Genomic DNA, 72089 nt, shown 5'->3' on the forward strand with positions numbered 1-72089 from the left:
AAGAAATTTATTCGTCCTAGTGTCTCACCGTGGGGTGCACCGGTGTTACTAGTGAAGAAGAAAGAAGGTTCAATGAGGTTGTGTGTGGATTACAGACAACTCAACAAGGTTACTATCAAGAATCGGTATCCCTTGCCGAGGATTGATGACTTGATGGATCAACTAGTTGGAGCATGTGTGTTCAGCAAAATTGACTTAAGGTCGGGATATCATCAGATTCGGGTGAAGACGGACGATATTCAGAAAACAGCATTTAGAACGAGGTATGGTCATTACGAATATACAGTGATGCCATTTGGAGTAACCAATGCGCCGGGGGTTTTCATGGAGTATATGAATAGGATCTTCCATCCTTTTCTGGATCAGTTCGTAGTAGTATTTATTGATGATATTTTAATATATTCTAAGAATGAAAAAGAGCATGCGGATCATCTTAGAGTGGTATTGGAACTATTGAAGGAAAAGAAACTTTATGCAAAACTGTCAAAGTGTGAGTTCTGGTTAAACGAAGTGAGCTTTCTTGGGCATGTAATTTCTAAGGATGGTATTGCCGTTGACCCAACGAAAGTAGAAGCAGTGTCTCAGTGGGAAGCTCCGAGGTCAGTTTCCGAAATCCGTAGTTTCCTTGGTCTGGCGGGTTACTATAGAAAGTTCATTGAAGTTTTTTCAAAGTTAGCATTACCGTTAACTAAGTTGACTAGGAAGGGTCAAGCGTTTGTTTGGGATTCGAAATGTGAAGAAGGATTTCAAGAGTTGAAGAAGAGGTTGACTAGTGCGCCGATCTTGATTTTGCCGAATCCGGCGGAATCTTTTGTTGTGTATTGTGATGCTTCGTTGTCAGGATTAGGAGGTGTACTGATGCAGAATCAACAGGTAGTCGCTTATGCGTCGAGACAACTCAAGGTGCATGAGAGAAACTATCCGACTCATGACTTAGAGTTGGCAGCAGTGGTATTTGTGTTGAAGTTGTGGAGGCATTACCTATATGGTTCAAGGTTTGAAGTATTTAGTGATCACAAGAGTTTGAAGTACCTCTTTGACCAAAAAGAGTTGAATATGAGACAAAGAAGATGGTTAGAATTTCTCAAGGATTATGATTTTGAACTGAATTATCATCCGGGTAAAGCAAATGTTGTTGCCGATGCATTGAGTAGGAAGTCCTTGCATATGTCTATGCTTATGGTGAGAGAATTGGATTTAATTGAGCAATTCCGAGATTTGAGTTTAGTATGTGAAGACACTCCTACCAGTGTTAAATTGGGTATGCTGAAGCTGACTAGTAGTATTCTTGAGGAAATCCGAGAAGGTCAGAAGACTGATGTAGAGTTGGTTGATAAGTTGGCTCTGATTAATCAAGATAAAGGAGGTGAATTCAGAATCGACGAGAATGGTATAATGAGGTTTGGTAATCGTGTTTGTGTTCCTGATGTTGCCGAGTTGAGGAAGAGTATTCTTGAAGAAGGACATCGTAGCGGATTGAGTATTCATCCTGGTGCTACCAAGATGTATCATGACTTAAAGAAGCTGTTTTGGTGGCCTGGAATGAAAAAGGAAATAGCTGAATTTGTCTATGCTTGTCTGACTTGCCAGAAGTCGAAGATTGAGCATCAGAAACCGTATGGAGCTATGCAACCGTTATTTATTCCAGAATGGAAGTGGGATAGTATATCTATGGATTTTGTTTCAGGTTTGCCGAGGACGGTGAAGAATTGTGAAGCTATTTGGGTTATTGTAGACAGGTTGACAAAGTCTGCTCACTTTATACCAATGAGAATGGATTACCCAATGGAGAAGCTGGCTCAATTGTATATTGACAAGATAGTGAGTTTACATGGTATTCCTTCGAGTATCGTGTCGGATAGAGATCCAAGGTTTACATCCAGATTCTGGGAAGGTTTGCAGAGGGCTTTGGGTACTAAGCTGAGATTGAGTTCTGCTTATCATCCGCAGACGGATGGACAGACGGAAAGAACTATTCAATCACTAGAAGATTTGTTGCGTGCTTGTGTGTTGGAAAGAGGCGGTGCTTGGGATAGTTATCTACCCTTGATCGAATTTACTTACAATAATAGTTTTCACTCGAGTATTGGTATGGCTCCGTTTGAAGCTTTGTATGGTCGGAGGTGTAGAACGCCTTTATGTTGGTATGAATCTGGCGAAAGTGCCGTGATTGGACCGGAAATTGTTCAGGAGACAACAGAAAGGATCAAGATGATTCAGGAGAAGATGAAGACTTCTCAGAGTCGTCAGAAGAGTTATCATGATTAGAGAAGGAGAACACTTGAATTTCAAGCAGGAGATCATGTGTTCTTGAGGGTGACCCCCACAACTGGTGTTGGTAGAGCACTGAAATCAAGGAAGTTGACTCCGCGATTTATTGGTCCGTTCCAGATTACGGAGAGGGTGGGAGAAGTGGCGTATCGTATTGCGTTGCCACCGACGCTTGCGAATCTGCATGATGTATTCCACGTATCACAATTGAGGAAATACATTGCTGATCCATCTCATGTGATCCAAGTCGATGATGTACAGGTAAAGGACAATCTGACGGTTGAAACTTTGCCTATGAGGATTGAAGACCGAAGGCTGAAACAATTGCGTGGCAAGGAGATAGCACTGGTCAAAGTAGCTTGGGGAGGACCAGCAGGTGGGAATGTGACTTGGGAATTGGAGAGTCAGATGAAGGATTCCTATCCAGAGTTATTTGCCTAAGGTATGTTTTCGAGGACGAAAACTATTTAGTGGGGGAGAGTTGTAACACTCCATTTATTTTCATAATTTAATTTAATTAATTTAATTGAATTATGGGGAATTATTTGGAATTATGGAAGATTATGAGGAATTAAACAATTGGGCTTGAGTTGTGGTTAGTAAGGAAGGGGGTGCATTGGTAGGCCCTATTACTAATTAAAACAATTTTATTTCAATTTTAATAAAATAGGAGGAGTTGTGGAATAGAGAGGGTTACAGCATTTTGGGAAAAGAAGTCTGAACGTGAAAAGAGAAGAGGAGCGGAGAAGTGCGACTGAGGAAGAGCGAAGAATCAACCTTCAGGTAAGGGGGGACTCTTCCGTTTATCTTCTATTATGGGATTATAGGTAGTATGATAGAATTTGATCGTGTTATTCGGATCAATTGGGTTATGCTTAGGTTGTAGAAATGTTAGGTTTTGGGAGAATTGAGTTATAATAATTGTATTGATCATGTATGGTGATAATTGGATGGTTGAATGTATTATAAATGTGTTATAATATGTGTTATTTCACTGTATGCGAAATCTGGTTGGAGTGAGATTGGTTTGGTAGTGATTCGGTGAAAGAGGGACGAAATCGCAGGCTGTTTTCTGCTATTCGGAGCGCTGGAAATCGCCAGTTCGCGCCGCGTCCAGGAGTTGGCGCCGCGAACTGCGTGGCAGAAGGCCAGGAAGTTTTGTTGTGCTCAGTACGCGCCGCGAGGGTATGGCCGCGCCGCGAAGGCGTAGTTTCTTCTCGTTCCGCGCCGCGAAACCTTGTTTGCGCCGCGAAGGCGTTGTTCCGATTCGTTCCGCGCCGCGAATGTGTGTGGCGCCGCGTGCTGTTAGTTGATGCGACAGGCCGTTTTGAAAAGTTTAAAAATGTGTAACTTTTAAACCGTAAGCCGGATTTTGGTGCCGTTTCGAGTACAGTGAAGCTAATCAAATAATTTATACAATCAAATGGTGTTTTGAGTTGTGGCTTGAATTATTTTTAAAACACTCGATCTTATTTGTTGTGGTGGGATATGCTTATAGGTACACTAACGAATGTCTTACCTGTATGATGATGTGGTTATAACTGGTGTTTTATTATACATGTATTGTTGGTATGAAATATGTGTTTTATTGATGATTATGACATTGATCGATGTATGTGGGTGATGAGCATGTTATGGTTGATGCATGCATTCATAATCATTTTGTGGCTGGTCCTTGACGATGGTGGATCAGTGGTAGCTAATTCCCATTGTGTGGAATTAGTGAGTGGGTGTTACCGTATCCTTGATGATGGTGGATCGGTGAGTTGGGTTATCCCAGATTTTGGTACCACATGCATGTAGTTGCATTGCATTAGGCTGTTTTGCTATTATAACATGAATGGAAGATTGTCCAATGTTATAATATGTGTTAATTTGGTTGTTTGCTTGCTGATTGTATGGTTTGAATCTGATCATAATTGTAATTGGGTGAATGGCATGTGAAATGATATTTTATTATCTATATCTTATAACATTAGTTAAATGTGAATGAGACTCACCCTTACTGTTGTTATTTTTCAGATTGAGGAGTAGCTCTCGTACTTGGTGAGGATTAGCTCGTCAAGTAGTTCGTTAGAGTCAGTTGGGTCCGTGTCATGCTCTGGTCGTGTAACACTGGGGGCGTCGTTTAGAGTTACTTGTTAAACTTTTTATTTTGGATGGATTTTTATGTTAACGCCTTAAGTCTGTGACTTGGCTGTTTGTTATTCAGACGTTAAAGATGATTCCGCTGTGTTAAACATGATGATCTGAATAAATTTGGTTGACGTTCTCTTTTATGGCATGACATGAGTATTATTGTTTAATTATTTGGAAGTTGTAATGCCCTTTTTTCATGTTTACTCTGATTATTATTTATTATTTATGCGGGGTATTAGGAGGGTGTTACATCTGATAGTAGTCATGATTTTGGAATGGAAAACTCTAAAGATGTAGAGTCTGGAGGAAAAGCTTCTGGAGATGATCATGAAGGTGGTGACTCTGGAGGTGGTGACTCTGGAGTAGGTGACTCTAAAGTGAAGGATAGAAAAACACTTAGAAAGGGGGGGGGGGGGTTTGAATAAGTGTAGTCTAAAAACTTGAACGATAAAAACAATATGCACAGGTATTTTTATCCTGGTTCGTTGTTAACTAAACTACTCCAGTCCACCCCCACGGAGTGATTTACCTCACCTGAGGATTTAATCCACTAATCGCAACAAATTACAATGGTTTTCCACTTAGTCCGCGACTAAGTCTTCTAGAGTATCCTGATCACAACCTGATCACTCCAGGAACAAATGCTTAGACACAACCTAAGACTTTCTTAGAGTATCCTGACCACCACGTGATCACTCTAATTACAACTGCTTAGACACAAGCTAAGACTTCCTAGAGTATCCTGATCAACACTTGATCACTCTAGTTACTTACAAATTAATGTAATCAATTCTAAGAGTATTACAAATGCTTCTGAAAAGCTATAATCACAACAGTGATATTTCTCTTAACGCTTAAGCTTAATCTCACTAATATATTACAACAGCAATGTAGTGAGCTTTGATGAAGATGAAGTTTCTGAGCTTTGAATTGAACAGTGTTTCAGCAAGTTAATATTCACAGAATTTAGTTCAGAGGTGTTAACCTTGCTTCTCATCAGAACTTCATATATATAGGCGTTTGAGAAGATGACCGTTGGGCGCATTTAATGCTTTGCGTATTCCGTACAGCATTGCATTTAATGTTTCACGCTTTTGTCAACTACCTCGAGCCTTGTTCACGCTGTGTCTACTAACGTTGCCTTTAATAGCTTCCAACGTTCCTTTTGTCAGTCAGCGTAGCCTGCCACCTGTACTTTCTTCTGATCTGATGTTTGTGAATATAATATTTGAATATCATCAGAGTCAAACAGCTTGGTGCATAGCATCTTCTTGTCTTCTGACCTTGAAGTGCTTCTGAGCGTGATACCATGAGAACTTCAGTGCTTCTGCTTCTGATCTCAAGTTCTTCTGATGCTTTCATAGACCCATGTTCTGATTCTGCCTTGACCATCTTCTGATGTCTTGCCAGACCATGTTCTGATGTTGCATGCTGAACCTTCTGAGACAAAGCTTCTGAGCGCTGATTTGTGCATACTCTTTATATATTTCCTGAAATGGAAATTGCAATGTATTACAGTACCACATTATCTCACACAAAATTCATATCCTTGTTATCATCAAAACTAAGAATATTGATCAGAACAAATCTTGTTCTAACAATCTCCCCCTTTTTGATGATGACAAAAACATATATAAATGATATGAATTTGCGATCAGAAAGAGCAGACGGCTAAAGACAAATTACACAGCTATAGCATAAGCATGTGAATATGTCTCCCCCTGAGATTAACAATCTCCCCCTGAGATGAATAATCTCCCCCTGAAATAAATACTCGAAGAACTTTAATAATAAAAGACTTCCCTGATTATTTCGGTAGAGACGATCACATAAGCTTCTGTCTTCTGATAATTCATAGCTTCTGATTTCTGCTTCCCTTGGACAGCTTCAGAACTTGAATTTCTTTAGATCCCTAGAACACTCACAGCTTCTGACTCCTGCTTCCATTTAGGACAGCTTCAGAACTTGAATTTCTTTGATCTTCAGAACATTCACAGCTTCTAATTCCTGCTTCCATTTAGGACAGCTTCAGAACTTGAATTTCTTTGATCTTCAGAACATTCACAGCTTCTAATTCATGCTTCCATTTTAGGAGAGCTTCAGAACTTGAGTTTTTTGGATCTTTAGAACATTCACAGCTTCTGATTTCTGCTTCCCTCGGATAGCTTCAGAGCTTTGAATTTCTTCTTACATCACTTCATGCTAGATTGTATCAGAACATTGTTGAATGTACCAGAGCATCATCAGAGCAAAACTAAACGACAAAAGTCAGCATGAATGAGTTAGAACATAAAATGTGTATCAGAACACAAAATATGTATCAGAGCCATATAAGCCATATAGAATATATCAGATCCAATAGACAATGTATCAGAGCAAATAGACAATGATTTGGATCATATTCTATTATCAGAATTTTTGATCATTCTTCCTTCTTGCTTCTGATTCTGAAGCTTCCTAGCACTCAGCTTGCTTCAAGAATCCAAGAGCTTGATTCATTTTGTTGCTTCTTATGTTGATCTTGAATCTTTGATTCCTGCAACAACACAACTTAAAAACATAGAACTTTGCAGGTTCTGTTAGTAAATGTGGAGCCTTTTTACTCGGTAACTGATAATATTAATCAGATCATTTATCATATATTTCTCCCCCTTTTTGTCATAACATCAAAAAGCATAAAAAGATTCAGATGGAAAGCAAGAGACAAAGGAAAGAAAAACAAATAATCATTGATAAAAAGCAGAAGTACAAGAGTTATGCAGAATAAGCTTTTCATTGATTAACCAAGTAGGATTACAAAAGATGTACGCTGATACACAAGTGCAACAAGCAAAGAAAACTACAAGGACGCAAAGACTACAACCCTAGCCTAGTCCTAATCTAAGCTAGCATATCATGAATCCCAGCGATGTTCTTGCTCTTGCTTGGTCATCAAATCTTGAAACTCTGCATGCTTGAGCAGCTCCCAGAGAAAGAAGTAAATGAATACAAAAGAGGAACTGAGAACAGTTCATCAGGAGAGAGCGTATTCTCAGATGGGCTTTCCCTTAACATAGAAGTTAAGTCCTTATTGGAACCTAACTTCATCCAATATCTCAAGAAAGTCTTCTTCCTTTGGATAAATGTGGATAACAACATCAAAGAAGAGACCTGTCTTGAGAAAAACTTGGAATGCCATCCCGAGAGATGTTTCTCATCCTGTAACCGATTAACCCTTCCATCCGTTCTATTCAAATAGATCATCCACTTTTGAGACTTAGTTTCTTCAACAGGTTTAAAGTTTTGATGAAGAGAACTAGGCGAAGGATTCATGATGAATGCTAGATTGATGAAGAATGAACTAGGGTTATCACAAAAGGTATTCATAGAAAAGTGAGAGAAAGAAAGCGAGAGCACAAAGATTGATTGAAGAATGCAAAGAAATGGAGAAATAAATAGAGGGAATGTGGGGAAAGAAAACGTTCTAGGGAAGGGAAACGTTTGACGGATATAAAAACATAAAGGACAATAAAAGAAATAATGAATGGCATTTAATGTTATTTGACGTGAGAGATAATAATGACAAAAGACGAGATTTGCACAGTTACCTAAGTAGACGTCCCCTCAACTGCACGCACGCTTGTCCAGAAATAGTGAACACGTGTTTACCATCTGGATAGCCAGTTACAGCTGTTTTGCTTTTAAAGAGATTCTGAATCAACTTAGACAATGAAACGTTAGTAAAAACTGAATCACAATTTCTAATTGATTTCAATCAAAACTTCTTAAAAAAATCAAATTTCATTTCAGAAGATACTCATACATAAGATCTTCTCATCTTCTCATTCTGGGCATAAATCCATACTGATATTCTTCAGAATGAACTTAAACCTATCTTCAGCAAGGGGTTTTGTAAAGATATTAGCCCATTGATGGTCTGTATCCACAAAGTTTAAAGATATAATACCCTTCTGAACATAGTCCCTTATGAAATGATGTTTAATCTCAATATGTTTAGCTTTTGAATGTAAAATAGGATTCTTAGATAAACATATAGCAGAAGTATTATCACAGAAAATAGGAATGTTACTCTCATATATCTGATAATCTTCCAGCTGACTTCTCATCCAGAGCATTTGTGTGCTACAACCAGCAGCAGCAACATATTCTGCTTCTGTTGTTGAGAGGGCAATAGTAGCTTGCTTCTTGCTGTACCATGAGATCAGATGACTTCCAAGAAATTGACAACTTCCAGAAGTGCTCTTTCTTTCTATTCTATCTCCAGCATAGTCAGCATCACAGAATCCTACTAAGTTGTAATCTTTAGATCTTCTGTAAACTAAACCAACATTAGTAGTACCTTTCAGATACCTTAGAATTCTCTTAACCGCAGTTAAATGAGATTCTCTTGGATCTGATTGGAATCGAGCACGCAAACAAACACTAAAGAGAATGTCAGGTCTAGAAGCAGTTAGATATAGAAGAGATCCAATCATACCTCTGTACAACTTCTGATCTACCTTCTTACTTACCTCATCCTTACCCAGTACACATGTTGGATGCATAGGAGTTTTGGCTTCTTTGCTTTCAGAAAGATTAAACTTCTTCAGAAGTTCTTTCACATACTTCGTTTGATGAACATAGGTTCCATCGGAAGTTTGGTTGATTTGAATCCCAAGGAAATACTTGAGTTCTCCCATCATGCTCATTTCAAATTCAGCCTACATAGACTCAGCAAACTCCTTTCCAAGTGTAGCATTAGATGTTCCAAAGATAATATCATCAACATATATTTGACAAATTAAAATATCCTTTTTAAATGTTTTACAAAAGAGAGTAGTGTCCACTTTTCCTCTAGTGAAATCATTTTCCAGAAGGAAAGAACTCAAACGTTCATACCAAGCTCTGGGAGCTTGTTTCAATCCATATAATGATTTCTTTAATTTGAAAACATGATTTGGAGACATGAAGTCTTCAAAACCAGGAGGTTGGTGAACATAAACTTCTTCATCTATATAACCATTTAAGAAGGCACTCTTGACATCCATCTGATAAAGAGTGATGTTGAGTTGAGTGGCAAAAGAAATTAATAGACGAATAGATTCTAACCTGGCCACTGGTGCAAAGGTTTCTGTATAATCAATCCCTTCTTGCTGACTATAACCCTGAGCAACCAGTATGGCTTTGTTTCTTACCACTTCACCTTTCTCACTTAGCTTGTTTCTGAAAACCCACTTAGTATCGATGATGTTAAATCCTTTTGGTCTAGGAACCAAGTCCCATACATCATTCCTTGTAAACTGATTTAGTTCTTCTTGCATGGCAATTATCCAGTCTGGATCTTCTAGAGCTTGATCAACAGAAGTTGGCTCGATCAAAGAAACAAGACCTAATTGACATTCTGCATTGTTCTTAAGGAATGCCCTTGTTCTGATGGGATCATCTTTCTTTCCAAGGATCACATCTTCTGAATGAGCTGAAGCAAGTCTAGGTGATCTTCTGACTGTAGGTTCTTCAGAAATTCTCAGATTCTCTAAAGATGCAGCAACTTGATCTTCTGATCCATTGCTTCTGAGACTGCCAGCTTCTGCAGCCTTGCTTCTTGGTTCTACTGCTTCTGATATATCAATATCAAAATCTGCAAAATTCTCAAACTGCTTTGGTTTTTCAAGACCAAGCTTATCATCAAACCTGATATTGATTGATTCTTCTACAATCAGTGTTTCAGTATTGTATACTCTGTAGCCTTTAGAGCGTTCAGAATATCCAAGAAGAAAACACTTTTGTGCTTTAGAATCAAACTTACCAAGATGATCTTTAGTATTCAGAATAAAACATACACATCCAAAAGGATGGAAATATGAAATGTTGGGCTTTCTGTTCTTCCACAATTCATAAGGAGTCTTATTTAGAATAGGTCTGATAGAGATTCTATTCTGAATATAGCATGCAGTGTTTATTGCTTCTGCCCAGAAATGCTTAGCCATATTGGTTTCATTGATCATGATTCTGGCCATTTCTTGTAGAGTCCTATTCTTTCGCTCTACAACTCCATTTTGCTGTGGAGTTCTAGGACAAGAGAAATCATGGGCAATACCATTTTCTTTGAAGAACTCCTCAAAGAATCTGTTCTCAAATTCGCCACCATGATCACTTCTGACCTTTATGATTTTACACACTTTCTCAGATTGAATCTGAGTGCAGAATTCAAAGAACACTGAATGAGACTCATCCTTTTGTTTCAAGAACTTTACCCAAGTCCAGCGGCTATAATCATCAACGATGACTAATCCATATTTCTTCCCTCTGACAGATGCTGTTTTGACTGGGCCAAACAGATCAATGTGCAAGAGTTCTAACGGCCTTGAGGTAGAAACAACATTCTTAGACTTGAATGCAGGTCTGGAGAACTTGCCCTTCTGACATGCTTCACAAAGAGCATCTGATTTGTATTTCAGATTTGGGAGTCCTCTGACCAGATTTAGTTTGTTAATCTGAGAAATCTTTCTCAAACTAGCATGTCCTAATCTTCTGTGCCAGACCCATTGCTCTTCAGAAACAGACATAAGACAAGTCACCTTCTGCTTCTCAAGATCAGCAAGATCAATCTTATAAATGTTGTTCTTCCTCTTGCCTGTAAATAGGATTGAGCCATCCTTCTGACTTACAGCCTTGCAAGACTTTTGATTGAAGATTATATCATAACCATTGTCACTTAATTGACTTATGGACAATAAGTTATGCGTTAATCCTTCTACAAGAAGTACATTAGTTATGGAAGGAGAGTTACCAAGACTTATGGTTCCAGAGCCAATGATTTTGCCCTTCTGATCTCCTCCAAACTTGACTTCTCCACCTGGTTTAAGCACCAGGTCTTGGAATGTAGACCTTCTTCCCGTCATGTGTCGCGAGCACCCAGAGTCCAGGTACCATGACATTTTGCTTTTTGTCCTCTTTGCCGCCAAGGATATCTGCAACAGAAATTATCTTCTCCTTAGGTACCCACAATTTCTTGGGTCCTTTCTTGTTAGTTCTCCTCAAGTTCTGATTGAACTTGGGTTTAGCAAAATATTTAGCAGGAGGAACAACATGATATTTCTTATTCTGAGTTCCATGATATTTCTTAGGTTGTGTCACATGCTTCTTGGTGTGTGTTATGTGAAAACTTTGTGCATGTGATGTGTGCTTAATATCATGGGAGTGGCCAAATTTAAATTGGTTATACAGAGGCTTGTATGATATTTTCATATCATCCACAGATTCAAGCTTGTATGGGATTTCACCCTCATAACCAATGCCAACTCTCTTGTTCCCAGACACAGCATATATCATAGAAGCTAGCTGACTTCTGCCAATACTTCTAGATAAGAACTTCCTGAAACTTAAATCATATTCTTTCAGAATATGATTCAGACTGGGAGTGGATTTTTCTGAATCAGAAGGAGATCCAACATTATTGGATAATTTTAAAACTTTTTCTTTTAATTCAGAATTTTCCAACTCAAGCTTCTTAGTTTCAAATTCAAATTGCTTTTTCAGCTTTTTGTATTTGATACTAAGATGAGCTTTTAATTCAAGAAGCTCTATTAGACTGGAAACTAACTCTTCTCTAGATAGTTCAGAAAATACCTCTTTAGAATCTGATTCTGATGTAGATTCTGATCCATCATCTTCTGTCGCCATCAGCGCAAAGTTTGCCTGCTCTCCTTCAGAGTCTGATCCTGATTCTGATTCAGAATCATCCCATGTTGCCATAAGACCTTTCTTCTTATGAAACTTCTTCTTGGGATTCTCCTTCTGAAGTTTTGGACACTCATTCTTGTAATGTCCAGGCTCATTGCACTCATAGCAGACAGCCTTCTTCTTGTCAGATCTTCTGTCACCAGAAGATTCTCCTCGTTCAAATTTCTTTGAACTTCTGAAGCCTCTGAACTTCCTTTGCTTGCTCTTCCAGAGTTGGTTCACCCTTCTGGAGATCATGGACAGTTCATCTTCTTCTTCAGATTCTGATTCTTCAGGATCTTCTTCTCTAGCCTAAAAAGCGTTAGTGCATTTTTTAACATTAGATTTTAATGCAATAGACTTACCTTTCTTCTGAGGCTCATTTGCGTCCAGCTCTATTTCATGGCTTCTCAAGGCACTGATAAGCTCTTCCAAAGAAACTTCATTCAGATTCTTGGCAATCTTGAATGCTGTTACCATTGGACCCCATCTTCTGGGTAAGCTTCTGATAATCTTCTTTACATGATCAGCCTTGGTGTAGCCTTTATCGAGAACTCTCAATCCAGCAGTCAGAGTTTGAAATCTTGAAAACATCTTCTCAATGTCTTCATCATCCTCCATCTTGAAGGCTTCATATTTCTGAATTAGAGCAAGAGCTTTGGTCTCCTTGACTTGAGCATTTCCTTCATGAGTCATCTTCAAATTCTCATATATGTCATGGGCCGTTTCCCTGTTAGATATCTTCTCATACTCAGCATGAGAGATAGAATTCAGCAAAACAGTCCTGCATTTGTGATGATTCTTGAAATCTTTCTTTTGATCATCATTCATTTCGCTTCTCGTGAGCCTTACACCAGTAGCTTTAACAGGATGTTTGTAACCATCCAGCAGAAGATCCCATAGATCAGCATCTAGACCAAGAAAGTAACTTTCCAGTTTATCTTTCCAGTATTCAAAGTTTTCACCATCAAATACTGGTGGTCTAGTATAACCATTGTTACCATTGTATTGCTCAGCAGAGCCAGATGTAGATGCAGCTGGATTTGTTGGAATTTCACTAGCCATCTTTTACTGAAGCGTTTTTCTCTTCCTGAATCTTTTCTAAACACGGTTAAGTGCTTGCACCTTAGAACCGGCGCTCTGATGCCAATTGAAGGATAGAAAAACACTTAGAAAGGGGGGTTTGAATAAGTGTAGTCTAAAAACTTGAACGATAAAAACGAATATGCACAGGTATTTTTATCCTGGTTCATTGTTAACTAAACTACTCCAGTCCACCCCCACAGAGTGATTTACCTCACCTGAGGATTTAATCCACTAATCGCAACAGATTACAATGGTTTTCCACTTAGTCCGCGACTAAGTCTTCTAGAGTATCCTGATCACAACCTGATCACTCCAGGAACAAATGCTTAGACACAACCTAAGACTTTCTTAGAGTATCCTGACCACCACGTGATCACTCTAATTACAACTGCTTAGACACAAGCTAAGACTTCCTAGAGTATCCTGATCAACACTTGATCACTCTAGTTACTTACAAATTAATGTAATCAATTCTAAGAGTATTACAAATGCTTCTGAAAAGCTATAATCACAACAGTGATATTTCTCTTAACGTTTAAGCTTAATCTCACTAATATATTACAACAGCAATGTAGTGAGCTTTGATGAAGATGAAGTTTCTGAGCTTTGAATTGAACAGCGTTTCAGCAGGTTAATATTCACAGAATTTGGTTCAGAGTTGTTAACCTTGCTTCTCATCAGAACTTCATATATATAGGCGTTTGAGAAGATGACCGTTGGGCGCATTTAATGCTTTGCGTATTCCGTATAGCATTGCATTTTATGTTTCACGCTTTTGTCAACTACCTCGAGCCTTGTTCACGCTGTGTCTACTGACGTTGCCTTTAATAGCTTCCAACGTTCCTTTTGTCAGTCAGCGTAGCCTGCCACCTGTACTTTCTTCTGATCTGATGTTTGTGAATATAATATTTGAACATCATCAGAGTCAAACAGTTTGGTGCATAGCATCTTCCTGTCTTCTGACCTTGAAGTGCTTCTGAGCGTGATACCATGAGAACTTCAGTGCTTCTGCTTCTGATCTCAAGTTCTTCTGATGCTTTCATAGACCCATGTTCTGATTCTGCCTTGACCATCTTCTGATGTCTTGCCAGACCATGTTCTGATGTTGCATGCTGAACCTTCTGAGACAAAGCTTCTGAGCGCTGATTTGTGCATACTCTTTATATATTTCCTGAAATGGAAATTGCAATGTATTAGAGTACCACATTATCTCACACAAAATTCATATCCTTGTTATCATCAAAACTAAGAATATTGATCAGAACAAATCTTGTTCTAATATAAAGTAGCTCAAAGGCCACAAAGAGTCAGAACTATACCTAGAAGGTTTGCAGATTTTGACATGCTGCAAGACATGGAAGTTGACTTAGAGGGAGATGTCATTCAGTGTGCCATGTTAGTAGATTCTGAACCAGTGGGTATTAAAGAAGCGCTCAAGAAGAAAGTCTGGCTGAATGCCATGAAAGAAGAACTTGAGGCTATAGAAAGAAACAAGACTTGGAAGCTGACAGAACTTCCAAAGAAGAAGAAAGCCATCAGCGTCAGATGGGTTTTCAAGGTAAAGCTGAAGCCAGATGGATCAGTTGGTAAGCACAAAGCGAGGCTAGTGGCAAGAGGTTTTCTTCATAAACCTGGGCTAGATTACTTTGAGGTGTTTGCTCCTGTAGCTAGACATGAAACAATCAGACTGGTGATTGCGTTAGCAGCAAACAGAGGTTGGTCCTTGATGCATCTGGATGTAAAGTCTGCATTTCTGAACGGTCCATTACAAGAGGAGGTATACGTGTCACAACCCCCTGTCTTTGTGAAAAAGAATCAGGAAGGGATGGTGTACAAATTACACAAAGCTCTGTATGGATTAAAGCAAGCACCCAGAGCTTGGAATTTGAAAATTGATTCATTTTTCAAGAAGCAAGGGTTTCAGAAGTGTGAGATGGAATATGGAGTTTATGTGCAACATTCTGGAAGCAATATGATTCTGTTGTGCCTTTATGTTGATGACATATTGCTTACAGGGAGTTGTACAGAAGATCTGATGAAGTTCAAGAAGGTGCTGATGAATGAGTTTGAGATTACAGACCTTGGAAAAATGTCATATTTTCTAGGGATGGAGATTCTGTACTCAGGAGATGGGATCATTCTGCATCAGCTGAAGTATGAGTTAGAACTTCTGAAGAAGTTCAAGCTGGAGAATTGCAAAGCTGCTGTTACACCGTCAGAAACGAATCAGAAATTGGACTCTGACTCTGAAGGTGAAGATGTTGATGCTACGATCTTCAAACAGCTGGTGGATTCTCTGAGGTATTTGTGTAATACCAGGCCTGATATATGCTATGCAGTTGGATTGGTTAGTAGGTTCATGAGTAAACCTAAGTGGTCCCATTATCAAGCTGCTGTCAGAATCTTGAGATATATCAAGGGAACTCTGAAGTTTGGCATATTGTTTCCTTCTGGGAGAAAGGAAGAATCAGAGTTATTGAGTTACTCTGACTCTGATTGGTGTGGAGACAGAGTTGATAGAAGGAGTACCTCTGGATATTTGTTTATGTTTCTGGGAGGTCCTATTTCTTGGAGTTCCAAGAAGCAAGCTGTTGTTGCTCTATCAACCTGTGAAACTGAGTACATTGCAGGTGCTGTAGCTGCATGTCAAGCTGTGTGGCTTCTGAATTTATTAGAAGATCTGAAGATTAGAGTGAAGAAGCCTCTAAAGTTGATGATTGATAACAAGTCTGCAATCAATCTTGCCAAGAATCCGATGTTACACGGAAGAAGCAAGCATATTGAGACTAAGTATCATTTCTTGAGAAGCCAAGTCCAGAATGGAACATTAGAGGTTGTGCATTGTAGCACCCAGAAGCAGATGATAGATGTTCTGACGAAGGCAATCAAGACGGATCAATTTCCGCTCTTAAGGAATGGAATTGGCGTTGTCAACTTTGATTGAAGAATATGAATTAAGGGATGGTATTGAAGAGTAATTCATATTTAGAAGATGAGCATCAGAAGTTCTGATGTGGGCTGATCTTCTGATGGTTACTCAGAAGATAGAGTTGACCAGAAATTCTACCTTCTGGGTCCTATTAGCTTAGCTATTTAGTTAGTAAGGGTACTTTAGCATTTCTTAGTATTGTACTGTTTGTACCTTAAACTTGTTCACTAAGTTTAGTCTATTAGGGCTTATGTGGCAATTTTTCTTTTGTATAAATAGTCTTGTAGTAGTTATCATTTATTAACACAAGTAATAGAGAACACAACAATTATTCTCTCATTTTTTTTGCGCTGTTATTCTTTTGTTCATTCTCTTTGTTATTATCTTTAATTCTTGTGCACCAACATAAATAATTATTAAATTATGTGTAATCCAATTTTTAAGCATTGAAGCACCCACTAAAGGAGGAACTCTCACCACTATCATCATCTCAAACACCTATTGCTCTAAACTTAGAATATATCTTCTTAATATTTGTCATCCAAGAGGTTCAATGCACCACTTATAATAATAGAACATTTTTTTATATATAATTATTTGAAGCATTTGTTAGTATATGCTTATTTAAATATTTTTTGTCTTTAATTTCTACAACAAAAAGTTGAGACCAAAATGGGATTAACTGTTTTTCCAATATGTCTAGTGCAGCTTATGTCAGTCTATGAAGTTTGGCAGTTTTCATGTTTTAAAATATAATTAATGGAAGATTTTGAAAGACAATTCTAATGTTGTGATTTAATATTATATTAAAATAATAATGGTGTAAAAAGAAAAGAAAAAATATATATTAAATTTAGTGGTAGGAAATGGAGGTAGAGTGAATAGTTTAATTTCCACCTTCATCGGTTAACATCTCTTCTTTTGCCACAAAATAACCACAAACAAAGATGGACACGTACTTATATCCATTCCTAAAATATTTTATTATTACAATGATCACTCTGTCATATTTATTTATAAAAAAATTTTTTTGAAATGAATTATATTTTAAACTTTTAGGATATCTGTCACCCACCCTATTATAAAGATGAATTATTTTTAAATTTTAGTAAATAATCAGAATGTTTAAAGTATTGTATAAATTAGATAAATTGATTATATAATAGATTTAAAAGTTAATTTATTTTATAATATGAATCGGAAAGAATATTAATTAAAAAAATTACTTGTATTATTTAATCAATATTATTTAGAATATTCCATTTATATTTATGGTAGTAATGAATACATTAATATTCATATAAGATAAATTTGTAAAAAATATCATTCTTTCTAGAGAAATGATATATTTAAACATCTAAAATTGAAGGATTTATATAAATTTTCATAATACTTCAAAACTTTTCTATATAGTATGAGTTCTTAAATTTTAGAAAAAAATTGTATTATGATGAAGAAAAAAACTCATATTCAAATTGATGACTAATCATTTCTTGACTTTCTCTTTTCTCATTCCTTTTATCCAAAGCCGTCTCCTCCACTCAAGCTCCTAAAGCAAATGTTGTAGGCCTCCCAAACATAAATACTTTTATATATTATAAGGTATAAAAAAAACATTAAAATATTATTTTTCTTAACATATGAACTAGAGGTTTAACTTTGCCAATAAAGTAGATGTTTGACTTTGCCAAAAGAGTCTGCTATCTTTGGATAAGCTTCTAGCCCAGCAAATATGAGTTTACAACACATTTCGACGCATTTGCACCATAAAAATGAGAAGCTACTATTAAATATGATTGGATTCCAACCCTAAAAGCTAGTTCATGAGGTGAAGTTGTCCTCACATATTTATACACTCAATAGTTCGGAAATTTAAGTAATGTGAAACTTCAAACAAACACAAATGCCAACTTCAACACCCACCCTCACGCCCAGCGTGTAGGCCTGGGTCAATGTGGAGTCTTTAACCTGGCTCTGATACCATGTTAAATATGCTTGGATCTCAACCCCAAAAGCTAGCTTAAGAGGTTAGGTTGCACTCACATATTTATACACCGAACAGTCCGGAAACCTAAACAATGTGGGACTTCAAACAAACACAAATATCAACTTCAACAGCTACAAACCGAAGCCTCTAGCCAAACGCGCGTCTGACACTTTTTCACCGTGTTTTCAAATATGTTAAAAATATTTTGTTGAGCTGATAAAGTTACTAGTTAAATTTTGGTATCAAAGAAATCTTGAACATGATGCTATTACTAACAATAATACCTAACAAAATAAATTTAGAAACTTACTGCAAATACTTACAAACCTTTTATGACACAAACATTATTGTTGTTTGAGGTTGAGGCGTTTGAAAGAAAGATCCTGTTATTTGGTTTGATAGCAACATGCCTTCTCCTTGGGATGATTGCACACAATAACAAAATATAAGAACTTCCATTGGTGCATTTTCCTATTGAATCATATAAGTGGTGGTTCTAGAAAAACTAGAAGCCTAAAACATTTTCACCAATGGTAATTTTCTTTGAGGTACCAATGGTTCTTCTTAAACGCTTGTTTTTTGAGAAAAGTATTATTTATGCCCCCATTACTTTGTCCCCTAACAATAGTCAAAGGGTCATTGGAATTTGAAACCAAAAGTTAGGTACATACACAATAAAAAGAAAGTAAAAAAATAGTTACAATAATGCTACCAAGACATTCACTAATGCATATTTTTAAACTTCTTCTCTCATCCACATGAACTTGCATCGTTATTAATGATATATTTATTACATTACTTAAATTTTAACGAGACCGTCTAACCATCATAGGTAAGAAAGATTTCTGATATAAGAAATTGATCCCTCACTCAAACCATCGACTCGATAGGTCAAAAAAATAAACATTTACATTATGTCAAGAGAAACCATAGAAAGTGAGAGAGAAATCAAATACTCATCCAAAATCTTAAGATATTTTGTATATGAGTCAACTTGCTTATAAAATATCCTACCTCTATTTTTTTTTAAATAATATAAAACTAAATAATTTGAAACTTCCAACTCACACTTATATCTCAACAGAAACAACATAAATTTTAATTAAATAATGTGTTACTAGAACTCATTAAATATTTTTGTTGTTTCCTTTTTGTTGTTTCCTTACAAACGTGAGATGAATTAGCCAAAAGAAGGGTAATCAGAAGTGTGCATGACTTAGCGTACCCTCTTTGTTTTGGGACTATCGAGTCTCACTCTCATTTGTTTCTATTTTGTCAATTGACAATGTGTGTCTGGTCAATCATTTGCAATTGGATTGATGTTGGCTCTCCTGTCAATCCGCCATCAGTGGTGGCTCTCTTGCTAAATTGTGATCTGTATTTCGCTGGTAGAATTTCTAAGAAGTGAAAGCTTTTGGTCTATTTTGCTGTCTTGTGGTCCATTTGGTTAATTCGAAATGAAACACTATTTAAATGGACTGCTAAAGGGACGGGGGACATCGCTGTCTTAGCTAAGCGTCTTTCTTAAGAATGGTTTTAAGCTTTTACAGGAGTTTCGATGACATGTGAATTCGCAGATTGGCTTGCAAATCCGTTTTTGAGTATGGTGTAGTTTCAAATTTTAGTGGAGTTGCTTTGAGTAATTGGTTTTTGTGAAATTTATCTTTGTATTATTGTATTAGAGCCGACTACGTCTTATACTCACTTGCTTATAAAACAAATAGTTTTGATGGATTTGGTTGGAGAACAAAAATTATTTTTGAATTAATAAATTTTTTACATAAGTGAAGTGAAATGATTATATTTAAATGTATAGATGTAAAAGTGAGTTCAACAATAAATTAAAATTAAAACTCAACACTTAAATAAAAAAAATTCTAAATTATAATTTCATATTATGAACTTATTAATCTTACAATCAAATAAGTATAAATTAATACTATAGTTTTAAAATTAATTTTAACTCATTCAAAGTAAATTCAAACATAAATCCACTAATTCAAAAAGAATAACTATTGTTGAGGAACGAAGGTTCGAAGAATATCGAATTTTATTTCTGATGAAAAGAATATTTGACCAATGTTATGATCTCTTGACATGAATTCGGAAAATCAGAGTCCGAAAGAAAAAAAAGTAAAGAAAAGATTTTAAACTCTAAAAATCAAAAGGAATTAAGAAAAAGTTGTTAGGAATGGGTCATTTTCACCTAGTGGTATGTTTTAGTTAACCTTTCCATTTAGAAAATGAATTAGTGGTGTTAGGAGCAGTTAGTATTGTTTCCACGTTTGCAATTAGAAAAGGAAATGCTTCTAATCTTATAAGTTATAGCTTGGTACTTAAGTAGTTCAGTTCATGCCTTTTCTCTTTCTTTTTCTTTTTTTAACAAACTTCAGTTCAGAAATATTAGTATTTCTCATACTATATATAACCTAAATTATTTACTCCTACATCTACCTAATTTCCAATCTTTTTTTATATATTAAACGAAATTGTGAATCTAACTAGTGCAATCTAATAGTAAAAACATTAAAAGTAAAATATTTTTTCTTTGCAAATTTTTTTAAATAATTAGATAAGAAACCCGTCCGTTGCACCGGTTTAATTAATATTTGTTTAAATATTTTTTAAAAGATAAAATAAATATTTTCATTTACTTTTACTTTAAAATATTTCATATGGTTCAAATATGATTTTTATGAGACAATGATTTTACTATAAAAGAATTTTTAAAAAATTTAAAAATGTGAAAATAATAAAATTTGGTATTTATTAAATTTAAATTTTAAGAGACTATTTACATAAAAAGTCTTAGAGATTTAAAAAGATTTGTAAAATTATTTTAAATTTTTAGATATTTATTTGTAAAATTGTTTATTGTCAAGATTTTTTAATTTGAATTTCAAAGAATTTATAATATATCTTTTTAAATTTCAAAGTATTTTATAGATTTTTACAAATTTAAAAGGACTCAATAATTTTCTTATAATATAATGAACTATTTAGATTAAATAAATGTATATTTGTTTTGATTGTAAATTTTAAAAGATAAATAAATAATATATTAGAAGAATAAATATATCTTTGGATGATTTTTATAACTTCATATAAGTTTTCAAAAAAATTCATATTTTTTCCTATTATTGCAACAGTTATTTTTAATAGATTTGACATAATAATTTATACAATTAATTATATATTTTTTATCATAACTTTTAACAAAGGCTCAAAAAAGAAGAAAAAAACTACTCACAAACTAATCTAAAAGTGTCGATACCAATTAGATCAGCTAAAAACATATCTCAGCAGATTTCTAGAGGACACAATGCATATTTAGCAACTTTATTAATTTGAATGGTTCTTATCCAATGAAAGCATCTGCACAGTACTTCTTTGCTTCTCGAAAGACATGGATAATCTTTATCTCAACTCTTTGATTTAGCATTCTTTGAATTCGTTGAATCAATTGACAACCCGCTCTAACCTTAACTTATCATTTGTAAGAGCTATGTGAACTTCTCTACTATCAGTTTGGATAATTAATTTATCTTATATCCACTTCTAATAGCAAAAGCTATGCCTTTTATCTTGACATGTTACTCTCAATTTATCTCTACTATCAGTTTGAACTTCTCTTTTATCCTTTATCTTGACATGTTACTCTCAATATTTTTTTTCAAATTAATGAGTTCTAGTCATTGCTTAATCAAACCTATAAAGAAATCAAGTTTTATCTGGAAGTTGATGCTAAACAAAATTTCTACTGATGAGAATCTTAGTATCAGGGGATGGAACATTGTTTTCATCTGTAGCATTTGCAGAAGCTATAATAAAACATCCCAACATTTATTTTTTAACTACCCTTTCTCAACGAAAGTTTGGTCCTGGTTCACTAACACTGCTCATTTGTGTAACAGCCCTTAAGATTTGGAAACATGGTGGAGTTTTTGCTCCAGATGAAGATCCAATCAATGTTTAATGCTCCTTATTGCTTTCTCAATTTTCATTATGTACATCATATGGGAGGCCAAAAACAATGAGAGATTCAACAATGTTAAGCTCAATGTTAGTAAATCCAGACAAAGAGTTCAAAATCAAATATACATCACTGCTCACAATTCAACAGTTAACTCTCGTGTTTCTATTGCAGATTTCAAGATTCTAAATGCTTTCAACATAGCTATTAAACCTCCTAAAGTGCGCAAAATCTTGGAAGTCATCTGGTATCCTCCCACCATAGGTTGGATCAAGTGTAATTGTGATGGTTCATACAATCATAATGGTCTCCCTGCTACTTGTAGAAGTTTGTTTAGAGACTGTAGAGACAATTTCCTCTTGGCTTTTGCTGATTCCGTTCCTTGGATGTCGTCTTATTTAGCTAAACTCGTTGTAGTTATTCGAGCCATGGAAATTTCTATTGAGAAAAGTTGGGGTAGGCTTTGGATTGAAACAGAATGAGCTTTAGTGGTTCAAGCTTTCTCTAAGCCAACTTTAATTCCTTGGAAGGTCAAAGTGAATTTGATCAATTGTTAAATTTTTGTGTTTATAGGCAGCTTTTTATTTTGCACATCTAAAGAGAGGGTAACTCTTGTGCCAATTTTATAGAAAATATAGGTCTTAATTGTAGCTCTCTCCTATTTTTTGATTCCATTCCTTTGGCATTAGGAAGGAATTTGTTCGTAATAGACTAGGAATGCCTAGTTTTAGATTTTCCTCTTGATGGGTTTTGTTATAGTCTCATCCTTTTTGAAATGTTTCCTTTTTAATATACAAGGTTTCATTAAAAAAAATAATCACTATAGATTTGGGAATTGTAAATGCTTGTTATTCTCTATTATTTTAGTTTATATATGAGTATCTCCAACTCCTCACTGGTCTTTGCTCTTAGCGTACCACCAGCTGAGGCGCAAAGAAGCTTTCTCATTTGTATTTTTTAAAATGTCAATAAAGTGTGTCAATTTTTCCATAGAACTCATATTATGACTAGGACACTTACGAAGTAACAATTTGAATCTTTCCTATGCATCCGACAATGACTTTGACTCTTCCTGATCGAAGTTGGAAATTGAGGCTTTCTTTCCACAAATTGAGCGTTTGAGTAATACTGCTCTAGAAATGTATCTTCCAATTCCTTCCAGGTCTAAATATTACCATTTAGGATACATCGAAAAAAATTCTGAGCGTGAGCTATCAAAGAAAAATCAAACAAACGTAATTTTATCTTATCTTCAATAATGTCACCACATGGTTTAGAATTTAGCGTGATGCTCCCAAGAATATCTTATTGATTTCCCATCGAACGGGTTCTCTTTCAAATCTGAAAGTATAAAACTCTTAATATCAAAAGTTATAGGATTTGTCGGTTGAAATCCTAAAGATATTTGCTCAGCATCAGTCTTTCTACAATAGTCCCCTAATATTTGTCGTGGTGGAACATCCATCTCTACTTTTTCTTCTTTTACTTCTTTAGTACTTTACAGTGCTTCTCGTTTTACTCTACAAATTGCAGGCACTTCTCTTTTGATTTCAGGGTCAATTGGTATCAGCATCGAATTCGTACCTCGCATAAACTAAACAACAATACTTTAGTAGCACCGCACCAAACCAAACAAAATATGAGTATAAAAATTAAAATAAAATCAAAATAGAAAATTAAAACAGAAAAAATACATTGAAAAATACAATAAAAAAATTAAGAATAAAATACAAAATTAAAATATCGCACCATATTGTCTTGTTTGAATTATCAAGAATCCCTAGTAACAGCATCAAAAACTTGATGACAATTCTAGAAAGTGTACTAGTCTCGTCGAAGTAATAAAATAATTTGTTTTTACATAGATTGTGAATTTAAGGTAAAAATAGTGAAAATTAATGTAAATAATAAGGGGGTTTAAGATCGAATCAGTTTGAAAGTAAAATAAGAAATTTTGCAGAATAAAATTCAATGATTGAAGGCGATTAGATCTTTCTTTTGACTCCCCTACTTATACTTGTTGATGAAATTGTGAGGGCAAATGTGTGGTTTTCATGATGTCAAAACATTGTGAACTTGACACAATTAAAGTGGAATCAAAGAAATCAAATGGATGCAACAAAGAAAAGCATTTTTGGCTACAAGACTTCAATAGGTCGACTCACAGGTACAATAGGTCGACCTACTGCTATCATTTGTGAAAGATTTCATGTCCAGGAAGAATGCGTCGATGCATTGCCTCCTCAGGTCGACGCATTACATTTTGGGGGAACCTCGGGTATGCACACGCCGACCCTTCAAGTCGACGCATCATATCTTGGTGACTTAAGGATTCAGTGTAAGAACAGAATGCGTCGACGCATTGATGGCTCAGGTCGACGCATGGCATTTTGAGGAAACCTCGGGTATGCGCACGCCGACCCTTCAGGTCGACGCATGTGTCATGCTTGGTCCAAAAACATGTGCAGAATTCAAATAGGTCGACCTATGCAAGGGAGCAGGTCAACCTATCGCTACTTTTACTGGTTTTTGCTGTGTTGACATTGGCTAATGCAAAGGGTGTGGTATATATATATCAAATTGATCATTCTCAAGAAAATCAACAAGAAACGTGAAAGATATACTCAAGATCCTTCTCATCTTCAACCTTTCGCTTATTGATCGAAAGTCACACATAATCATCTTTTTCGATCGAAGTAAGGAACGTGTGTTGATAAGGTTCGACGGTAGACATTTGTCTTGTTCGGGTGAAGATTATTGAGGGTGTTTCTTGTATAAAACCTTAGGGTTTTTCCTTCTACATAAAAGGTGTGATTCAAAGGTTTTTTACGATCGCTTCGCTTTGGTAATCAATTCAGCCAAGCATAAGGAATTGAGGGATTGAAGATCTACTCATCAAATTTGCTACAACCGGAGGATTGAAAAGGAAGGATCGGGGTCTTGATCGGTGAAGATCATTGACATTGACTTGATTCAACTTGAATCAAGGGGAGGATCGAATTGTATTCAATTTTACTGCATGTGTGTAGTTGGTGATTGGTAAATTCTATCCTTGTTAAACATTTTGCAATAAAATAAAACTTTCCTAATTTCATTTGAAATTAGGGGCAGACGTACTCCTGCAAGGACGATAAAGGAACTGCCTTAACAAATCTCGTGTTCTTTATCGTTCTTACTTTTATCTTTTTACTATTCGTTTTGTTAAGTTTCCATTGTTGAGCAAAAATTGAGGTTTGAAGAATATTGATCACCAAGTGTTCGATAAAAGTACTCAATCAATGTTTGGTCAAATTTTGGTATAAACGATCATTGTGAGTAATATTCTATTAAGTGTGTATTTGACTTAATTGATAAATTCGTTAAAAACGTAATCCATAATTCGCCGTTTTTCATTCGTTCGGTTTAGTGCACATATCCGGTCCCCGATAACTCGATCGTTCGGAGACGATTAAGTGATTTAGGGAAGTCACGTTTCAAAAGCTAAAATTTTCTTAAGTCGGAAAAAGGTGGTCTATTCACCCCACTCTAGACCATACCTATCGTCTAACAAGTGGTATCAGAGCGCCGGTTCATCTAGTGCTTGGTATATAACTTTTAGAAAATGGAGAGCGGTCAAAAAGGGGTGTATAATAAAGCGCCTGTTTTCACTAGAGAAAACTATAGTTATTGGAAAGACTGTATGTGCATTCATATCAACTCCATTTATAGAAAAATCTGGGATGTCATCGTCAATGGTCCTATGGCTATCACCATAACCAACGATGGAGGTGTTACCAGACCTAAACCTCAAGCACAATGGGATGAAAAAGATGAAAAAAATTACGGGTATGATTGGAAAGCTAGAAACATGATTATAGCTTCCTTAGGGGTTGATGAGTACTTTCGTGTATCGCATTTCCAAACAGCAAAGGCAATGTGGGATGCATTACAAGTCGCCCATGAAAGAACTAATGATGTTAAGCTAGCTAGAATCAATACCTTGACGCAAGAGCTTGATCTCTTTCACATGAAGCAAGGTGAAACCATTGCTGAAATGCAAAAGAGATTTTCTCATATTATCAATCGTTTACACACTTTGGGACATGTTACTCCCAATGCCGTAGCTACTAACAAAGTTTTGAGATGTCTTAGTAGGGAATGGCAACCTAAGGTCACGACAATCAAAGAAGCCAACGATCTCTCTACATTGGATCTCACGGCTCTATTTGGAAAGCTTGAAGAACATGAGTAAGATATCATGAACCTAAACAAGCATGAAGAGAAAGAAAAGAAAGAGAAGTCAAAGGACACCGAAAAGAAGTCTATTGCTCTAAAGGCTTCAAGTTCAAAGTCATCCACCAAAGATACGTGTGATAGTGAATCTAGTGACGAAGATGATAGTCCGGATGAAGATATGGGATTGTTCGTAAGAAGGTACAATAAATATCTTCGAAAGAATCAAATCAAACACTCGGACAACAATCTAGTAGACTATAGACGTCAATCAAAGCTAAACAAGCAAGATGAGTATAAGAAAACAAAACCTAGAGGGTCTTGTTACAACTGTGGTAAACCGGGTCACTACAAGCCGGATTGCCCTTCGCTTAAGAAAGATAAGGCAAAGAGCAAACCTCAAAAGAAGCAAACAAAAGGAAGAAGAGCCTATATCGCTTGGGAAAGTGATAGTGACTCATCTAGCAAAGAAAGCTCAAGCGATGAAGAGGAAACCGTCAACCTATGTCTCATCGCACATCAAAAGAAGAAAACGATTTTGGAATGTCTTGAGCCATCTGAGAGAAGATGGTTTCTAGATAGCGGATGCTCAAGACATATGACGAGTGACTTATCTTTATTCTATGGCTTTGTGGCTAAGAAGAAAGGATTTGTGACCTATGGTGATAACAACAAGGGTGCAATACTCGGTAAAGGTAGTGTAGGTAATCCCTCTTCTACTACTATCTCTGACGTCCTTTTAGTTGAGGGCCTTAAACACAATCTTATTAGCATCAGTCAATTGTGCGACAAAGGATACTCGGTATCGTTTTCAAAAGAAAGTTGCATAATTAGAAATGATGACAAGAAAGATGATGTGTTCAAAGGCCTGAGGGTAAACAATGTATACATGCTTGACCTAAATGAGGTATCTTTGACCGAGGCCAAATGTTTAGCAACTATGAGTGAAGACTCATGGCTTTGGCATAGACGTTTGGCTCACATCAACTTTGATTTGCTTAATAAAATCGTTTCAAAAGACCTCGTAGTTGGCCTACCCAAAATTAAGTTCTCCAAAGATCACTTATGTGATGCGTGCCAAATGGGAAGCAAACGAGGATCTCTTTTAAATCTAAAAACATTGTATCTACTACGAGACCTCTTGAACTTCTTCATATGAACCTTTTTGGACCATCTAGAATAAAAAGTCTAGGTGGGAACTATTATGGGTTTGTCATAGTTGATGATTTCTCTAGATATTGTTGGCAAGCAAAAGTTACACCTTCTCCGCATTTGAGAAATTTGCCAAATTATTTCAAAATAAGTTGAATACTAACATAGTATCCATCCGAAGTGATCATGGGGGTGAGTTTTAAAATCATATTTTTGAAGATTTTTGTGGAAATCATGGCATTAATCATAACTTCTCCGCACCACGAACTCCCCAACAAAATGGAGTGGTGGAACGTAAAAACCGTGTTTTGGAAGAACTTGGGAGGACTATGATTAATGAACATGGGCTTCCAAAATACTTTTGGGCCAATGCCATAAATACGGTTTGCTATGTTTTAAATAGGATCTTGATACGACCTATTCTAAACAAAACTCCGTATGAACTCTTAAAAGGAAGAAAACCAAACATATCCCACTTTCACGTATTTGGATGTAAATGCTTTGTTTTAAATAATGGAAAGGAAAATCTTGGTAAGTTTGATGCAAAAGCGAACGAGGGTATCTTTCTAGGATACGCTCAATCTAGTAAAGCTTATAGGGTATACAACAAAAGGTTACATATTGTTGAAAAGTCCGTACATGTTTCTTTTGATGAGTCTTGTCCGAAAGTTGTCGAAAAAGGTAGTGTTCTTAATGGTGCAGGTATCTCAACTGAGAGTATACTTAAGGATCCGGATGCCAAGCTTGAGAAAGATAAAGATTCGCTCTCACCCGAGAATATTGAAGAGGAAGTGGATCAAGTACCTAAAGATAAAGTGGAAGACCAACCAAGTGAGAAGAGTGATCTTCCCCTTGCATGGAAATCTTCTAAGGACCATCCTATGGACAACATTCTAGGAGACATATCAAAAGGAGTAACAACACGGTCAAGGATAAGTAACTTTTGTTTTTATTATTCTTTCGTCTCTCAAATTGGGCCTAAAAACTCCAAAGATGCATTAGTCGATGAGCATTGGTATTTAGCTATGTAATAAGAGCTAAACCAATTTAAGAGAAATGAGGTTTGGGACTTAGTTCCCCCTCCGCGAGACCATCGAGTAATTGGCACTAAATGGGTGTTTAGGAACAAACTAGACGAAAACGGTATTATCACTCACAACAAGGCCCGTCTTGTTGCTCAAGGGTATAGCCAAGAGGAAGGGATCGATTATGAGGAGACTTATGCTCCGGTCGCCCGACTTGAGACAATACGCTTGTTAATTGCATTTGCATGTTCATAAAACTTTAAGCTTTATCAAATGGATGTTAAGAGTGCTTTTCTAAATGGGTTTATTAATGAAGAGGTCTATGTATCCCAACCTCCCGGCTTTGAAAACGTTGATTATCCCGATTATGTTTATAAACTTAAGCGTGCCTTGTACAGTCTTAAACAAGCTCCAAGAGCTTGGTACGAGCGGCTTAGTAACTTTTTGATAAATCAAGGTTTCTCAAGAGGGAAGGTAGATACCACCCTATTTATTAAGAGACATAAAAAGCATTCTATATTAGTTCAAGTGTATGTTGATGATATTAGTTTTGGGTCTACTAACATGACTCTTGTAAAAGAGTTTTCTAAGCTTATGCAGGGAGAATTTGAGATGAGCATGATGGGTGAACTAAACTACTTTCTTGGACTCCAAATCAAGCAACTAAAGGAAGGCACATTTGTGAGTCAAACTAAGTATTGTCAAGAGCTCATTAAACGCTTTGAAATGGCAAAGTCCAAGGCCATTGATACTCCTATGCCTACCGCGGTAAATCTTGATCGGGATGAACATGGTAAGCCGGTTGATGTAAAAAGGTATAGAGGTATGATCGGTTCCCTACTTTACCTTACCGCTTCTCGTCCCGATATTATGTTTAGTGTTTGCATGTGTGCAAGATACCAATCATGTCCTAAGGAGTCTCACTTAAAAGCCGTTAAGCGCATACTTAGGTATCTTGTTGGTACAACTAAGCATGGCTTATGGTTCTCCAAAGGTAGTGATTGTTCTTTGGTTGGGTATTCTGATTCCGATTTTGCCGGTTGCAAATTGGATAGGAAAAGCACTAGTGGCACATGTCATTTTTTTTCAAACTCCTTAGTAAGTTGGCATAGCAAGAAACAAGTTTATGTTGCTTTGTCAACTGCCGAGGCGGAATATGTGGCGGCCGGTAATTGTTGTGCTCAAATACTACGGCTTAAACAACAATTACTTGACTTCAATGTCAAGCTTGATCATATTCCTATCTTTTGTGATAACACAAGTGCTATAAATTTAACCAAAAATCCGGTCTTGCACTCTCGCACTAATCACATAGAAATTCGACACCATTTCCTTAGAGATCATGTGGAGAAGGGTGATGTAGTGTTTGAGCATGTTGATAGCAAAAATCAACTTGCCGAAATATTTACAAAACCACTAGCTACCGATCCCTTCTTTCACATCCGTAGGGAACTTGGTGTCCTTGATATATCGGATAGGTTGCAACTATGAGTAGTTGCATATGCTCTATTTATTTTTATTATCTATGTTCTCACAAATGTATTGAAGTGTTCATTCAAGATATGTAAGGGCATGTTTCTCTATCTCCCATGTGTAAAGGTAATATCGTTTCAACCTTAGATCCTCTTCATGATAATGTATCAACATGGTAAACTTGTTACTTGTTCATAAGTGTGTATGTTTTATGCATAATTTGGTTGTGACATGCATACATTTATTGCATTTAACCTATTTTTGGAATATGCAAAACATAGGTCGACCTACTCCTTCTATGAGTCGACCTATCACAAGAAATTTTTTAAAAATCTGAAGCTAATGCATCGACGCATGACCTGCATAGGTCGGCGCATCGTTCACAGAATTTCAAAAATTAGGTTACATTTAAAAGGGGCTCAAAGTAATCTCATTCTCTCTTCCTTCTCTCTGCGCCGTCGACCTCCCCACCAGAAAACCCTAAATTCTCCATCTACAATTCTCTCAAACTCCTTCCAATCATTCATCAATGGCTTCCCACAAATCTTCAAGAAAGCGAGCCAACAGAGGAGACTCCTCTTCTCAACCACAGCCGGAAGTGGAAAATGCTCTATCTCTAATTCTTGATGAACTTGTTGAATCCTAATCATCCAACTTTAGCAAGAGGAAAGTCATCAAGCAATTTATGCTGTTTACAGGAACCCTGCGTAGACTTCATCTACAACAGTTCTTTCAACTTTCAGATGGGCACTACTACATGCGCCATCACCGAAAATACTTGGAAGCATGTCGGTCTGTTTCCGCTAAGTGATGATGTGGTAACGGTAACTGACACAAATGTGTTGACTCAGTTTGACTACAATGTTTCCTTAAATAATATGTTGAGGCGCCCTCATCCTGATCATATAGTTCAAAGCAATTTGTTTCCAAGGACTGCTACTACAGGTTTGCTGAACATAATTGATAGAATTCTGCAATGGATAGTGGCACGAATCATCCGTCCTAAGCAAGGGGGGTATTCTCGTGTTGACCAACAAGAGGTTTATCTAGTCTGGCTGATCAAGAGCAGAATTCCAGTAAATTGGCCTCATTTTATAGCAAAGCGAATGTTTGAGTTGAAGGAATCCAGTAGAGGTACCGCACTTGGATATGCATCATTCATTCAATGGGTGCTTAACAGGGTGAATATTCCAACTCAACAGCTTCTAATGCTGTCCATTTCAATCGACCAAGAGTTCACAAAGAAAACTTTGAACATGATGGGATTCTTCTACAATCAAGCCACAAGAACCTACCGAGTTGTTCTAAGGGGTAACAATGCGGATCTCAACAGAGAAGATGAGGATGATATGGACGTTGAAGATGGTGAAGAGAATGAAGGTGAAGATGAAGATGAAGATGTGGGTGCTGGAAATGAAGGCTCAAATGTGGTTAATTTTCTTGAGGATATGCGTCTCCAACAAATTGAGAATCAAAATTTGATGAATGAGCGCCTTACTACTTTGACCACCCGTGTCACTGAGCAAGGTGCCCGATTTGCGGCCTATTCCACCATTCAAGAGCAACGGTACAACACGCTTTATGGTATGATTGACGCTCAAAGCAACCAGATCTCCTCATTCACAAATGCCTTCATGCAACACTACCAATTTCCTCAAGTTCATGCCACTCAACCTCCACCTCTGGATTAAGAGAGAAATGAAGATGATGATGCCTAGTGTCCTCTTTTTCATGCATGAATCATTTACATCTTTTATGAACAATTTAAGTGTTTTTGTGTTCTTTATTTTAACGTTATCTCTGAACAATCCTCTTCCGTACTATGTGTTTGTGTAAGGATATTACTTTGAGCTATGTGCTCATTGTGTGTTTGGTTATTTATGTTATTTTTGCCTTCTTTATTTTGTCATTAAGTATCATTTTATGTGAATGATTGCTTTGTGATTATGATTGCAAAAGGGCTTAGTGATGATCAACCTTGAATGATATCATCCCATCATGTATGTATAATATTGCTTGTCTCTTTTTGATGTTGTCAAAGGGGGAGAATGCATTGGATTAGCGAATTAGTACACTACAGCAAATATATGCACCAAAACAGGGGGAGCAAGCAGAAAGGGGGAGCAAGCATTTTGTTTTACGTAATGCCTCAACAAAAATTCATAAGTTTTGCCATCATCAAAAAGGGGGAGTATGTGAGGGCAAATGTGTGGTTTTCATGATGTCAAAACATTGCGAACTTGACACAATTAAAGTGGAATCAAAGAAATCAAATGGATGCAACAAAGAAAAGCATTTTTTGCTACAAGACCACAATAGGTCGACTCACAGGTACAATAGGTCGACCTACTGCTATCATTTGTGAAAGATTTCATGTCCAGGCAGAATGCATCGACGCATTGCCTCCTCAGGTCGACGCATAACATTTTGAGGGAACCTCGAGTATGCGCACGCCGACCCTTCAGGTCGACGCATCATATCTTGGTGACTTAAGGATTCAGTGTAAGAACAGAATGCGTCGACGCATTGATGGCTCAGGTCGACGCATGGCATTTTGAGGAAACCTCGGGTATGCGCACGCCGACCCTTCAGGTCGACGCATGTGTCATGCTTGGTCCAAAAAAATGTGCAGAATTCAAATAGGTCGACCTATGCAGGGGAGCAGGTCGACCTATCGCTACTTTTACTGGTTTTTGCTGTGTTGACATTGGCTAATGCAAAGGGTGTGGTATATATATCAAAGTGATCATTCTCAAGTAAATCAACAAGAAACGTGAAAGATATACTCAAGATTCTTCTCATCTTCAACCTTTCGCTTATTGATCGAAAATCACACATAATCATCTTTTTCGATCGAAGTAAGGAACGTGTGTTGATAAGGTTCGACGATAGACATTTGTCTTGTTCGGGTGAAGATTATTGAGGGTGTTTCTTGTATAAAACCTTATGGTTTTTCCTTCTACGTCAAAGGTGTGATTCAAAGGTTTTTGACGATCGTTTCGCTTTGGTAATCAATTCAGCCGAGCATAAGGAATTGAGGGTTTGAAGACCCGCTCATCAAATTTGCTACAACCGGAGGATTGAAAAGGAAGGATCGGGTCTTAATCGGTGAAGATCATTGACATTGACTTGATTCAACTTGAATCAAGGGGAGGATCGAATTGTATTCAATTTTACTGCATGTGTGTAGTTGGTGATTGGTAAATTCTATCCTTGTTAAACATTTTGCAATCAAATAAAACTTTCCTAATTTCATATGAAATTAGGGGCAGACGTACTCCTGCGAGGATGATAGAGGAACTGCCTTAACAAATCTCGTGTTCTTTATCGTTCTTACTTTTATCTTTTTACTATTCGTTTTGTTAAGTTTCCATTGTTGAGCAAAAATTGAAGTTTGAAGAATATTGATCACCAAGTGTTCGATAAAAGTACTCAATCAATTTTTGGTCAAATTTTGGTATAAACGTTCATTGTGAGTAATATTCTATTAAGTGTGTATTTGACTTGATTGATAAATTCGTTAAAAACGTAATCCATAATTCGCCGTTTTTCATTCGTTCGATTTAGTGCACATATCCGGTCCCCGATAACTCGATCGTTCGGAGACGATTAAGTGATTCAGGGAAGTCACGTTTCAAAAGCTAAAATTTTCTTAAGTCGGAAAAAGGTGGTCTATTCACCCACTCTAGACCATCCCTATCGTCTAACAGAAATATGCGTTAACTGAATTTATAATATGTTAAAGTCTTATTGTGAATTAACAAGGTCACAATATCCAATTCTTGGTGTACATATCATTAATCTACACAATAATCCTCTAACTCCTTAGGCCAATTCAAAGTTAAATTAGGTGTTTTAGGTTCATTAATTCAAAATCCACAATTTATAATCATCTATTCCTAGTTAATTACTAAGTCAAATAATTGCCTTAGATCGGATCGATAGACTTACGGTCAATAATCCATACTCATAAGATATTGATTCATGCATTCCTCAATACATAAAAAAACATTAAAATCAAGGATAATTAAATAATAACAATAACATAAAAGAATTCAATTAACACCAAACAACCTTATGATCCAACAGAGTACAAGCAAATTTGTCTAAAAAAGACCTAACCTAAGGAATCTAGCTACTCATAATGGATGGAGAAATTATCACGAGTTTAGACTAAGAGAACATGTAAATCAAGGAAGATGAATTTCTTCAATGGCTTCCAAAACTATTAAAATCCTTTATGTAGAACTCCAAGCCGTCACTTTCTCAATCAAATTCAAAACTCCTTAAAATGTAGCTAAAAAGATCTATTTATAGCAATTAATACGTGTTAGACCTATGCACTATCACACTTTCATTAGTAAGTATCACATCCACAATGTCAACATCGCGGCCTCCTAAAATCTAGAACCTAAATGCTTTTATTTTCTTCTTTTTTCTTCAATATTTTCATTAAGTCCACATTTCTTCCTCTTGATAGATTTTTGCTCACTTCTTCATACTTTGGCAGAACGTTTGATCATTATTCCACCGATTTCATTCAAAATTGCTCATAAATATTACGTAATGACCAAATGTCATAAATATTCTACAATTTCAATATTGCCAACAAATGTCATCGGCACCAAACATTTTTGTTAACATATTTGTCATCGCTAAATATATACGAATATACTTCAAATTTGTGTGTTTAACATACTTTTATTACATATCATTCTTTTAAAAGAATACAACATAATCACAATAGATCTCTGGTGGTCTAACTATATTATTAACAACGCCAAGCCCTAAGGTAAAGTTTCACATCTACAATGCTTGAATTATGGACTTAAATCATGCAACAAATTCTACCTCCATTGTAAATACAGTAATTAAGTTATATTATTCACTCTTAGCACACTTGAATATGGATTTCTTTGAGCCCATACACCGCACAAAGTTTGAACCCGAGTAGCCAAACACTTCAAGATAATATATCCTTTTATGCATGAACATGTATTCTTTGGTGCTTTGTAAGTACCTAAGAAACTTCTCGGTATCTTTCTAGTGATCAATTATATAATTTCTTTGATATTGGCCCATGATTTCAACAAAAATAAGTTAATACTCAATTGAGTATAATTCAAGGAGTCCTTATGACCTATATATTATGAAATATTTGTATTCCTATATATAATTTCTCACTCATATCTTTCATTTCAAACTTATAAGAGATAAGTTAATTCGTCATGTAGAAAAGGAACATCATTGGCAACAAGTATAAAATCATCAACATATAAGATTAAAATTCTAAATTTGTTTTCTCTTACCTTCATACTTCATATAGATAGATACATTGATCAATGTTGCTCTATACAAAAATATATGACAAAGTAATATTTTAAACTTAAGAAATTATTGTTTGCAAGTCTGCTTTAGTCTATGTATCAAATTTTTTAATTTACATCAAGATTTCATTTCATGTAGTATGAAACCCTTCAAGTGTATCCTTATGTATTTTCTCCTCTAAGGCATCATACAAAAGTGAGATCTTTAATTTCATTTGTTGAAGCTCCAAGTAATAATGAAAATTAAAATCAAAATAATTCTCAAATATCCTTTCTTTGAAACTGGTGAAATGAACTCTTTGTAGTCAATGTCACCATTTTGAATAAAAGTTATGACGACAATTCTAGCTTTATACATTTCATTGTTGCCTTTCGAGACACATTTTATCTTAAATAATCATTTACAAGCAACTAATTTTGAACCCTTAAGAAACTCAGTTAAATCTCATGCATCATTTTCATCCATTGATTTCAACCCTTCTTTCATAACATTGAGTCATTTTTTTAGATTCTTCACTTTCCATAACTTTCTTAAACGAGACTGGATCTTCATAAATGTCCAATTAACATTCACTTTCCATTTTTTTATAGTATGCCATACATAGTATTTTGCGCACATACCTTGACTTATGAGAAACATTGTATATTAGATGTCTACTCGTGCGATGTAATGGTCAATTTTATAGTATGACTTTTGTTAGTTATATTGTTCAAATAAATTTAAGTTTCAAAATTCTAGTTCAATTGAAAGAAGACAATATTTCTAGGTTGAACGCCATCATCAAAATTCAACTCTGGTATTGATGGTTGTATGTGTGAGTTTCTAGTGGTTATTGTCACTTCGTCTACATATAAAAAAAGGAGTTCTCAAATTCAGAATCTAATAATGACTTTCATTATAATTATTTTGGAAACTTGGCAAACAATAAATGATATCGTTGTTAGACGATAGGACTGGTCTAGAGGGGGGTGAATAGACCACCTTTTTCGACTTAAGAAAATTTTAGCTATTTGAAACGTGACTTCCCTGAATCACTTAATCATCTAAGATGATTATGTTATCGGGGACCGGATATGTGCACTAAACCAAACGGATGAGAATGTCAAGTGATGAATTACGTTTTAACGAATATCTCGATTGTCTCAATTACACACTATATGGTATATTACTCACAATGAACGTTTTCACTAAAATATGAACAAAAATTTGATTGAGTAATTTTATCGAACACTTGGTGATCGATATTTTACCTAACCTTAGTTTTTGTTCAATAATGGACATAAACAAAAACAAGTGAAAATGCGATAAAGTAAAAGCGATAAGGAACACGATATTTGTTTAGGCAGTTCCTCTATCGTCCTCGCAGGAGTACGTCTGCCCCTAATTTCAAATGAAATAAGGAAAGTTTTATTAGATTGCAAAATTTTTAACAAGGATAGAAAGTACCAATCACCAACTACACACATGCAGTAAAATTGAATACAATTCGATCCTCCCCTTGATTCAAGTTGAATCAAGTCAATGTCTAAGATCTTCACGATCAAGACCTCGATCGTTCCTTTCTCAATCCTCCGGTTGTAGCAAGTTTGTTGAGTAGATCTTCAATCTCTCAAACCCTTATGCACGGCTGAATTGATTACCAAAGCGAATCGATCGTCAAAAACCTTCGAACAAAATCTTTGATGAGGAAGGAAAAACCCTAAGGTTTTATACAAGAAACACCCTCAACAATCTTCACTCGAACAAGATGAATGTCTACCGTCGAATCTCGAACAAGAGAAACTCTACCGTCGAACCTTATCAACACACGTTCCTTACTTCGATCGAGAAAGATGATTATGTGTGATTCTCGATCAATAAGCGAAAGGTTGAAGATGAGAAGAAGCTGAGTCTATATTTCACGTTTCTTGTTGTTTGCTTGAGAATGATCACTTGAGTATTTATACCACATACAATGCATAGGCCAAAATGAAAACAGTAGAAAACCCAATTTATTAGCGACAGGTCGACCTGCTCTCTGCATAGGTCGACCTATTGAATGCTTTGCACCTGAAAAATGAGCCATGTGTGATGCTTGCGTCGACCTAAAGGGTCGGCGTGCGCATTCCCGTGGATTCCCCAAAAGGCCATGTGTCGACCTAAGGAAGTAATGCGTCGACGCATTCCATTCTTGCACTTGAGCAGCCAAACTTTGATGCGTCGACCTGAAGGATCGGCGTGCGCATTCCCGTGACTTCCTCAAAAACCCAATGCGTCGACCTAAGAAGGTGATGCGTCGACGCATTCATCCTTCACCTGACTTTCTTCACAAAGGGCTTGCAATAGGTCGACCTATGATGTGTGTGAGTCGACCTATTGGTGTTTTGTGTCCAAAAATGCTTGTCTTGGTTGCATGTGCTTGATTTTTATGTTTCCACTTAAGTTGCGGTTGATTCACAATATTTTGACAGCATGAAAACAACACCTTGCCCTCACATACTCCCCCTTTTTGATGATGGCAAAATTTGTGAATCTTAGTCGAGGTGTTACTTGTCTGAAATGACTGCTCCCCCTTTCTTGGTGCGTTTGTTTTCCATTTCTTGTTGATTCACTCGGTTTTCTCCCCCATTGACAACATCAAAAAGAGACAGATAATATTATACATATATGACGGAATACCATATCTCAATCTTGATCATTACTAAGCCCTTTTGTAGTCATAATCATAAAGCATTCATTCACATAAAACATTGCTGAATGATAAAATAAACGGCAATATAACATAAATAGCTAAACAATAATGAGCACATAGCTCAATTCAAATCCTTACACAAACACAAAGTACGGTAGAATTATGTCTAGCAGAAGATAAAATTAAGTCACAAAATACAAATAAAATGTTCATGACAATATGGAAATGTTGAATGCAAAGAAAATTAAAAGAGAACACTAGGCATTTGCATCATCATCTCCTTCTTGAGCCGATGGTGGTGGTTGAGACGAATGAACTGGAGGAAATGGGTAGTGTTGCATGAAGGCACTTGTGAAGGAGGAGATTTGGTTGCTCTGGGCATCCAACATGCCATAGAGCGTGTTGTACCTTTGCTCTTGAAGTGTTGAGTAGGCGGTAAACTGAGCATCTTGCTCAGTGACACGGGCGGTTAGAGTAGTTAGGCGCTCATTCATCAAATTTTGATTTTCAATTTGTTGAAGACGCATAGCCTCCATCAATTGTGTAATATTCGAGCCGCCAGTTTCAGCACCCACATCTTCATCTTCATCTTCACCTGCAATATCTTCCTCTTCATCAATGTTCATTTCGTCCTCATCTTCTCTATTGAGATCCGGATTGTTGCCTCGTAGAACAGCACCATAGGCACCCGTGGCGCGATTGTAGAAAAATCCCATCATATTCAGTGTCTTCTTGGTGAATTCTTGGTCAATGGATATGGTCTTCTTTGGAAGCCGATGAGATGGAATGTTGACTTTGTTAAGCACCCATTGGATGAGAGATGCATATCCAATAGCGGTTCCTCTACCTGATTCCTTTAATTCAAACATACGCTTCACAATAAAATGAGGCCAATTGACCGGAATTCGGCTCTTGATCAACCAAACTAAGTACACTTCTTGTTGGTCAACACGAGAGTATCCACCTTGTTTAGGTCGGATGATACGTGCCACAATCCATTGTAGAATTCTGTCAACAATGTTTAAGAGACCTGTAGTAGCGGACCGAGGAAACAAATTGCTTTGGACTATATGGTCAGCATGAGGGCGCCGCAACATGTTGTTCAGAGCAACATTATAGTCAGATTGGGTCATCACATTTGTATCAGTTACCGTGACGGCATTCTCACGGAGTGGAAATAGACCCAATTGCCTCCAAGTGTTGTCGGTGATGGCGTATGTGGTTGTACCCATCTGAAAGTTGAAGGAACTCCCTTGGAAGTGTCCTTGCATACCATTATAGAAAACCCTTACCAGATCCTCATTGTACTCATGGCTTAGTTCAAGAAAAGTACCCAAATTTTGAACTTCAATTAGTTCCATTACCTATTGAAGATGAAGTCTTCGTAGAGTTCCGGTGAACATCATGAATTGTTTGATGACTTTTCGGTTTCTGAAGTGGGAAGAGTAGGATTCCATAAGAGCATCAGGAATGAGAGATAAGGCATCCTCTACTTCAGGTTGTTGTTGAGAGGAAGAGTCTTCTCTGCTTGCTCTCTTTCTCAGTGATTTGTGGGAAGCCATGGATGAGTGAGAGAGAGGAGATGAGTGATGCTTAGGGTTTTTGGGAGAGGGTCGGCGCAAGAGGAGAAGGAAGATACTGAAATAGCTTTGTGTTCCCTTTTAAAAATGTAACCTAATTTTGAAAATTTGCGAACGATGCGTCGACCTATGCAGTGGATGCGTCGACGCATTAGCCTTAAGTTTTTAAATTTTATTTTTTGAGTAGGTCGACTCACATAAAGAGTAGGTCGACCTAAGGCTTGCAAATTTCAAAATTTGGCAGTATACAATGAATGTATGCATTTTATGACCAAATCTTGCATAGAATAAACATATTGATGAACACATTTCAACTTTACCATAGTGATACCTTACCATGAAGTGAGTTTTATGGTTGAAACGATATTACCTTTACACAAGGGAGATGAGAAACAAGCCCTCACATATCCTTTAATGAACACTTCAAACATTGTGAGAGCATAGATAATAAATAAAGCATATGCAACTACTCATAGTTGCAACCTATCTGATATATCAAGGACGCCGAGTTCCCTACGGATGTGAAAGAAGGGCTCGGTAGCTAGTGGTTTTGTAAAGATGTCGGCAAGTTGATTTTTGCTATCAACATGCTCAAACACTACATCACCCTTCTCAACATGATCCCTAAGGAAATGATGTCGTATTTCTATGTGTTTAGTGCGAGAGTGTAAGACCGGATTTTTGGTTAGATTGATAGCACTTGTGTTATCACAAAAGATAGGAATATGATCAAGCTTGACATTGAAGTCAAGTAATTGTTGCTTGAGCCAAAGTATTTGAGCACAACAATTACCAGCCACCACATATTCCGCCTCGGCGGTTGACAAAGCAACGGACACTTGTTTCTTGCTATGCCAACTAACCTAGGAATTTGAAAAGAAGTGACATGTTCCCCTAGTGCTTTTCCTATCCAATTTGCACCCGGCAAAGTCGGAATCAGAATATCCAACCAAAGAGCTATCACTACCTTTGGAGAACCATAAGCCATGCTTAGTTGTACCTACAAGATACTTAAGTATGCGCTTAACGACTTTTAAGTGAGACTCCTTCGGACATGATTGATATCTTGCACATATGCATACACTAAACATAATATCGGGACGGGAAGCGGTAAGGTAAAGTAGGGAACCGATCATACCTCTATACCTTTTTACATCAACCGGCTTACCATGTTCATCCCGATCAAGATTTACCGCGGTAGGCATAGGAGTGTCAATGGCCTTGGACTTTGCCATATCAAACCGTTTGATGAGTTCTTGACAATACTTGGTTTGACTCACAAACGTTCCTTCTTTTAGTTGTTTTATTTGAAGTCCAAGGAAGTAGTTTAGTTCACCCATCATGCTCATTTCAAATTCTCCCTGCATAAGCTTAGAAAACTCCTTTACAAGAGTCATGTTAGTAGAACCAAAGATAATATCATCCACATACACTTGAACTAATATTGAATGCTTTTCATGTCTCTTAATGAATAGGGTAGTATCAACTTTCCCTCTTGAGAAACCTTGATTAATTAGAAAGTTGCTAAGCCGCTCGTACCAAGCTCTAGGAGCTTGTTTTAAACCATACAAGGCACGCTTAAGTTTATAAACATAATCAGGATAATCAACGTTTTCAAATCCGGGAGGTTGAGATACATAAACCTCTTCATTAATAAACCCATTTAGAAAAGCGCTCTTAACATCCATTTGATAAAGCCTAAAGTTTTGTGAACATGCAAATGCAATTAACAAGCGAATTGCCTCAAGCCGGGCGACCGGAGCATAGGTCTCCTCATAGTCGATCCCTTCCTCTTGGCTATACCCTTGAGCAACAAGACGGGCCTTATTGCGAGTGATGATACCGTTTTCGTCTAGTTTGTTCCTAAACACCCATTTAGTGCCAATTACTCGATGGTCTCGCGGAGGAGGGACAAGGTCCCAAACCTCATTTCTCTTAAATTGGTTTAGCTCTTCTTGCATAGCTAAATACCAATGCTCATCGACTAATGCATCTTTTGAGTTTTTAGGCTCAATTTGAGAGACGAAAGAATAATAAAAACAAAAGTTACTTATCCTTGACCGTGTTGTCACCCCTTTTGATATGTCTCCTAGAATGTTCTCCATAGGATGGTCCTTAGAAGATTTCCATGCAAGAGGAAGATCACTCTTCTCGCCTGGTTGATCTTCTACTTTCTCTTTAGGTGTTTGATCCACTTCCTCTTCATTATTCTCGGGTAAGAGGGATTCTTTATCTTTCTCAAGCTTGGCATCCGGATCATTAAGTAAACTCTCAGTTGAGACACCTGCACCATTAAGAACACTACCTTTTCCGACAACTTTCGGACAAGACTCATCAAAAGAGACATGTACGGACTCTTCAACAATATGTAACCTTTTGTTGTATACTCTATAGGCTTTACTAGATTGAGCGTATCCTAGAAAGATACCCTCATCCGCTTTTGCATCAAACTTGCCAAGACTTTCTTTTCCATTGTTTAGAACAAAGCATTTACATCCAAATACATGAAGGTGAGAAATGTTAGGTTTTCTCCCTTTTAAGAGTTCATACGGTGTTTTGTTTAGAATAGGACGTATCAGGATCCTATTCAGAACATAACAAGCCGTATTAATGGCATCGGCCCAAAAATATTTTGGAAGCCCATGTTCATTAATCATAGTTCTCCCAAGTTCTTCCAACACACGATTTTTATGTTCCACAACTCCATTTTGTTGGGGGGTTCATGGTGCGGAGAAATTATGATTAATTCCATGATTGCCACAAAACTCTTCAAAGAGATGGTTTTCAAACTCACCTCCATGATCACTTCGGATGGATACTATGTTAGTGTTTAATTTATTTTGAATTAACTTGGCAAATTTCTCAAATGCGGAGAAGGTGTCACTTTTATTTGCTAAGAAAATCGTCCAACAATATCTAGAAAAGTCATCAACTATGACATACCCATAATAGTTTCCACCTAGACTTTTTATTCTAGATGGTCCAAAGTGGTCCATATGGAGAAGTTCAAGAGGTCTTGTAGTTAAAACAGTGTTTCTAGATTTAAAAGAGATCCTCGTTTGCTTCCCCATTTGGCACGCATCACATAAGTGATCTTTGGAAAACTTTATTTTAGGTAGGCCGGACACTAAGTCTTTTGAGACGATTTTATTAAGCAAATCAAAGTTGACGTGAGCTAAACGTCTATGCCAAAGCCATGAGTCTTCACTCATAGTTGCTAGACATTTTGCTTCAATCGAAGATACATCATTTAGATCAAGCATGTATACATTATTTACCCTCAGGCCTTTGAACACATCATCTTTCTTGTCATCATTTCGAATTATGCAACTTTCTTTAGAAAATGATACTGAGTATCCTTTGTCGCATAATTGACTGATGCTAATAAGATTGTGTTTAAGGCCCTCAACTAGAAGGACGTCAGAGATAGTATAAGAAGAGGGATTACCTACACTACCTTTACCGAGTATTGATCCTTTGTTGTTATCACCATAGGTCACAAATCCTTTCTTCTTAGCCACAAAGTCATAGAATAAAGATAAGTCACCCGTCATATGTCTTGAGCATCCGCTATCTAGAAACCATCTTCTTTCGGATGGCTCAAGACATTCCACCTACAAATTTAAACAAGGGAAATAGGTACCCAATTTTCATTGGGTCCTTGTGTGTGAGTGAAACAAAGGTTGCTCTTGGGAGTCCATTTGAAAATGCCTTTGGGAACCAAGAATCTCCTAAAGCGACATTTTTTAATGGTATGTCCCCTTTTGCAACAATATAGACATCTTGAGTTTGAGTAGTCATCACATTTACTAGATTGATCTTTTATCACATAAGTGTATCGTTGATACGAATTTATCATACTGTTTTTGAAATATGATCGATCAATAGCATATGTGATTTTTGGTTGTGAGGCCTTGTCTAATTTGGCTTTGATAGTTTTAACTTCTTTTTGCCAAATGTGACAAGTTTCACATCCTCCCCACTTAAACCAAGGACCTTTGTCAACAACGCGTGTGTCTTTTATACTCTTGATCATAGATTCCTTGAGAGTTTCTAATTCCTTTTCGGAATCGGAAACTTTCTTCTCAAGGTATTTAAAAATTCTTTTATTTGAGGCTAAGCGTTGAAATGCTTCCTTAGCTTCATGATGCAAGGTATCAAAGGCATGCTTTAATTCAAAATAAGACATAGCATCAACATTATTATATTTATCATGACTTACAATCTTTTTCTTCTTTTGATGTGCCATGAGACATAGGTTGACGGTTTCCTCTTCATCGCTTGAGCTTTCTTTGCTAGATGAGTCACTATCACTTTCCCAAGCGATGTAGGCTCTTCTTCCTTTTGGTTGCTTCTTTTGAGGTTTACTTTTGGTCTTATCTTTCTTTAGTGAAGGGCAATCCGGTTTGTAGTGACCGGGTTTTCCACAGTTGTAACAAGATCCTCTAGGTTTAGTCTTCTTGTACTCATCTTGCTTGTTAGACTTTGATTGACGTCTATAATCAACTAGATTGTTGTCCGAGTGCTTAATTTCATTCTTTCGAAGATATTTGTTGTACCTTCTTACGAATAATCCCATATCTTCATCCGGACTTTCATCTTCATCACTAGACTCACTATCACATGTATCTTTGGTGGATGACTTAGAGCTTGAAGCCTTTAAAGCGATAGACTTCTTTTCTGTGTCCTTTGACTTTTCTTTCTTTTCGTGCTTGTTTAGGCTCATGAGGTCTTGCTCATATTCTTCAAGCTTTTCGAATAGAGCTGTGAGATCCAATGTAGTGAGATCATTGGCTTCTTTGATTGCCGTGACCTTCGGTTTCCAGTCCCTACTAAGACATCTCAAAACTTTGTTAGTAGCTACGACATTGGGAGTAATATGTCCCAATGTGTGTAATCGATTTATAATGTGAGAAAATCTCTTTTGCATATCCGCAATGGTTTCACCATGCTTCATATGAAAGAGATCAAACTCTTGCGTTAAATTATTGATTCTAGCTAGCTTAACATCATTAGTTCCTTCATGGGCGACTTGTAATGCATCCCACATTGCCTTAGCCGATTGGCAATGCGACACACGAAAGTACTCATCGACCCCTAAGGAAGCTATAATCATGTTTCTAGCTTTCCAATCATACCCGTAATTCTTTTCATCTTTTTCATCCCATTGTGCTTGAGGTTTAGGTCTTGTGATGCCAGCATCGTTGGTTATGGTGATAGCCATAGGACCATTGACGATGACATCCCAAATTTTTCTATCAACGGAGTTGATATGAATGCACATACAGTCTTTCCAATAACTATAGTTTTCTCCAGTGAAAACAGGCGCTTTAGTATACGCCCCTTTTTGACCGTTCTCCATTTTCTAAAAAGTTATATCAAGCACTAGAATTAACCTGAGCTCGTGATACCACTTGTTAGACGATAGGACTGGTCTAGAGGGGGTGAATAGACCACCTTTTTCGACTTAAGAAAATTTTAGCTATTTGAAACGTGACTTCCCTTAATCACTTAATCGTCTAAGATGATTATGTTATCGGGGACCGGATATGTGCACTAAACCAAACAGAAGAGAATGTCAAGTTATGAATTACGTTTAAACGAATATCTCGATTGTCTCAATTACACACTATATGGTATATTACTCACAATGAACGTTTTCACTAAAATATGAACAAAAATTTGATTGAGTAATTTTATCGAACACTTGGTGATCGATATTTTACCTAACCTTAGTTTTTGTTCAATAATGGACATAAACGAAAACAAGTGAAAATGCGATAAAGTAAAAGCGATAAGGAACACGATATTTGTTTAGGCAGTTCCTCTATCGTCCTCGCAAGAGTACGTCTGCCCCTAATTTCAAATGAAATTAGGAAAGTTTTATTAGATTGCAAAATGTTTAACAAGGATAGAAAGTACCAATCACCAACTACACACATGCAGTAAAATTGAATACAATTCGATCCTCCCCTTGATTCAAGTTGAATCAAGTCAATGTCTAAGATCTTCACGATCAAGACCTCGATCGTTCCTTTCTCAATCCTCCGGTTGTAGCAAGTTTGTTGAGTAGATCTTCAATCTCTCAAACCCTTATGCACGCCTGAATTGATTACCAAAGCGAATCGATCGTCAAAAACCTTCGAACAAAATCTTTGATGAGGAAGGAAAAACCCTAAGGTTTTATACAAGAAACACCCTCAACAATCTTCACTCGAACAAGATGAATGTCTACCGTCGAATCTCGAACAAGACAAACTCTACCGTCGAACCTTATCAACACACGTTCCTTACTTCGATCGAGAAAGATGATTATGTGTGATTCTCGATCAATAAGCGAAAGGTTGAAGATGAGAAGAAGCTGAGTCTATATTTCACGTTTCTTGTTGTTTGCTTGAGAATGATCACTTGAGTATTTATACCACATACAATGCATAGGCCAAAATGAAAACAGTAGAAAACCCAATTTATTAGCGACAGGTCGACCTGCTCTCTGCATAGGTCGACCTATTGAATGCTTTGCACCTGAAAAATGAGCCATGTGTGATGCTTGCGTCGACCTAAAGGGTCGGCGTGCGCATTCCCGTGGATTCCCCAAAAGGCCATGTGTCGACCTAATGAAGTAATGCGTCGACGCATTCCATTCTTGCACTTGAGCAGCCAAACTTTGATGCGTCGACCTGAAGGATCGGCGTGCGCATTCCCGTGACTTCCTCAAAAACCCAATGCGTCGACCTAAGAAGGTGATGCGTCGACGCATTCATCCTTCACCTGACTTTCTTCACAAAGGGCTTGCAATAGGTCGACCTATGATGTGTGTGAGTCGACCTATTGGTGTTTTGTGTCCAAAAATGCTTGTCTTTGTTGCATGTGCTTGATTTTTATGTTTCCACTTAAGTTGCGGTTGATTCACAATATTTTGACACCATGAAAACAACACCTTGCCCTCACAATCGTGTTTTAAAATGGTAAAATTGACTTATACATACATTCTTCATGTTAAACAATTAGTCTATATGGCATTTACTTCTTTCAAGGCTTGCATGTATTCTTCAATTCACGAGTTTACAATTATTAAATGTTTTGACATCAAATGTCAACTCCTCACACACCTAGAATATTACAATTTAATCAGTATTTTCCTAGTCATAATTGGACTAAATGCAACATTGATGGAGCGTCAAGAGAAAAATTTGGAATATCAACTTGTGGTGGCATATTTAGGGACAATTTAGGAATATTATTTGGATCTTTCTCAACTATAATTAGAAATTTCTCCTTCAAGTTTGCACCTTCTTTAAAGGTGAACTCTATGGAATCATGCTAGCTATCGAATATGCTAACCGAAGGAACTAGAGAAATCTTTGGCTTGAAGCTGACTCAATGCAAATCATTCATGTATTTTCTAATGTGAAGATTATCCATTGATATCTTTTAATTAAATGGAAGAATACTTTACGCACTATATGCTCCCTTAAATTCAAGATATCTCATATTTTCATAGAGAGAAATGTACGTGGAAATAGATTAGTCAATATAGGTTTTTTATGTTGATTATGACACGTTATGGGATTCACTTCCTATTTGTGATTTTGAAAAAAAATTTAGGTGTAGGTTGGAAATGTCCAACTATCATTATGTCTAATTGTTTGATAAGTTAGATTTTACGTCTCTCAGTCTTTTATATTAAATAATTTGCTTTGATGAAAAAAAATATCATCTAAATTAATAGTTTTAAATATATTCATAAAATATTATGATAAAAATAATTATAACTTTATATATATATATATATATATATATATATATATATATATATATATATATATATATATGACCTATCGTATGAGAATAACATTTTTATACGAAAACATGAGAATAAATGGTGGAGATTATATGTCAATATTTTTTTCTCTCTTCCTCATCATTTATTTTAATAATGGAGGAGAGAGAAAAAAATTGACTTATAATCTCCACTTTTTTATTTTAAAATCTAATGATTCAGATTCATTCTCATGTTTTCATATAAAAATTCTCATATAAAAATGTCATTCTCTCGTATCTTTATACTCTATAAAAAGAATCAACTGTTTATAATAAAAAACTAAAAATATCAAAGATAAATAATATAAAAACATCTTGATTGTGGAAAGACGCTTTCCACTTTAATTGAAGCAACATGAAGAAAAATGACAAATTTTAACACACATTTCATAAAGCAAAAGAAGAACTAATACAAATATGCATTATGTATTGCCACCCTGTGACTTGCCAATTATGCGTTGCTATGCATCCAACTAGACATGTTAGCAAAAATAAATTTTTAAATAAATAGTAAATAAAATTTCTGAAATTGAAAAATTAAGAATCAATAAAAATACGACAACTAAAGTGTTTTTAAGTAGAAAAAGTTATTCTCTGTCTCCGTTGTCATTCCAATCACAAAACTAAATATATCTATTTTTAGTTCTAACTCAATTTCCAATCAAACACTACCCAACTAGTCTTTCTTTATATTGATCCAACGAGGTGGAATCAAGTACCATAAGATAAACTTATTTTTTAAGATTTTAAATTAGATGAAAAAAATAAAATGACATATCCTTGATCTAAAATATCAAAACAATAAATATAATTCTTCATTCCACCTTCAAATTCTTTAGATATTTTAATTCCAACGTAGTAAAATAGATTAAAAATCCTATTTTATATTTGGGATATTTTATGATATTAAAATTTCAAATTTTGTTCAAATTAAAAAGTATAAAAATATAATAAATAATAAAATAAAATAGAATAAACATTATGTGAGAATTCAATTGAACTCTATTGGGTGGAAGACTCTATTGGATGGAAGAGTAGTTTCTGATTCGACAGAATTTATGCATGCCGATGAAGTAATGCATGACGTCGAACTGTAGTCGAAGTGTGTTATGTGGGTGTCGAAATGTCAGGGTTGTTAGTGTTTTGAATTGGATATGTTTGTTATGTCTAATTATTTAAGTTAGCTTGTATTCTAAGTTACCTTGTAATGAGTATTTGTGAAAAAAATCCATTAGTTTAGTATGTTAGATTTATTAACATACTATTCTCTCATCACTGCATACTACAAACCCTAATTTATGGTGAGAGAGTTATTTGTTATTCTTGTAACACCTGTAATCTTGATTGAAAGAGAAAATAAAGAATAACAATTATAACCAATTATTTTATGAGATTATTTATTTTTGTATTTATTTACCCGAAATTACCTAATAACATACATTTTATGAGATTATATATTTGGTAGAATTTATGAAAACTTCTTCTGACATGTTCATAAGATTATTTTTCAACTTATTTTTTTAATTTCTTAATGATAATTAAACTTTATTTTTTTACTTTCAACTTATAAAATTGATTCTACTTGAAGTTAGTGTTTGTAGTTTCTGCCTCTAGAATTGATTTAGGATGATTTTTACACTGTAATTTATTATTCAACTCACTTTTAAATAAATGTATTCAAACATAAATCAATTATACTAAACTCTATTATGATAAAATCAAGGGTTAAATACATTATACTCCTTGCCAATTAAGCGTGTTTTGGTTTTGCCCCCTTAAAATACTTTTTTATTGCGCAGCCCTTACCAAATTAATATTCCATCACTCTACACCCTGATACACTTTTTTATATAAGATAACAGGTTACCATCCTATGTGTCAAGTTTAGTTGCCACATTGGTTTTAATTGGTTGCCACGTTGTCTGATTATAAAAGGCATTGGTTTATTACATTTTCTTAGTTCACCCCCTGGAAAAACTAGGGTTTATTTGCAGAGAAAATAGAAACTTAAAAATGGGGAAGAAGACGAAGAAGACGGCGCAGTCAAGCCAGTCGAAGACGAAGAAACAGAAGGTAGCAAAACAAGCGAATGAAGCTACAGAAGCAGTTAAACCGGACATTCATGAAGAAGAAGAGGTATTTGAAGCTAGAAAGGTTCATTTTTTTAACCGTTTCTTTCCAGGTCACAAATATTCTTCGAAGGTTAGGTCTTAATCCGTCTTTTCTTTAAAAATTTTAGAATAAGCAATTATTCAATGTTGTTTTCCATCATGGAGGGGAATTTGTGAGCATGAATGATGGGGTTATGATTTACAGGGGAGGTGTGACGACATTAGTTAGTAACATTGACATTGATATGTTTACAATGGATAACGTTAAGAATATGTTGCATGGGTGGGGTTATAATGAAGGGGCATATAGGGCATGGACTAAGGTTATTGAAATATATCCGAACTTTTTTCAGATTAAGAAAGATGATGATTGTTACGATTTGGCTGCATATGCTTGTGCCAATGAGGTTGAGGGTGAAATCTTTATGGAGCATGATGTAGTAGATAGTTCAGTGCCAGTAAGAAGTCCCGGATGTGTGAATGAAACAGTTGGGTTGGATACATATGATGAAGATGGAGTAGAAGGGTTGAGAGATAGTGAGGATGAACGTGCCACTGCCTTGCTTGATGGGTTTGAAGGCATTGATTCTACTGTACCTATTAATGAAACACCTTCCTTTGCTGGGTTGATGAAGTGTTCTAAAAAGAAAAAAAATGGAAGATGATGATGAGTATGTAAGTAATTAATTGGATAGCTCAGACCCTGATATATCAGATAAGGAGTAGAAAGGACCAAAGTTTGAAAAGTTTAAGAAGGAGCATTTCAATAAGAATTTTAAATTTGAGTGGGGTATGGAATTCAATTGTCTTCATGACTTTAGATAAGCAATACGTGAGTGGTCAATATTAAATGGTAGGGAAATAACTTTTGTGAAAAACGAGAGCTATAGGGTAAGGGTAGGATGTAGGGCCAAATGTGGTTTTTTAATACTTTGTTCAAAAGTGGGCCATAAGCACACTTTTGCTATAAAAACAATATTTGACAAACATACATGTGCTAGGGTTTTAGATAACAGATCTGCAAGCTCAAGGTGAGTGGCTAAAGCTGTGGTTAAAAAGATGAAAACTTGTGAGAGTGTTAGGATCTGTGACATCATTCAAGACATGAGGAAGAATTTTTCTGTTGGTATCACTATGGTTAAGGCATGGAAGGCAAAGCTAATAGTGTAACGCCCGGAAAATAAGTATATAGTTGATTTGGACGTTTGTGACGTTTATTGGAATTTTACCGTTTTTGGGGTCGTTTCAGTCGGTATTAGTTCAGGATGGCGGACTAATATTTAATTGAAGGTTTTCATATTTTTGGTACTAGAAATATTAGTAAGGTAATATTCCGCGTTTTGGGGCGTGTGAACGATATTTGAGCGTAGGGGCATTTTGGTCATTTCCGCGAGGAAGATATTTTCTTTATAAAGAAAACAAAGATAGAAAGAAGAGAAAGAAAGGAAAGAAAGAAAGAGAAGAGAGAAAGAAGAAGAGGAAAAGAAGGAAAAAAGTGTAGATTGGTGGATTCTCGACCGATTCGAGTTCCGATTGTTGCTATAGCAAGGTAAGGGGGTGAATCTAATTTATCTTGGATGTATGATTCTTATAGTCTTGTTCTTGTTCTTGTTCTTGTCCTTGTTCTTTTCTATGTTTGAACAAAAATGGTGGATTGTGAGTTTTGTAAGTTTAGGAGTTATAAACATGATTTTGTGGTGTGTATGTGTAGTGTGATGATAGATACCTTCATTGATCATGTTTGTTTTCCATTACCATGGCTTGTTTGAGTTTGGAGATAAAGTTAGGTTTTGAGTTAGAGTGATGAATTAACCATGAAAAGTGTGATAATAGGTTGTTTCTATGGTTTGTATGTGTTGTATTGGTGTTGTAATGATGTTTTGGAGTGGTTTTAGTGGGTATTAGGGGCTTGGAACAGTTCTGGTGCGTTCTGGTTTTTTCTGGGTTTACGCAGGTCCGCTGAGCGGAGGTGGGTCCGCTGAGCGGAGGTCCTGTTGCAGAAAATCCTCTGTCAAGGTCCGCTGAGCGGAGCTGAAGCGGATGACAGTTTTTTCTGTTTTTCCAAAACTTTGAAACTTCGTAACTCTTGAACCGTAACTCCGATTTTGTCGCCGTTCGAAGCGTTGGAAAGCTAACGCAATGAACTATATTATTATCTAATTAAATGATTCATAGGATGAAGTATTCCATTATTTTTATTAGGATCAAGTGATGGGTTGTGTAGTATATTTAATTATCCAAACTTTGGAACCTTGTAACTTTTGATCCGTAGCTCCGTTTCGTACGCCGTTCGAAGTGTTAGGAAGCTAGTTGGATGTTCTATATGATAGTGTAGGCTTGGTTAGCTTGTTATTAATTGGTTATGAGAGTTGTTGATGAAATCACATAATTGTTTATATACGCAATATGATTGGTAAATAATCATAGTGCTTGGTTGCAATTGTTGATGATGTAGGATGTAGTAGTGGTTGGTTGATTTTCATAAATGGTTTGTGAACTAGTGCATGATAAATCATGATGATGTGTTGTGTGATTAATTACCGATAACATGAGATCATGTTCATATGTGTTATGTATTAATGAATGTTCATTCTTGATATGTGACGATGTTTGGTTGTTATGTATTAATGAATGTTCATTTTTGACGGTGAATGTGTGCTGTGTGCTTATTAATGCCTGTGTGGTAATTATGGTGTGATGTAATTGATAACGATGTTATTAATTGGTGATGTATCCTTTTGGATAGAATATAAACGATGTAACGTGAGTGTATGATCGTGTTATATTGTTGATGATGTTGTTGTCGTGTAATAGAGTCTTATATTTGCACAGCATAACATTTCAATACGTTAATGGCGGAATGCTATTAACAGATGGCCTGCGGGCACGGTTACCAGTAGGGGCTTAATGCTCGGTAATGGAATGAGCCTTATTGGCAAGAGGTCATCAGTGGGAGCTGCGTGCTCGATGACGACAGCGTGCGCGCTTCCTGAGTGGAATAAAGTCCCAGCATAATGCTCGGCAGGTGTATTTGTCATAATGACAAGGAGGAGTTTTACTCCGGATTTGGTACCACATGCATATGCATAGTTGAGTCTCATTCATCATCGTCTGTCTTTATAGTTATGTTATCATTCATGTGTCACATTACTTATATATGGATTGTGGTTGAATGGATGAATTACCTTGTTGTATGATTCTTGATGTTACTTGTTGGCATTACTATAATTGTCATGCTTTCATTATGAATTATATTCTCACCCTTCTGCTGATTTGATGCTTGAGTGGCATCCTGCAGATTAGCCGCTTTGGGAGTCTTTAGAAGAGGTAGTTCTCCAGTTGGTATTGTCGGTCGCTCTGATACGTAACACCGGGTAGTCGGGAGTCTGTTGTTATTTATTTGTATATGACTCTTTTGAACATGTATATGTGATGACGTGCCATTGTGTATTGTAAACACTTTATTTTGGAAAACTCCTCTTTGAGAGTGAGAGCTATATGTATATATATATGTTCACATCTTCCGTGTGTTATGTATCATTTTATTGGCAGGTGTGTATGCTTTTGGCATCGCTGATGTCCGTTTGTTTTTCTAGGTGTTTGATTGGTTACTTAGTGTAACATCCTAATTGTGTTGTATGAAATTTTAAATACTCTGATATTTTCTTGCCTAAATGCTTTGGGTAGAATTGGGGTGTTACATTAGTGGTATCAGAGCAGGTTGGTCTGTCCGGCCAGTGTTGTCTAACGTTGTTTAATTCCTCAGTATGTGATAAGTGTGTGGAGCACTGTCAGTACTTGTTGTGCCTCTAGTCGGTTGTGTGCAGGAATGGTTTGAAGCTAAGTGGGGGAGAAGATATGCTTCTCGGATATGTTTCAGTTGCAAGATGTTAGTATGCTATTGAGGGCAGCAGTACTAGTGTTGTTGGACTTTGTTGTTTTCTGAAGTGAAGGCGACTTGGACTTAAGACTTTGGTTGTTAATCAAGTTGGAGTGTCACGGAGTAGATTTTTTTATTTCTAAGGAATGGAATTTAGAGAGTTGTGATGCTCTAACGCTACTGATGGACTATGAAGTTGTTGTTTGAGTAGCCTTGTGTGAGTTGACGTTGTTAGAAACATTTTGGAACTCGAGTGAGAATTAAGAGTATGAAGAGTTGAGTAGGATCTCGGGAATTTTATTCTTAAGATTTGTTAGAAGTGTTTTGGTACGTAGCTACAAGATGTCGGGTTGGCTGGTTCAGATGATCTTGAGAGATTTGTGAATTATGGAATCATAGTGCTTCTGTGGTATGAGCAAAAGTTGGAAAAGAATATTATTAATGTTGGTACTGATAGTTTATACTCTATTATGATTGTCGGCTACCTATTGACAAATTGAGGACTTGATCACCCTTAATCTCTTGTTGATAGTAGACGGGATCGTATTGGACGTGATAGGCTTATCTGACTAGTTTGATAATATTGGAAGTGAATGAGTCGGTGCAAGGTGGTACGACGTTGTTTATGTTGTCGACGATTTTAGATGTCCTTGAGAAAAAGCAATTGTGGGAACTGCGGATAGTTGTGCATTTGTATAAGTGTTTCTTGAAGGTTTCATTGATTCATCGTCGAAAAGAGGAATTTTGTCTTGGAGTTCTATTTTGACGGATTTAGTTCCTAGAACTATTGTTGTGTTGAGGGTTCCGTATCGGATGCCAACTTCTGAGTTGAAAGAGTTGAGGAGTCAACTTAAGGATTTTCTTGAGAAGAGGTTTGTTCGTTCAAGTGTGTCGCCGTAGGAGGGATTTGCTTATTTGTGTTTGACTTGTCAGGAGTCGTCTGGTTTCATGTAACTGTTATCCATTCCTGAGTAGAAGTGGAATAGCATTTCTATGGATTTTGTTTCTGGTTTGCCGAGGACGTCGAGTAATTGTGAGGTGATTTGGGTTATTATGGATATATTGACGAAATCTGCTCACGTTATTTCGATAAGAATGGATTAACCGATGGAAGTACTTGCAAGTTGTATATTGGTCAGACTGAGAGGACGATTTGGTCACTTAAGGATCTATGAGGGCTTGTGTTGTGAAACAAGGATGTGTTTGGATTAGCTTTTTGCCTTTGATTGGATGATACAAAGACTTTTGTCTGGTGTGCGAGCTGACACAGCAGATTAAGAGGTTGAGTATGTTAAGAGAGAACAATGAGTTTCTGGTGAATACTAGAAAAGAGCTGGAAGATCGTTATGAAATTGGTAAATCTGTTTGCTGTGGGAAATCAGAGTGCGCATCGGAAGCGTGAAATGACGCGGTTCGTAAGTATATGAATTGTTAGAGTTCAAATTGTGGACAGTGGATGTGGTAGGAATGATAAGACCACCAGATGTTTTGGTTACATGTTTGACTGCTATGTCTTGGCATGGTTGTTTGGATGTTGTGCGACCGGGTTGTTGTCTGTGTCTTGATTATTTCTTGTGTTTTGGTGTTAGTCGATGAGTGCATTGTATGGGCATTGCATCTCGTTGTCGTTGTTGTGTTTTGGTTGTTTTGCTTTTAGCTAGAGTGGTTTGTTGTTTGGCGCTGATTGTGTCGTTGCTTTCGTGGCTTAATAGTTGGTTAGTCGGAGGCGATAGCGTATCCAAGTTTGTTTGTGTTTGGGATATTTCCGAGGACGGAAATCTTCTGAGTGGGGGAGAGTTGTAACGCCCGGAAAATAAGTATATAGTTGATTTGGACGTTTGTGACGTTTATTGGAATTTTACCGTTTTTGGGGTCGTTTCAGTCGGTATTAGTTCAGGATGGCGGACTAATATTTAATTGAAGGTTTTCATATTTTTGGTACTAGAAATATTAGTAAGGTAATATTCCGCGTTTTGGGGCGTGTGAACGATATTTGAGCGTAGGGGCATTTTGGTCATTTCCGCGAGGAAGATATTTTCTTTATAAAGAAAACAAAGATAGAAAGAAGAGAAAGAAAGGAAAGAAAGAAAGAGAAGAGAGAAAGAAGAAGAGGAAAAGAAGGAAAAAAGTGTAGATTGGTGGATTCTCGACCGATTCGAGTTCCGATTGTTGCTATAGCAAGGTAAGGGGGTGAATCTAATTTATCTTGGATGTATGATTCTTATAGTCTTGTTCTTGTTCTTGTTCTTGTCCTTGTTCTTTTCTATGTTTGAACAAAAATGGTGGATTGTGAGTTTTGTAAGTTTAGGAGTTATAAACATGATTTTGTGGTGTGTATGTGTAGTGTGATGATAGATACCTTCATTGATCATGTTTGTTTTCCATTACCATGGCTTGTTTGAGTTTGGAGATAAAGTTAGGTTTTGAGTTAGAGTGATGAATTAACCATGAAAAGTGTGATAATAGGTTGTTTCTATGGTTTGTATGTGTTGTATTGGTGTTGTAATGATGTTTTGGAGTGGTTTTAGTGGGTATTAGGGGCTTGGAACAGTTCTGGTGCGTTCTGGTTTTTTCTGGGTTTACGCAGGTCCGCTGAGCGGAGGTGGGTCCGCTGAGCGGAGGTCCTGTTGCAGAAAATCCTCTGTCAAGGTCCGCTGAGCGGAGCTGAAGCGGATGACAGTTTTTTCTGTTTTTCCAAAACTTTGAAACTTCGTAACTCTTGAACCGTAACTCCGATTTTGTCGCCGTTCGAAGCGTTGGAAAGCTAACGCAATGAACTATATTATTATCTAATTAAATGATTCATAGGATGAAGTATTCCATTATTTTTATTAGGATCAAGTGATGGGTTGTGTAGTATATTTAATTATCCAAACTTTGGAACCTTGTAACTTTTGATCCGTAGCTCCGTTTCGTACGCCGTTCGAAGTGTTAGGAAGCTAGTTGGATGTTCTATATGATAGTGTAGGCTTGGTTAGCTTGTTATTAATTGGTTATGAGAGTTGTTGATGAAATCACATAATTGTTTATATACGCAATATGATTGGTAAATAATCATAGTGCTTGGTTGCAATTGTTGATGATGTAGGATGTAGTAGTGGTTGGTTGATTTTCATAAATGGTTTGTGAACTAGTGCATGATAAATCATGATGATGTGTTGTGTGATTAATTACCGATAACATGAGATCATGTTCATATGTGTTATGTATTAATGAATGTTCATTCTTGATATGTGACGATGTTTGGTTGTTATGTATTAATGAATGTTCATTTTTGACGGTGAATGTGTGCTGTGTGCTTATTAATGCCTGTGTGGTAATTATGGTGTGATGTAATTGATAACGATGTTATTAATTGGTGATGTATCCTTTTGGATAGAATATAAACGATGTAACGTGAGTGTATGATCGTGTTATATTGTTGATGATGTTGTTGTCGTGTAATAGAGTCTTATATTTGCACAGCATAACATTTCAATACGTTAATGGCGGAATGCTATTAACAGATGGCCTGCGGGCACGGTTACCAGTAGGGGCTTAATGCTCGGTAATGGAATGAGCCTTATTGGCAAGAGGTCATCAGTGGGAGCTGCGTGCTCGATGACGACAGCGTGCGCGCTTCCTGAGTGGAATAAAGTCCCAGCATAATGCTCGGCAGGTGTATTTGTCATAATGACAAGGAGGAGTTTTACTCCGGATTTGGTACCACATGCATATGCATAGTTGAGTCTCATTCATCATCGTCTGTCTTTATAGTTATGTTATCATTCATGTGTCACATTACTTATATATGGATTGTGGTTGAATGGATGAATTACCTTGTTGTATGATTCTTGATGTTACTTGTTGGCATTACTATAATTGTCATGCTTTCATTATGAATTATATTCTCACCCTTCTGCTGATTTGATGCTTGAGTGGCATCCTGCAGATTAGCCGCTTTGGGAGTCTTTAGAAGAGGTAGTTCTCCAGTTGGTATTGTCGGTCGCTCTGATACGTAACACCGGGTAGTCGGGAGTCTGTTGTTATTTATTTGTATATGACTCTTTTGAACATGTATATGTGATGACGTGCCATTGTGTATTGTAAACACTTTATTTTGGAAAACTCCTCTTTGAGAGTGAGAGCTATATGTATATATATATGTTCACATCTTCCGTGTGTTATGTATCATTTTATTGGCAGGTGTGTATGCTTTTGGCATCGCTGATGTCCGTTTGTTTTTCTAGGTGTTTGATTGGTTACTTAGTGTAACATCCTAATTGTGTTGTATGAAATTTTAAATACTCTGATATTTTCTTGCCTAAATGCTTTGGGTAGAATTGGGGTGTTACATTAGTGGTATCAGAGCAGGTTGGTCTGTCCGGCCAGTGTTGTCTAACGTTGTTTAATTCCTCAGTATGTGATAAGTGTGTGGAGCACTGTCAGTACTTGTTGTGCCTCTAGTCGGTTGTGTGCAGGAATGGTTTGAAGCTAAGTGGGGGAGAAGATATGCTTCTCGGATATGTTTCAGTTGCAAGATGTTAGTATGCTATTGAGGGCAGCAGTACTAGTGTTGTTGGACTTTGTTGTTTTCTGAAGTGAAGGCGACTTGGACTTAAGACTTTGGTTGTTAATCAAGTTGGAGTGTCACGGAGTAGATTTTTTTATTTCTAAGGAATGGAATTTAGAGAGTTGTGATGCTCTAACGCTACTGATGGACTATGAAGTTGTTGTTTGAGTAGCCTTGTGTGAGTTGACGTTGTTAGAAACATTTTGGAACTCGAGTGAGAATTAAGAGTATGAAGAGTTGAGTAGGATCTCGGGAATTTTATTCTTAAGATTTGTTAGAAGTGTTTTGGTACGTAGCTACAAGATGTCGGGTTGGCTGGTTCAGATGATCTTGAGAGATTTGTGAATTATGGAATCATAGTGCTTCTGTGGTATGAGCAAAAGTTGGAAAAGAATATTATTAATGTTGGTACTGATAGTTTATACTCTATTATGATTGTCGGCTACCTATTGACAAATTGAGGACTTGATCACCCTTAATCTCTTGTTGATAGTAGACGGGATCGTATTGGACGTGATAGGCTTATCTGACTAGTTTGATAATATTGGAAGTGAATGAGTCGGTGCAAGGTGGTACGACGTTGTTTATGTTGTCGACGATTTTAGATGTCCTTGAGAAAAAGCAATTGTGGGAACTGCGGATAGTTGTGCATTTGTATAAGTGTTTCTTGAAGGTTTCATTGATTCATCGTCGAAAAGAGGAATTTTGTCTTGGAGTTCTATTTTGACGGATTTAGTTCCTAGAACTATTGTTGTGTTGAGGGTTCCGTATCGGATGCCAACTTCTGAGTTGAAAGAGTTGAGGAGTCAACTTAAGGATTTTCTTGAGAAGAGGTTTGTTCGTTCAAGTGTGTCGCCGTAGGAGGGATTTGCTTATTTGTGTTTGACTTGTCAGGAGTCGTCTGGTTTCATGTAACTGTTATCCATTCCTGAGTAGAAGTGGAATAGCATTTCTATGGATTTTGTTTCTGGTTTGCCGAGGACGTCGAGTAATTGTGAGGTGATTTGGGTTATTATGGATATATTGACGAAATCTGCTCACGTTATTTCGATAAGAATGGATTAACCGATGGAAGTACTTGCAAGTTGTATATTGGTCAGACTGAGAGGACGATTTGGTCACTTAAGGATCTATGAGGGCTTGTGTTGTGAAACAAGGATGTGTTTGGATTAGCTTTTTGCCTTTGATTGGATGATACAAAGACTTTTGTCTGGTGTGCGAGCTGACACAGCAGATTAAGAGGTTGAGTATGTTAAGAGAGAACAATGAGTTTCTGGTGAATACTAGAAAAGAGCTGGAAGATCGTTATGAAATTGGTAAATCTGTTTGCTGTGGGAAATCAGAGTGCGCATCGGAAGCGTGAAATGACGCGGTTCGTAAGTATATGAATTGTTAGAGTTCAAATTGTGGACAGTGGATGTGGTAGGAATGATAAGACCACCAGATGTTTTGGTTACATGTTTGACTGCTATGTCTTGGCATGGTTGTTTGGATGTTGTGCGACCGGGTTGTTGTCTGTGTCTTGATTATTTCTTGTGTTTTGGTGTTAGTCGATGAGTGCATTGTATGGGCATTGCATCTCGTTGTCGTTGTTGTGTTTTGGTTGTTTTGCTTTTAGCTAGAGTGGTTTGTTGTTTGGCGCTGATTGTGTCGTTGCTTTCGTGGCTTGATAGTTGGTTAGTCGGAGGCGATAGCGTATCCAAGTTTGTTTGTGTTTGGGATATTTCCGAGGACGGAAATCTTCTGAGTGGGGGAGAGTTGTAACGCCCGGAAAATAAGTATATAGTTGATTTGGACGTTTGTGACGTTTATTGGAATTTTACCGTTTTTGGGGTCGTTTCAGTCGGTATTAGTTCAGGATGGCGGACTAATATTTAATTGAAGGTTTTCATATTTTTGGTACTAGAAATATTAGTAAGGTAATATTCCGCGTTTTGGGGCGTGTGAACGATATTTGAGCGTAGGGGCATTTTGGTCATTTCCGCGAGGAAGATATTTTCTTTATAAAGAAAACAAAGATAGAAAGAAGAGAAAGAAAGGAAAGAAAGAAAGAGAAGAGAGAAAGAAGAAGAGGAAAAGAAGGAAAAAAGTGTAGATTGGTGGATTCTCGACCGATTCGAGTTCCGATTGTTGCTATAGCAAGGTAAGGGGGTGAATCTAATTTATCTTGGATGTATGATTCTTATAGTCTTGTTCTTGTTCTTGTTCTTGTCCTTGTTCTTTTCTATGTTTGAACAAAAATGGTGGATTGTGAGTTTTGTAAGTTTAGGAGTTATAAACATGATTTTGTGGTGTGTATGTGTAGTGTGATGATAGATACCTTCATTGATCATGTTTGTTTTCCATTACCATGGCTTGTTTGAGTTTGGAGATAAAGTTAGGTTTTGAGTTAGAGTGATGAATTAACCATGAAAAGTGTGATAATAGGTTGTTTCTATGGTTTGTATGTGTTGTATTGGTGTTGTAATGATGTTTTGGAGTGGTTTTAGTGGGTATTAGGGGCTTGGAACAGTTCTGGTGCGTTCTGGTTTTTTCTGGGTTTACGCAGGTCCGCTGAGCGGAGGTGGGTCCGCTGAGCGGAGGTCCTGTTGCAGAAAATCCTCTGTCAAGGTCCGCTGAGCGGAGCTGAAGCGGATGACAGTTTTTTCTGTTTTTCCAAAACTTTGAAACTTCGTAACTCTTGAACCGTAACTCCGATTTTGTCGCCGTTCGAAGCGTTGGAAAGCTAACGCAATGAACTATATTATTATCTAATTAAATGATTCATAGGATGAAGTATTCCATTATTTTTATTAGGATCAAGTGATGGGTTGTGTAGTATATTTAATTATCCAAACTTTGGAACCTTGTAACTTTTGATCCGTAGCTCCGTTTCGTACGCCGTTCGAAGTGTTAGGAAGCTAGTTGGATGTTCTATATGATAGTGTAGGCTTGGTTAGCTTGTTATTAATTGGTTATGAGAGTTGTTGATGAAATCACATAATTGTTTATATACGCAATATGATTGGTAAATAATCATAGTGCTTGGTTGCAATTGTTGATGATGTAGGATGTAGTAGTGGTTGGTTGATTTTCATAAATGGTTTGTGAACTAGTGCATGATAAATCATGATGATGTGTTGTGTGATTAATTACCGATAACATGAGATCATGTTCATATGTGTTATGTATTAATGAATGTTCATTCTTGATATGTGACGATGTTTGGTTGTTTGTTGTTAACATGATGTGTGGCCTTATGGCAAGTAATTGTTGTTATGAGAATGATGTATTGATGGAGTTGTGGGCCAATGTCCAATATTAATTTGATGTGATGCAATTATGCGATCATTTATGCCGATGTGGCTAGTATGTTTTGACGGTGAATGTGTGCTGTGTGCTTATTAATGCCTGTGTGGTAATTATGGTGTGATGTAATTGATAACGATGTTATTAATTGGTGATGTATCCTTTTGGATAGAATATAAACGATGTAACGTGAGTGTATGATCGTGTTATATTGTTGATGATGTTGTTGTCGTGTAATAGAGTCTTATATTTGCACAGCATAACATTTCAATACGTTAATGGCGGAATGCTATTAACAGATGGCCTGCGGGCACGGTTACCAGTAGGGGCTTAATGCTCGGTAATGGAATGAGCCTTATTGGCAAGAGGTCATCAGTGGGAGCTGCGTGCTCGATGACGACAGCGTGCGCGCTTCCTGAGTGGAATAAAGTCCCAGCATAATGCTCGGCAGGTGTATTTGTCATAATGACAAGGAGGAGTTTTACTCCGGATTTGGTACCACATGCATATGCATAGTTGAGTCTCATTCATCATCGTCTGTCTTTATAGTTATGTTATCATTCATGTGTCACATTACTTATATATGGATTGTGGTTGAATGGATGAATTACCTTGTTGTATGATTCTTGATGTTACTTGTTGGCATTACTATAATTGTCATGCTTTCATTATGAATTATATTCTCACCCTTCTTCTGATTTGATGCTTGAGTGGCATCCTGCAGATTAGCCGCTTTGGGAGTCTTTAGAAGAGGTAGTTCTCCAGTTGGTATTGTCGGTCGCTCTGATACGTAACACCGGGTAGTCGGGAGTCTGTTGTTATTTATTTGTATATGACTCTTTTGAACATGTATATGTGATGACGTGCCATTGTGTATTGTAAACACTTTATTTTGGAAAACTCCTCTTTGAGAGTGAGAGCTATATGTATATATATGTTCACATCTTCCGTGTGTTATGTATCATTTTATTGGCAGGTGTGTATGCTTTTGGCATCGCTGATGTCCGTTTGTTTTTCTAGGTGTTTGATTGGTTACTTAGTGTAACATCCTAATTGTGTTGTATGAAATTTTAAATACTCTGATATTTTCTTGCCTAAATGCTTTGGGTAGAATTGGGGTGTTACATTAGTGGTATCAGAGCAGGTTGGTCTGTCCGGCCAGTGTTGTCTAACGTTGTTTAATTCCTCAGTATGTGATAAGTGTGTGGAGCACTGTCAGTACTTGTTGTGCCTCTAGTCGGTTGTGTGCAGGAATGGTTTGAAGCTAAGTGGGGGAGAAGATATGCTTCTCGGATATGTTTCAGTTGCAAGATGTTAGTATGCTATTGAGGGCAGCAGTACTAGTGTTGTTGGACTTTGTTGTTTTCTGAAGTGAAGGCGACTTGGACTTAAGACTTTGGTTGTTAATCAAGTTGGAGTGTCACGGAGTAGATTTTTTTATTTCTAAGGAATGGAATTTAGAGAGTTGTGATGCTCTAACGCTACTGATGGACTATGAAGTTGTTGTTTGAGTAGCCTTGTGTGAGTTGACGTTGTTAGAAACATTTTGGAACTCGAGTGAGAATTAAGAGTATGAAGAGTTGAGTAGGATCTCGGGAATTTTATTCTTAAGATTTGTTAGAAGTGTTTTGGTACGTAGCTACAAGATGTCGGGTTGGCTGGTTCAGATGATCTTGAGAGATTTGTGAATTATGGAATCATAGTGCTTCTGTGGTATGAGCAAAAGTTGGAAAAGAATATTATTAATGTTGGTACTGATAGTTTATACTCTATTATGATTGTCGGCTACCTATTGACAAATTGAGGACTTGATCACCCTTAATCTCTTGTTGATAGTAGACGGGATCGTATTGGACGTGATAGGCTTATCTGACTAGTTTGATAATATTGGAAGTGAATGAGTCGGTGCAAGGTGGTACGACGTTGTTTATGTTGTCGACGATTTTAGATGTCCTTGAGAAAAAGCAATTGTGGGAACTGCGGATAGTTGTGCATTTGTATAAGTGTTTCTTGAAGGTTTCATTGATTCATCGTCGAAAAGAGGAATTTTGTCTTGGAGTTCTATTTTGACGGATTTAGTTCCTAGAACTATTGTTGTGTTGAGGGTTCCGTATCGGATGCCAACTTCTGAGTTGAAAGAGTTGAGGAGTCAACTTAAGGATTTTCTTGAGAAGAGGTTTGTTCGTTCAAGTGTGTCGCCGTAGGGTGCATGTGTTTTGTTGGTTAAGAAGGAAGGTTCTACGAGGCTTTGTGTCGATTTTAGACAATTGAGAAAAGTGACAATTAAGGAAAAGTATCCACTTTCGAGGATTGATATTTTGATGGATCGGGTTGGTTTGAGCTTGTTTGTTTTTCAAGTTTGATTTGAGGTATGGGTATCATCAGTGTGAAGATGGTCATGCTAAGTACTTGAGAATTGTTTTGTCTGTGTTGGGAAAAAGAAGTTGTTATTTCTGTTTGGGAAATTTGAAGGCACTAATTATTTGGATCGAGATTTGTGTGTGTAAGTGACCACAAGGGTTTGAAGCATTCGTTTGATCAGAACGAGTTGAATATGAGAACCATTGCATACGTCTATGTGGATGATTCGAGTATTGTGATTGTTGAACAGTTGTGAGATTTGAGTTTGGTTCGTAAAGCGACTTCTTCAGGTGTTGAGCTTTATATGTGAAAGCTTACTTATGGTATTCTTGATGAGATTAGAAAATGTCAGAAATCGAATTTGAATGGGTTGATAAGATGACATTTATTAGTCAAAGATAAATATGGTGATCTTCGGATTGATAAGAACAATGTCATGGGATGTCATGATCAAGTTTGTATTCCTAATGTTCGGATTTGAAAAGAGGACTTTGGATGAGGTACGTCGTGGTGATTTAAGTATTCATCCTGATGCTACTAAGATGTATCAAGATTTGAGAACGTCATTTTTAGTGGCAAAGTAATGAAGAAGGATATGGAGGGATTTGCTTATTTGTGTTTGACTTGTCAGGAGTCGTCTGGTTTCATGTAACTGTTATCCATTCCTGAGTAGAAGTGGAATAGCATTTCTATGGATTTTGTTTCTGGTTTGCCGAGGACGTCGAGTAATTGTGAGGTGATTTGGGTTATTATGGATATATTGACGAAATCTGCTCACGTTATTTCGATAAGAATGGATTAACCGATGGAAGTACTTGCAAGTTGTATATTGGTCAGACTGAGAGGACGATTTGGTCACTTAAGGATCTATGAGGGCTTGTGTTGTGAAACAAGGATGTGTTTGGATTAGCTTTTTGCCTTTGATTGGATGATACAAAGACTTTTGTCTGGTGTGCGAGCTGACACAGCAGATTAAGAGGTTGAGTATGTTAAGAGAGAACAATGAGTTTCTGGTGAATACTAGAAAAGAGCTGGAAGATCGTTATGAAATTGGTAAATCTGTTTGCTGTGGGAAATCAGAGTGCGCATCGGAAGCGTGAAATGACGCGGTTCGTAAGTATATGAATTGTTAGAGTTCAAATTGTGGACAGTGGATGTGGTAGGAATGATAAGACCACCAGATGTTTTGGTTACATGTTTGACTGCTATGTCTTGGCATGGTTGTTTGGATGTTGTGCGACCGGGTTGTTGTCTGTGTCTTGATTATTTCTTGTGTTTTGGTGTTAGTCGATGAGTGCATTGTATGGGCATTGCATCTCGTTGTCGTTGTTGTGTTTTGGTTGTTTTGCTTTTAGCTAGAGTGGTTTGTTGTTTGGCGCTGATTGTGTCGTTGCTTTCGTGGCTTGATAGTTGGTTAGTCGGAGGCGATAGCGTATCCAAGTTTGTTTGTGTTTGGGATATTTCCGAGGACGGAAATCTTCTGAGTGGGGGAGAGTTGTAACGCCCGGAAAATAAGTATATAGTTGATTTGGACGTTTGTGACGTTTATTGGAATTTTACCGTTTTTGGGGTCGTTTCAGTCGGTATTAGTTCAGGATGGCGGACTAATATTTAATTGAAGGTTTTCATATTTTTGGTACTAGAAATATTAGTAAGGTAATATTCCGCGTTTTGGGGCGTGTGAACGATATTTGAGCGTAGGGGCATTTTGGTCATTTCCGCGAGGAAGATATTTTCTTTATAAAGAAAACAAAGATAGAAAGAAGAGAAAGAAAGGAAAGAAAGAAAGAGAAGAGAGAAAGAAGAAGAGGAAAAGAAGGAAAAAAGTGTAGATTGGTGGATTCTCGACCGATTCGAGTTCCGATTGTTGCTATAGCAAGGTAAGGGGGTGAATCTAATTTATCTTGGATGTATGATTCTTATAGTCTTGTTCTTGTTCTTGTTCTTGTCCTTGTTCTTTTCTATGTTTGAACAAAAATGGTGGATTGTGAGTTTTGTAAGTTTAGGAGTTATAAACATGATTTTGTGGTGTGTATGTGTAGTGTGATGATAGATACCTTCATTGATCATGTTTGTTTTCCATTACCATGGCTTGTTTGAGTTTGGAGATAAAGTTAGGTTTTGAGTTAGAGTGATGAATTAACCATGAAAAGTGTGATAATAGGTTGTTTCTATGGTTTGTATGTGTTGTATTGGTGTTGTAATGATGTTTTGGAGTGGTTTTAGTGGGTATTAGGGGCTTGGAACAGTTCTGGTGCGTTCTGGTTTTTTCTGGGTTTACGCAGGTCCGCTGAGCGGAGGTGGGTCCGCTGAGCGGAGGTCCTGTTGCAGAAAATCCTCTGTCAAGGTCCGCTGAGCGGAGCTGAAGCGGATGACAGTTTTTTCTGTTTTTCCAAAACTTTGAAACTTCGTAACTCTTGAACCGTAACTCCGATTTTGTCGCCGTTCGAAGCGTTGGAAAGCTAACGCAATGAACTATATTATTATCTAATTAAATGATTCATAGGATGAAGTATTCCATTATTTTTATTAGGATCAAGTGATGGGTTGTGTAGTATATTTAATTATCCAAACTTTGGAACCTTGTAACTTTTGATCCGTAGCTCCGTTTCGTACGCCGTTCGAAGTGTTAGGAAGCTAGTTGGATGTTCTATATGATAGTGTAGGCTTGGTTAGCTTGTTATTAATTGGTTATGAGAGTTGTTGATGAAATCACATAATTGTTTATATACGCAATATGATTGGTAAATAATCATAGTGCTTGGTTGCAATTGTTGATGATGTAGGATGTAGTAGTGGTTGGTTGATTTTCATAAATGGTTTGTGAACTAGTGCATGATAAATCATGATGATGTGTTGTGTGATTAATTACCGATAACATGAGATCATGTTCATATGTGTTATGTATTAATGAATGTTCATTCTTGATATGTGACGATGTTTGGTTGTTTGTTGTTAACATGATGTGTGGCCTTATGGCAAGTAATTGTTGTTATGAGAATGATGTATTGATGGAGTTGTGGGCCAATGTCCAATATTAATTTGATGTGATGCAATTATGCGATCATTTATGCCGATGTGGCTAGTATGTTTTGACGGTGAATGTGTGCTGTGTGCTTATTAATGCCTGTGTGGTAATTATGGTGTGATGTAATTGATAACGATGTTATTAATTGGTGATGTATCCTTTTGGATAGAATATAAACGATGTAACGTGAGTGTATGATCGTGTTATATTGTTGATGATGTTGTTGTCGTGTAATAGAGTCTTATATTTGCACAGCATAACATTTCAATACGTTAATGGCGGAATGCTATTAACAGATGGCCTGCGGGCACGGTTACCAGTAGGGGCTTAATGCTCGGTAATGGAATGAGCCTTATTGGCAAGAGGTCATCAGTGGGAGCTGCGTGCTCGATGACGACAGCGTGCGCGCTTCCTGAGTGGAATAAAGTCCCAGCATAATGCTCGGCAGGTGTATTTGTCATAATGACAAGGAGGAGTTTTACTCCGGATTTGGTACCACATGCATATGCATAGTTGAGTCTCATTCATCATCGTCTGTCTTTATAGTTATGTTATCATTCATGTGTCACATTACTTATATATGGATTGTGGTTGAATGGATGAATTACCTTGTTGTATGATTCTTGATGTTACTTGTTGGCATTACTATAATTGTCATGCTTTCATTATGAATTATATTCTCACCCTTCTGCTGATTTGATGCTTGAGTGGCATCCTGCAGATTAGCCGCTTTGGGAGTCTTTAGAAGAGGTAGTTCTCCAGTTGGTATTGTCGGTCGCTCTGATACGTAACACCGGGTAGTCGGGAGTCTGTTGTTATTTATTTGTATATGACTCTTTTGAACATGTATATGTGATGACGTGCCATTGTGTATTGTAAACACTTTATTTTGGAAAACTCCTCTTTGAGAGTGAGAGCTATATGTATATATATATGTTCACATCTTCCGTGTGTTATGTATCATTTTATTGGCAGGTGTGTATGCTTTTGGCATCGCTGATGTCCGTTTGTTTTTCTAGGTGTTTGATTGGTTACTTAGTGTAACATCCTAATTGTGTTGTATGAAATTTTAAATACTCTGATATTTTCTTGCCTAAATGCTTTGGGTAGAATTGGGGTGTTACAAATAGCAAAGAGGATTATAGAAGGTGATGTAGACAAGCAATATGCTAATTTGAGGAGGTATGCATCTGAGTTACATAGAGTTAATCCTGGGAATACTTTGAGTATTACTGTCAACAGACCAAATCCATCCATACAACCAAGGTTTGATGCCTTTTATTTCTGTTTTGATGGTTGCAAAAAAGGTTTCACTAATGGTTGCAGACCCTTTATTGGGGTAGATGGTTGTCATCTAAAAACGAAATATGGAGGTCGGTTGCTAATTGTTGTGGGAAGGGACCCTAATGACCAGTATTTTCCTTTACCATTTGGTATAGTTGAAACAAAAACACAAGTCAGGCATCAACACAAGTCAGGCACCTGCTGGAATATGCGTAGCTACCAACAAATCAAAAAAAAAAAATAGGGAAAGAGGTGAAGCCATTGAAAAGGAGGTCTAGTGAGAGAATTAAGATAAATTGGTTTAAAAAAACCAAAACCATTCACAGGGTCTGGATCTAGCTCTGACCAACCTATGTCTCTGACAGATGAAGAAGAGGGAGGAGGTTCACAAAGAAGAAGGAAGAAACTTAGGAAATAGTTGGAATGTTGGAATCTTTATTATGTTACCTTTAGTATGTTGGAACCTTTATTATGTTGGAATGTTGGAACCTTTTAAGTGTATTGTCAAATCTTTTGTGAACTATATTTTGCATTTTGGCCAATGTAATGCTTATGTGTAATGTCCACTACATTTTGTGAAAGGCTTGTGCCCATTGCTTAAGTGTATTGTCAAATCTTATGAGTACTATATTGCTTCTGTCATTTAACATAACTTACAACAACGTATTTCTTTGAACCTAGAAAACAACATATTGCATTACATTAGAAAGAGCATATTACATTAATAAGAGCACATTACATTAATAAGAGCACAACATAAGATTTGAGCACATTATATTAGAAAACAACATATTTCCACTGAATTTTACATAACTTGTAACATCAAAATCCATGATAAGAGCACAACAATGGGAAAAATCCTAATTCTACTTAAAATTGCACATCACTGCCAATAAAATCCAACACAACCATAAGGCGAGTTTCATTTGAAAATTCTTCTTCTGCATTACGACAAGCTTCAACTTGGCTTTTTTGTAACTTTTTTGCTGTTAAATCTAACTTCACCAATGCCACATCATATTTCTTGCATTCACCAATATCAATCTTTGTGGACTCATTCATGGCTAGGGCAACTTCGTCATCTCATATAAACAAGTCACAACAGTTCAGATTCTGCAAACACAAAACAGAAATACTTTAATGGCATTACGACATTTCCAAAACGAAAATCACGAAACTCCTTACCCTGGCATTACGACATTTCCAAAACTTCCTATTTTTGTTTCGCTCTGTATTCGCAACAAACATCTTCGTAGGCCGCCGACAACCACAATTGGGAACGCTTGACATTTCATAGGAGTTGTTGCTTCCACGGCTGTTGCTTAGATCCATGTCTCGCAGTTGACGAATTTGAAAACGAAATCGCAGATGAAGACGGAGGACGAACGAATTTGGTGAGAATCTGATTGCAACTAAACCTAGGGTTACAATCAAAACGAATTTGGGAAAAAAGGAGAGGTTGAGTACTATTTACGAGGATGAAGACGTTTTGCCATTCCAACGTGACAACTAAACTTGACACATAGAATGGTAACATGTTATCTTAGGTAAAAAAGTGGAGTAGGGGGTAGAGTGATGGGATATTAATTCGGTAAGGGTTGCGCAATAAAAAATATTTTAATGGGACCAAAACCAAAACACGCTTAATTGACATGGGTATAATATATTTAACCCAAAAATCAATTCTACCAAACTCTTTAGATTTGAATCAATTTTGTCTACGGGCAATCAAACATACCGTTAGAATTTATCTTATTTCATTTCATTTTATCATTTTTCATAATTTAGAGTTGAGACAAAATACAAAGTTTTAGGATAATTCCTTTTAAGATATAGAAACATAAATATAGTTTAACTGTCTTTATCTAACCCAACAGCATTTGTGTCTTGTACTGTTGTTTCTTTTGCTTTCTTCTTCTTCATTATAACAACACCACCACCCATACCTTTCCCATTCCATTCACACACACAAAAAGTCTCTCTAAAATGGTTCCCAACTTCACCGGTGGCGTTCACGACGGTGGAACCGGCCGTGAAACCAAACCTATCTGAATCCCCACCACCACCACCCACTTTCTAAAACTGTATAAAAATCAAATCTTTGAACCACCCTTGTTTCAAATTATTATGCTATGTTCCTTTTTCAGTGTTTAAAATCATGGGCTTTCTTGGTTTTCTAGCTTGGCTCTATAAACAACTCTAATAGTATCTTCTATGGGACCAACCAACCTTCTTGGTGGTCCAAATGGTACAATCACAATCCCTTCCTCTGCAATAACTCATTCTATTACTATGCCTGTTGTTTTCTATTGAAATATGCTTTTATGTTGAGTGCTAGAAGCGGCTATATTGACTTTAAACCAAGAATCTCAAAAAAGTGATTATTAGTTATGACTTTTTTTAAATGATTTTTTTTCTAGTTGTTTGATCATAAAGTAGTGATTCCTTTGGAATTTTGTTGTTTTGTATGCAAGTAAGGATTTTTCATCAGTTCATGAAAAGTTGTTCTTTTATACCTCATGAGTTATCTTATCAGCTTATGCTTATGGCTATCTCTTGTTTTTGTTGTTTTCTTATTGAAAATGATTAGAGAAAAATAATCATAGTTTTCTTGATGTTGCAGGTTCAAAAGAAGTTATCTGGTTTTGACTTTTGGAAGTGGAAATTGTAATCTAGGAATAGAAAGTTTATGTTTGATTGGTTTTTTTTCTATGATATTCATGATTTCGGCTACGAAATTTTGTTGATTTCGGATATCAATCGATCAATCCTTCTTAATATCAGATAGATCTGGTAGAGTGTTTGGCTTCACCGTGGGGCAAATCTCCTTTGGCAATATAGCTTCCGAGCTTCTCGATCTCGGAAGAGGCAAATTTAGTAGCTACTATCTGGAAATTACTTATGTTTGAAGATTCTTCGGTGTTGGGCAAATCTCCTTTGGCAAAAGTTACTTAATTTTCTGTATCTTGATTCTTAGTTCTTACTAGTTTTGAAACCCTTACTTTCGGTGAAATTTCCAGTGCGAACTGGGCAAATCTCCTTTGGCATTTCGGAGTCGTAATAGACTCCAGTTATCCCCGTCGGGCAAATCTTCTTTGGCATTAAAGTTCCGGTTTCGGTGATCAAAAGAAACTGGTTTAGTATCTGTAACAAGTATCGGTATCAATCAGACGCGTTTTGTTTTGTATACAAAATATCGTCTTTAGTCAATATTGACTCATCTGTTGTGGATTGCAATACGAACCGTCATCGGTCGTTAAGCTTCTATTTGCTTGAAAAGGTAAGAATCTCTTCATGAATCCCTATTTATTGTTAATATTCCTTTACGAATATGTTGAGATTTTGCTGTCTAAATCGATTACTTGACTACTAAGGAAGTTATTTTCTTGTAACACGCGTTGTATATTGTGAAACACATTATGGCAGATATATAGTTGATGGAAGCTCAAATGACTGATTCGGATTGGGAGACTTCGAGCGAGAGCAGTGGCAGTGATGATCAAGAGGATATTGATTTTCTATATGGTGGCCAAGCTCAGAGCATATTGTCTAGTTTAGAGGAAAGCATTGGGAAGATCGATGATTTTCTCTCATTTGAGAGAACATTTGCTTATGGCGATGTCGTCCGTTCCTTGTCAGACACGTCTGGACAGATGGGGAGGGTCGTTGGTGTGGACGTGACGGTGGATTTGGAAAATGTTCGAGGAAACGTAGTAAAAAACGTGAACTCCAAGAAACTTCTGAAGATTCGTTCCATTTCGGAAGGTGATTGTGTGGTCAAAGGGCCGTGGATTGGTCAGGTTCAAAGGGTAGTGGACAGGTTAACTGTGTTGTTTGACGATGGGACGAAGTACGATATCACTACCTTGGAAAAAGATAAGATTTTACCACAAACTCCAAATTTTCTTGAAGATTCGCAGTATCCGTACTATCCAGGGCAGAGAGTGAAAGTTAAGTCCTCGGCCGGTTCTAAATCGGCCAGATGGCTATGTGACAATTGGAGAGAGAATCATGATGAAGGAACTGTTTGTTCCGTGGAAGCAGGTTTGGTTTATGTTAATTGGGCTACGTCGATTCTTCTGGGTTCTAATTCGAACGTGAATGCTCCTCCCGCGCGCTGGCAAGATTCCAAAAACTTGACCATGTTGTCGTGTTTTTCGCATGCAAACTGGCAACTCGGTGACTGGTGCATGCTTCCAGCTGCAGACCAAAAGGAACAGAATGAAAAGACGAT

At 36.7% G+C, this 72089-nt stretch overlaps 2 protein-coding genes across 2 annotated transcripts in view; both read left to right on the forward strand.

The window, feature by feature from the left end:
- Positions 1-22118: 22118 nt before the first annotated feature.
- On the forward strand, positions 22119-22568 carry LOC131637023 (uncharacterized). The gene has a single exon (XM_058907588.1). It carries the CDS (start codon positions 22119-22121, stop codon positions 22566-22568), a length of 450 nt encoding a protein of 149 aa, XP_058763571.1.
- Positions 22569-69722: 47154 nt separating this feature from the next.
- Positions 69723-72089, forward strand: part of LOC131637033 (probable ubiquitin-conjugating enzyme E2 24) — a 4987-nt gene continuing 2620 nt past the window's right edge. The window contains exons 1-3 of the mRNA XM_058907598.1: positions 69723-70103; positions 70479-71135; positions 71282-72089. The exon at positions 71282-72089 is cut by the window's right edge and continues 676 nt beyond it. Coding sequence (XP_058763581.1) covers positions 71293-72089 — 797 coding nt within the window. The 5' untranslated portion in view covers positions 69723-70103; positions 70479-71135; positions 71282-71292. The remainder of the gene's footprint in view (positions 70104-70478; positions 71136-71281) is intronic.

This window comes from Vicia villosa, unplaced genomic scaffold, assembly GCF_029867415.1.
Source record: "Vicia villosa cultivar HV-30 ecotype Madison, WI unplaced genomic scaffold, Vvil1.0 ctg.001892F_1_1, whole genome shotgun sequence".
NCBI classification, from domain to species: domain Eukaryota; kingdom Viridiplantae; phylum Streptophyta; class Magnoliopsida; order Fabales; family Fabaceae; genus Vicia; species Vicia villosa.

Bases quoted from the DNA above. Each gene is read 5' to 3' on its own strand.
- LOC131637023 (XM_058907588.1), top strand. From the start codon at position 22,119: ATGTACATCATATGGGAGGCCAAAAACAATGAGAGATTCAACAATGTT.